Below are 72,089 nucleotides of genomic sequence, written 5' to 3'. Positions count from 1 at the left end.
TATAGTTCATGAGAAGCATGATGCTTGTGTGTTTAAAGTTTGGTTGGGTTTGTAGCGATTTGGATGATTGAGTCTTATTTATAGTTAATGAGACTTAAGTATAAGCTTTTAGTTCATGATTGAGAGTAGTATAAATTGGAAATCTTGAGATGTTGGGGCTGTTGTAGTAGAGTATGGATGGAGTTTGGTTATAGTAATGACTGTGGGATTGATTGTGGATTGATTTGGAGTTGTACAAATTTGGTAATCGCGTAAACATAGTCGTCATAATGCCTGATTTACCTTAGACTGCTTTTGTTCTTAACATCAGGACCCTTGAACTCACTGTTAGGTTTTGACCATTTCCATGATTAGATAGTTCATGTTACGAGCTTCATTTTGATATGTGGTTCGCTTAAATCCGATGTACGGTTTAGGAGAAATGACCGTTTTAAGTAACGGCATTTCGCGACCGAACCATTACCCCTCGCCTTACTTTGAAACCTTGGTTAAGGCCCTTAAATGACTAATTGGAATATGAAACAATTATTTAAAGTGGATTAGGAAGTTGGTAGGGTACTCGCGAAAGAATAGCCTTAAAATTCCTAATGGTTAATTTATTAAAAATGGTGGAGCCGAGGGTACTCGAGCGACTTAAGTGAATCATTAAGCGCGAAAGCGAACGTTAGGGTCTAATTGGTTAAAGTATAGATTCTTAAGCGACTTTGGTTTAATTCCAACTTATATGTTGTTTATAGGTTACCAGACTCATCCCAGGACTTTTACCACCCCCAGTCGCTCAGGCAAGTTTTCTACCCGTTATACTGTTGTTGTGATATAAATATATGTATATGCATTATCTTGTGATAAGTGCATGATTGTTATTAGCAAATCTTGCGATATATTGGAGCATGCTGATATGGTATATATGCATGTCTGTTTCGTAATCTTGATATCTCTTTGTTGATTCAAATGCTTATAAGTTGCATAATATATATGCTAGAGATAAGCAGTAGTTGCGTATACCCTTAGTATAGGGGACCCAAAGGTGAACATTTTCTAAACCGGGAGTCGATATTCCCGAGTATAATATATATATATATATATTTATATATATAGATATAGTTTTCAAAACTATTAATCGAATAAGGTTTATTCGATAACTTTATTTTATTTAATGAATATTATTTTGAATATTCATTCGAGGACTTATGACTCCTCTTATTTTATTAAATGAATATTATTTTGAATATTCATTCGAGGACTTATGACTCCGCTTCTTTTATTAAATAATATTCTTTATTTTATTAAAGAATAATGTTTCGATAATCAAACTTATTTTCGATTATTCAAATAAAGATCGTACTTTCGTATAAGTATATCTTTGGTTATTTATTATTCATTTCAAGTATAAGTTTTAAAACTTCTACTTCAATTATTTTTATAAGGATTATCCTTATGGGATTATTATTTAAATAATAATATTCAGATATTTTCTAATATATCGGGAATGATTTATTTCATTAAATCAGCATTACTCCAAACATTCTTAAAAATGTTTTCGAGTCTTCAAAATGATTTTAAAAGTTAGAGCAGATCCCAAAACTCGTTTTCAAATTTAAGATCTTCCTTTCAAAGGGGATTTAAATACTCACTTAAAAATTGAGGGATCTGGCTCTGTGGTGTATTTTATATTCGCAACGAGGTTGCTGTTTTGATAAATGAATTGATTACTTACCCAATGTTCGGGAAGTAAGTCCATCTAATTGAGTCGGCATAAGCGACAGGCCGGGGTATGGTCTATCAAAGTGTAAGTGGCTGGGTGGCAGCCCATCAATGCATAAGAGGCCGGGTGGCGGTCCAGCACAAGGTCCTAATGAGGCCAGGGTGATGACCGGTGGGGGATTCATCCATCTACTAGTAGAAAAGGTTACTTATTGGTATCTTTGCCTGATCAGCAAGATATCAGATTTATGTCAAAATTCTTTTCTTTCCAAAATTCATTGGATATTGCAACTCTGTTCATACTTTACATGACAGAGGTTTTCAGGAAATGTATGAGAGATATATATGGATATATATATATATATATCGGGACTTAATGAAGTATCTCGTAACTTCATTTCATTCAATAATATTTCAAAGATCGAATCTATGCAAGTCTTATCTTATAGTCTCATCTATGTGATGAACTTTTGAAACTGGTTATAACTTGAACGGTGGTAGTTCAAGTAGTATTTGGAAAAGATATAAGTATATTGGGGTATCTTGTAACTTCATCTTTTCAACTTATATATGGTTAATGATTATCTTATGCATGACAAAGATTTTCAGAAAAACGTTGAGACAAGGTTAGATATATAAGATCACCTTGCAATGATATTTTTATACAGTTATAAACTGGAACTCTCTGTATATTATACATGGCAGAGGATTTCAAAGATTTTGAAAAGTATATAAGTATATATACTAAATATTTTGCGACTTCGTCGCGTTAAGATATCAAACTTGGTTCATTTCTTCTTGACCAAGACTTTCATGAGTACTATGAGAATGCTCATATATTGTTAATTATTATACATATTATTTTGGTGGGCTTGTTGCTCACCCTTGCTTTCTTCTTTCATCACACAACAACAGATAGACATGATGAACAGGACCAAGCTCCCAATTCGTGAGCGGATAGGAAACGTTCCGCAGTTTCCTGTAGGCGTTGATGTCGTTGTAGCAGAGGTAGGAACTACCAATAGGCTAGGCTTTCAACTTTTGTTGTACCAGACTTATGTACATTTATGAATTATAATAATGGCAAAGAATATGTAAATTTATTCAGAAACCCTTTTGAGGTGTAATGACTTATAATTGTAGAATAAAATGACTTGTGTTATTTTTGGTATTCATCTCTGAGACTATAACTTGTGGTGTGTGTGTGTATATTGTTGGGTCACGGTACGCAGTGGTTGGTTGTTTATTAAGATTAAGAGTTGTTAAGGGAATTGGAACTCGTGACAACTCGGATCCCCGACCCCGGATTTGGGGGTGTTACAGAAATGGTATCAGAGCTAAGCGTTATAAACCTCAGAGATGAAGTGACGTTAAAATAATAAGTTCACTAAGATAAATAAGAACTCTTGCCAAGTTCATTGTCGGACTACCTAATGTAGTACTGACAGTTAAAACCCTTAGGGGAACCCTTATAAATATCGTGATAGTGGCGTAGTTTGTTATCGTATATGGTAGCGGGACTCCGAACCCTGAGGTTGAGGAGCAACAACGCGATGATATTTTATTAGGTATTGGAGATCAGATTGTGGATCCGATAGAGCGTCCTAACACGGGACCGGATGATGTTCATATTGTGGATGTAGCGGTTGAGGATGTTGTCCTAGAAGGGATTAATTCTGAGAAGGATTCCGTGAAGGATCCTGACAAGAATGAATAAAGGACCACTGAGGAATTGATGACCATGGTTAGGGAGACTACCAGAGGTAGGATTGGTCCATCACTACCGGAGGTTCGTTCAAGTTTGTAAAGATGGTAGCCCCTTTAACGCGACTTACTCGTAAGACTGAGAAGTTCGAATGGACAGAGAAATGCGAGAACAGCTCTTAAGAACTGAAGCAAAGGTTGGTGACGGCCCCTATATTGGCGTTGCCGGATGGAAAAGGAGATATTTTTTTTTATTTGTAGTGACGCTTCGCATAAGGAATTAGGGTGCTTCTTATACAGCACAGCAAGGTAATCGCGTACGCGTCAAGACAACTAAGGGAATATAAAATCCGATATCCCTACCCATGAGCTTGGGCTCGTGGCAATAGTTTTGCCCTAAAGATTGGAGGCACTACTTGTATGGAGAGAAGTGCGATATTTACACAAGCCATAAGTGCTCTAGTGCATTTTCACGCAGAAAGAGCTCAACATGCGCCAGAGGAGGTGGTTAGAGCTAATCAAGGATTACGATTATGAGATTCTTTTTCTTTCAGGGAAAGCCAAAATGGTGGCTAATGCCCTTAGTATAAAAAAGAGACTCAAGATGAAAATGTCTTTGGGAGAATTGACAAGAGATTTTGAGAAAATGGAAATAGAAGTGAAGGTAACCGGAGCCGGTACCGAAAAGCTGTTTGAGATTGCAATACAGCCCGAATTATTGGAGAAGATCATATTGTGCCAAGAAAAAAGTGATGAATAGAGGCAGAGAACCAATGACCGGAGAAGAGATTAATACCTAGAAAGATGATGAGGGAATAATGAGGTATCCCTACAGAATTTGGGTTCCAAATGTTCAAGAGCTTAAGGACTGGATCTTAGATGAAAGTCATAGTTCGAGGAATAAGATTTAGGGCAAACCCTGAATGTGATAGTCAGGGAGGACGCCATCAAGATAGAAGGAACCCATAACATAATGAAGTGGAAAATGAGGATTTAAAACATGTAGGATGACCCCGATTATGGGGAGGATGAGAAAACATTTCATACTGAGAAAACAGAAGTCGAACAAGATAGGGAGAACCAGGATGGTACTCCTATACAGAAATTCATGGACCTGTCTAAACAGAACTTATACTCTTATTCTCAACCACCACCTTGAGGAAACAATGCGGTAGGAAATCCTTTCATGACCTTTAGGTCGCTAAGCTCTCAGAGTTCCAAGGAACAGGTTGACCCAGTCGAGGCAAGAGCTTGGCTAAAGGAAATATAGGAATAATTTGAGATTCTAAATGACTGACGAAGCGCAAAAGACTATTTTTGTCACTTACCTTCCTAAGAGAGAGGCCACCCGTTGGTGAAAGGCCAAGAAAGGCACGGAGCCAGAGGTTATAATAAACTGATTAAAGTTCAGACAATTGTTTTCGGGAAAGTAATTCCCAAGGTTATGGAGATAGTGTGAAAGCTTTAGAGCCGAAACAAAGGCGGACGAGTATGATAAATTATGAATATAAGATTGTAAAAGTTGTCAAGATTCATTCTGATGACAAGAATCCCAGAACAACGTGATGTTTGAAGTCAATGATTAGTGGATTCGTGAAATGATTGTAAGAGAGAGGTAAATAAAAAGAAACTGAAGTGGAAAGGAATATAAAGGCAATAGAGTTTGAGGAATGATAAGGGAGTTGGGTATGAGGAAACCCTAAAGACTCGTAGCAATAGAAATAGAAAAGTATGTAATCGTCAGGATGAGGGTGATTCACCATGAGTTAAAGTTGATGATTGAAGGAATAAGAGATACAAATATTTTATCCCCTTTAAGTTGGGAGGATTCGAGGAAACCTTGAGATAGTTCGAAGGATAAATAATGAGACGTTGATAGACGGAAGAGACAAGAAAGTAAGAAATTAGGAAACTGGATGAAGGAAGTAACCTTCAAAAATGGAAAGTGTATGTAACACCTGTGACTTGATACCCAAAAGGGAGACACCGAGTACAAAAGATATCCCAACATTGAGATGACTGTTGAGATAAACAACAAAAGTAAATAAGGATTTATTAAGAAGAAGTTCACGTTGAACACGACCAATATCTTCCAGAACATCCATGTGATCATTACCAAATTAGGAAAGAAAAGTAGATAACCGTTATTATCTTTTGGAGGCCATATTGATTGACCTCATTTTGAATACAGATGTTATTGTGAAATTAGGCATATACTATCGAGATGGGAATGATTGAATAAGACACCCTTATTAGGGATACATGACTTGATTTATCTATGGAAGGATGCAAGTACCTTTTTAAAAAAAGTGGAATTAAGGATGGAACCTCGATAACTTGAGATGAACCATAGAGGAATGCATAAAGGTTGGCATTTCACCCTTAATAGGGACATTATGAGTTGGGTAGTATGGAACGAAGGACTAAGGTAACAACAACCTTTAAAGATCAGTAGAGAAATTTTTCAGAATTACTTAAACAATGGTTCTAGTATTAGTAAATGGTATCTTGATATGCCCTGTACCTAGGGAGTACCGGATGAAGAATTTAAGGATAACCTTAGAGGTTTTACAAGGAAAAAGGTAATATTCAAAGTTCTCAAGAATAGAAATTTTGATAAAGAAAATATGACATAATTATAATAATGCCAGGTGGGCACGTGTTGAACCATAAGAAAGTATAGATCGACCCAATGAAGGTCGAGATTGGTGAAAACGAGGACCCAAGATAAGAGATGTCCTAAGTATAATCGAGAGTCAATCGTGACAATGTTCACATCTAAAGAATAAGGCAATGACATATGGAAAAATGGTGATTTTTTTTTCTCACCAGGATTTAAGAAAAACATTTTCACATAAGCAGTGATTGAAATGAGGTAGAAAATTTAGTTGGAGGTGGTTAAAATGAAATTGATTGTAAGGAAATTTTACTATCAGGAAAGGCCATTAGGTGGCCGACACTTTAAATGTAAGAGGATAATTATAGGCGTTCGTGCCAGAGGAATACAGTGATGATGGTTGAAGCCGTGAAGGTTGTATTATGGTTTGGAAGATTGACATTCCTTCTGATGACTGTGCAATACTCAACTGTGATAGTAGTTTGGTAAAGATTTAATTTATGTAATCGCCGTGAGCGGGCTATCTATCTTATAAGGACATATCTTGAGATAAGCCAGGACCATGTTACGAAAGGACTAAATGAACCTTTGAGCTTCATGTCTCCTGATAAAGACATATGATTAAGAATGGTATTAACCTGCTATCGTTGCTTTTATTGAAACTGTTCTGCAATTTTATCTGCTTCATGTCATGAAAGTACGTCAGGATCTGGAGTGTACTTCATGAATTATGAATGGTGATTATGTTAACTCCTTAGAAGAATTTGATACGACAGGTATGGACTCCGTATGGTTACCTATTAATATTCCAAGGAAAACGAATGACGACAGTAGGTCAGTGGTGGACCCTAGTAATGCAGCAACGATTCTTTGAATAATGAGTCGATTACAACCGTGAGAGTTGTAGTGTAATGGATGTTGAGATTGGGTACCACTAATCGGGTTGTGGTGATGTATAAGTTATCACTAATAGACTAATTAATTCGATTATTTACCTATTGAATACTTATTCCTTCTTATCAATAGAGAGTCGTATTACTATACGAGGAAGGTTGCGGTACAAGCATAGAATTCTAGTAACGATGATGTCTAGAATGAGATCCCAGATTCGATTTTCGATGTCGAGGGAGTTTCAAAGGTGATTGTGTATAAGCTCGAGCAAGAGCATGGGTCCATAGAATGATGGACAGAATATCAAAAATATTTAGGCATGTGAAATACGATGTTATAATACCTGATGTTGATATATATATGTATATGTTTTGTTCTCCTATGACAAACCTCTATAGTTCAGAGGTAGATTCCAAGCCAGATATTTTGTGGAAGTACATTTTATATATATACAATTCTCTTCAATTCATTCTTTTCTCTCCTTTTTATTTTGTATAAGCTGAGAAGAACAACTCTTTCGGAAGGGGAGGTATTGCCGAATGACTATCTATCTGTGTGATAGAAGCCTAGTAGGATACCACATGTTGTTTAATTGCTTGTCAAGTACTAAAGGATGGCCACCTTCTGTACTAACTATGCAATAGAACAAGTGTTCATGATCATAGTGATCTCTCAATAAAATCTTTTACTTCTATATGATAGATCAAGCTTTCGAAGATGGAAGCAGCAAAAGGAAGTAGTATCAGTGCGGTGGTATTCCGAATCTAACGCGTTCGTGATACTAAGGTTGACGTGGTTATTAAAAGGTTATAGAACGCTAACGAGCAAAAGTATAACCAGTATAATATTATGAACGGGAAAAGAGTGGGTATTGAGAAGCAAAAGCTATAATGCTAGAATCTATAATGAGGGTCTGTGCAATAGACTTGAAAGAATTTGGAATGATCACGTAACGCGGATTGGGTTTTCTTACGATAATAGATTGTATATCAGTATCGAGATATCGCCTTATGATATCCTTGAGGGAAGATAATGTCGATCTCCCTTATGTTAGGATGAAGTTGTAGAGCGCAAGATGCTCGGACATGCCGTAGTCCAAAGGACCAAGGATATAATAGATCTAATCAGAGGACGACTGGTAGTAGCTCAATATGGATATAAGAAGTATGTTGATTTGACACGAAAGGACAAAGAATAGGAAGTAGGGGACCTAGTGCTGTTATAGGTATTCCCTTGGAAGGGATTAATGAGGTTCGGAAAGAAAGGGAAACTAAGCCCAAGATATATTGGACCTTTTGAGATATTATGACAGATTGGGAAGTTGGCTTACGAGCTAGCCTTACCCCCGAACCTACAACAAGTTCATAATGTGTTCCATGTGTCAATGCTAAGGAAGTATCATCGGGATGCCAGACACATAGTGGAGTACGAGCAGGTGGATATGCAACCAGATCTGACTTACGTGGAGAAATCAGTAAAGATTATGGATAAGAAGGAGCAGGTGCTTCGGAACAAAGTGATCAAGCTAGTCAGAGTGCTATGGCAGAATCATAATGTGGAAGAATCAACTTGGGAACTAGAGAGCGCAATGCTAGAAAAGTACCCCCATTTGTTTTCTATTTGATTCCGGGACAGAATCCTTTTAAGGAGGGGAGACTGTAATAACCCCAAAATTTTGGACTTTTTGTAACCCTTATGAATAGTGATTTTGCTGATTATGCTGAATAAAAAAACATTTCATACCACACTTTGTAGGGGTTCTTTTATTGTTATTCTGAGATCTTATTAGTACTCTATATGGTATATAAGTGTATGTAAAGATCGTCGGAATCCAAATTCGAACACTTTGATTTTTCCCGAAAATCCACCAGATACCGAAAGAATTGAGTATAAGGTAACAGGATAAAAAGGATTTAAATTCAAGGATTATAAGAGAGGATCATAAAAGAAATATAATGTATTGAGAAAGGTTAAGGGAACCCAAGTAATAAGATCCCGGGTATGATCCCTCAAACGATAAACGAAAACGAAAGTTAAGCGAACCGTATAACAGATCAGCGATCATTAGCCAAGTAATTAGGAGTTAATCAAAGAGGTAAGTGATGATGATGTCATCACACCAACAAGAAGAAGACAAGTGTGAGAAGATGTGTTAGGAATATATGTGCATTAGTTTGATGATATGTTTAACAAAATACTTAAGTAGAAATTTAGTGTCAGTAGCCTCAACGGATAAGACCACTTTGGCTATCCGTTGATGGTGTAGCTTTACTTAGAAATAAGTCTAGTATTGTAGCATATTTCAGTCTCTGTATTTAAAATGTAATTCTTAGAAGTTGAGAGAAACTATAAGTCATGTTGACTACTAGATGATATGCAGATAGGAAGGCCAATTGTAAATATTTCATGCCTTGTAATTTTGTATAAATGAAGTGGTATCAACGGATGACTTAAAGACCTTCAACGGATGAGAAGCTAAGCTTCAACGGATGTCTCTAAAGCTTCAACGGATAACATCCTTCAACGGATGAGAGCATCAACGGATAAATGCATCAACGGATGAAAGCTTCAACGGATAACATCCTTCAACGGATGAAGTCATTAACGGATGAAAGCTTCAACGGATGTTCTGCTAATTAGCCGTTGATAAGTGGTAGTTGTACCTACAGACAGAGGCACATGGGTTGACAGAGAAAACTGAGATGTGGCAGCCGAATTTCAGGATCAACAGAAAAAGCAGCCGTTCTTCTTTAGTACAAAGATGCAATAGTCAACAAAGTACTGGAGTGAACAGGAAAAGAAGCAAGTGAAGAACTTATTTTACTATTGTAATTTTATATTTTTTTTCACTTGTACACTTGGTAATATATAAACCAAGAAGAAGCTAGTAATTAGAAAAAGATTTTCCAGAGCTGTTAAGAAATATCTTGAGAGAAAATTCATCTAGTTTGTACTAGGATGCAGCTGTGATCAACATTGTTGAACACAGATTTTCTAATATACCATCTCTGGTGGAACAACAAATCCACCAGAAAAGTTTTTAAAGTTTGTTGTGTTCTTTACATTTTGTGTTTGAATATATATCTGTCTGCATTAGCTCAAAGCAATTCATACACTTGTTCATCTAGAACACACTGCTTTAATAAACTTCTCAAAACCTGAAAAAGTTTTGAGATTTACATTCAACCCCCCTTCTGTAAATCTCATTGTTAGTCCTCTAGGAATAACAATTGGTATCAGAGCAAGCTCTTGACACACAAAGAGTTTAAAGATCTTGGAATCTAACAAAGATGAGTAAGAAGGATATTGGAGTAAAGATCCTAGTTCTTGACAAAGACAGTTATCACCACTGGAAGGTGAAAATGCACCTTCATCTACTCTCCCAAGATGAAGGTTATGTAAACTGCATTGAGAATGGTCCTCACATTCCCCACAAAGTAGCCACAGTTGCTACGGCCACAATTGCTGTTGGTCAATCCATTCCAAAACCTAGAGCAGAATGGACAATGGAAGACACAGAAGAAGTCCACAAGGATAAGAAGGCTATGAACATTTTGTTTAATGGTCTTGACAAGGATATGTTTGATAATGTGATAAATTGTTCAACTGCCAAAGAGGTTTGGGACACAGTTCAGTTGCTGTGTGAAGGTACAGAACAAGTAAAAGAGAACAAAATACAGCTTCTCATTCAACAGTATGAGTACTTTCATTTTGAAGAGAATGAATCTTTAAATGACACATTTAATAGATTCCAAAAGCTGTTGAATGGACTGAAGCTGTATGGTAGAGTGTACCAGGTGAAGGATTCAAATCTTAAATTTTTGAGATCCTTACCAAAGGAATGGAAACCCATGACTGTTTCCTTAAGAAACTCTCAGGATTATAAGGACTTTACTCTTGAAAGATTATATGGAATCTTGAAGACTTATGAACTAGAGTTGGAACAGGATGAGGTATTGGAGAGGGGGAGAAAGAAAGGAGGTTCAGTTGCATTGGTAGCTGAAAATGAGAAAGAATGCAGAAAAGAAACTGTGAGATCTACATCAAGCTCCAAAGATGGTGTAAGAAATCCAGAATCAGACAAGGGTAAAGAGCAAGTTGCTGAAAATGAAGACAACTCCAGTCAAGATGACTCTGATGGTATTGATGAGCATCTTGCATTTCTGTCCAGGAGATTTGCAAAGATGAAGTTCAGGAAAAACACTAGAGCCACTAAACCCTATAAGAACATGGTGGACAAATCCAAGTTCAAGTGTTTTAATTGTGGTATAAGTGGACACTTTGCAAGTGAGTGCAGAAAGCCAACCTCTGAAAAGAAGAAATTTGAACAAGTAGATTACAAAAAGAAATATTTTGATCTACTCAAACAGAAGGAAAGGGCTTTCATCACTCAAGAAAAGGACTGGGCAGCTGATGGAGATGAAGAGGATGAAGATGTGGATTATGTCAACCTTGCTCTCATGGCTGATTCTGAAGAAAACGAAGTTAGTTCATCAAGCAATCAGGTAATCACTACTGATTTAACACAGCTTACTAAAGAAGAGTGCAATGATGCTTTCAATGACATGTCTACTAAATTGTATCATTTGCGTGTGTCTCTTAAATCTCTTGCTAAAGAAAATAGTAGGATCAAAGAGAACAATCTGTTTTTAAGTAATAGAAATACTGTGTTAGAAAATAAGTTGATTGACCTAGAGAAAACCAAATTGCATTGTATATCTGTTGAAAATGAACTAGTTGAATCTGTTAAGAAAGTAGAAATACTTTCCAATCAATTAGAGAAAGAGCAAGAGGTGATTAAAGCCTGGAAAACATCTAGGGATGTAAGTGCTCAAATTGCCAAAGTCCAAGGAATTGAATCATTCTGTGAAACTGCCTGGGATAAAAATAAAAAGAAACTGGAATTAATTGATGGACTGTCAACGGATGTGGAATCAACGGATGATGAAAGTTATCCGTTGAAGGAAGAAAAGGAACATCCGTTGAAGGTTCCTCAATTAAAACAGGCAGATGTTTCTAAAAGAGAAAATCTAAAGAAACTCAACAAAAAGTTTGGTTCAACTTCAAAGAACTTTGTCAAAGAAGGAGCAAGCACATCCAAAGATGTCAGAAAGGTGAATGTAGGGCACATGACCTTAGAACAGTTAAACAATAGGCTCAAGATGGTTGAGGATAAAAAGGAATCCAAAAGGAAATCCAACAGAAATGGGAAGGTAGGAGTTAACAAACATAACAATTACACACCTGACAAGTATGCTCCTAGAAAAAGCTGTGTGCATTGTAGTAGTGTTAATCATCTATCTGCTAACTGTAAATCTATTAAGAAATCTCCCATAACTGTACCCTCTTCCATGCCTAACATGTCTGTATCACCTCTACATGCTATGCCTGTTATGTCTCAACAAAATCCTTATGCACATTTTGCAAACATGCCATATTTTAACAATCCTTATCTTGCTGCATTCAGTATGCCTCAAATGCCATACAATATGCCAATGTGGAATAACATGTATGCACAATCCATGCCTAATAATTCTATAAATGTGATGGATAATGTTGTGACTAACCCTACACCTCAACCAACCACATCTAAGACCAAGGTTGACTCAAACTCACCTAAGTCTAAAGATGCAGGAGGAATGAAGTCTAGGAGAAAGGCTAACAAGAATGGACCCAAGGAAACTTGGGTACCAAAATCAAATTGATTGATTTTGTGGTGTGCAGGAAAATAGAAGAAATCTATGGTACTTGGACAGTGGCTGTTCAAGACACATGACTGGAGATTTCTCCCTGCTCACAGAGTTTAAAGAGAGAGCTGGCCCCAGCATAACCTTTGGAGATGACAGCAAAGGGTTTACTATGGGATATGGCTTGATTTCAACAAGGAATGTCATCATTGAAGAAGTTGCATTAGTTGATGGTCTCAAGCACAACTTACTGAGTATCAGTCAACTATGTGATAGAGGGAATACAGTTTCCTTCAATTCTGAAGCCTGTGTTGTCACTAGTAAGGAAGACAACAAAGTGGTTCTAACTGGAGTTAGAAAAGGAAATGTGTACTTAGCTGACTTCAACTCTACAGATGCAGAATCTATTACTTGTCTCTTCAGCAAAGCAAGTTCAGTTGAGAGTTGGCTATGGCACAAGAAGCTATCCCATTTGAATTTCAAAACAATGAATGATCTAGTCAAAAAGGACTTAGTAAGAGGAATTCCTCTTGTTGAATTCTCAAGGGATGGTCTGTGTGATGCTTGTCAGAAAGGCAAACAAAGGAAAGCATCATTTCAGAAGAAGCTTGAAACAACAATTGATGAACCATTACAGCTGCTACATATGGATTTGTTTGGACCAGTCAATGTATTGTCAATAGCAAGAAAAAGATATTGCTTAGTGATTGTAGATGATTTCTCTAAGTTCTCATGGGTCTGTTTTCTTGGATCAAAGGATGAAGCAAGTGAAATCATTATCAATCACATCAGGCAAGTCAACAATCATCCTGACTTGAAGGTTAGAAATATCAGGAGTGACAATGGAACTGAGTTCAAGAATTTGACATTAAGGCTGTTCTGTGAAGAAAATGGAATCATGCATGAGTTCTCAGCTCCAAGAACACCTCAGCAAAATGGGGTTGTTGAAAGAAAGAACAGATCTTTAATTGAAGCTGCCAGAACAATGCTTGAAGAATCAAAGTTACCAACATATTTCTGGGCTGAAGCTGTTAATTGTGCCTGCTTCACTCAGAATATTTCTTTGATCAATCAAGCTAAAGGCATGACTCCTTATCAGTTGTTCAAGAGAAGAAAACCAACTCTAAACTTTCTTCATGTCTTTGGATGTAAATGCTTTATACTGAGGAATCAATCTGACCATAAAGGGAAGTTTGATGCAAAGGCTGATGAAGGAATATTTGTTGGTTATTCAGCTGGAAAATCTTATAGGGTCTACAATCTAAGAACCAACATTGTTATGGAATCTGTGCATGTTGTGTTTGATGATAAAAAGATTGATGGACTAACAGATGAGGGACATAATGAGAGACTCAAATTTGACAATATTGAGATATATTGTGATGATAGTGAAGAGGAGACTGATGGAGATGACACTTCAAAAGGGATTCAAAACATGCCCCTGGATAATGCACAAAATACTGCATCCATTGATAGAAGCAATGCAGTATCCATTGAAAGACATAGTGCACCATCCGTTGAAGTACAAAATGAAGCATCCGTTGATCATAGTTCATCAACGGATAATCGATTTACATCATCAGTTGATAGAACTCCAAGTTCCCTGCAAAGGACCAACAACTCAGGGGGAGTTTCAACTAGTCAACACTCTGTCTCACATCATGACAATACTGAGGCCACCTCATCTAGAGCACATCTTCCACCACAAAGGAAATGGACCAAGAATCATCCCTTTGAACTGATCATTGGTGATGCATCATCTAAAGTGCAAACAAGAAGAGCTACTCAAGATGAATGTCTGTACAGTAGTTTTCTATCTCAGGAGGAACCTAAGAAAGTGGAAGAAGCTCTATTGGATCCAGATTGGATATTAGCTATGCAGGAAGAGCTAAACCAATTTGAGAGAAACCAAGTTTGGAAGCTGGTACCCAAACCAAAGAACAAGAGTCCTATTGACACAAAGTGGGTATTCAGAAACAAGATGGATGAAAATGGCATTATCATAAAGAATAAAGCCAGACTGGTTGCTAAAGGCTATTCTCAGCAAGAGGGAATAGATTTTGATGAAACATATGCTCCTGTTGCAAGACTTGAAGCCATCAGAATATTTCTAGCCCATGCAGCCCATGCCAATTTCAAAGTCTATCAAATGGATGTCAAGAGTGCATTTCTAAATGGGAAATTAGAGGAAGAAGTCTATGTAAGTCAACCTCCAGGATTTGAAGATCCAAATTTTCCAGACTATGTGTATTATCTGTTGAAAGCACTCTATGGACTGAAGCAAGCACCTAGAGCCTGGTATGAAACCTTATCAAAATTTCTTTTGGAGAATCACTTCACTAGAGGTACTGTTGATAAAACTCTCTTCTTTAGGGATGTTAATGGCTCTAGTATACTTGTTCAAATTTATGTAGATGACATAATATTTGGCTCTATAGATGATAAACTTTGCAAAAAGTTTGCTAAGCTAATGCAAAGTAAATATGAAATGAGCCTAATGGGAGAACTAACCTATTTTCTTGGTTTACAAGTTAAACAAGTTAGTGATGGAATTTTCATTAGTCAAACTAAATATATTTATGATCTTTTAAAGAAGTTTGACTTAATGGAATGCTCATCTGCAAAAACTCCCATGGCCACTGCCACCAAACTTGAATTAAATAAGACTGAAAGGTCTGTGGACATTACAAGTTATAGAGGCATGGTTGGTTCACTTTTATATTTAACTGCTAGCAGACCAGATATAATGTTTGCTACATGTCTGTGTGCTAGATTTCAAGCTGATCCTAGGGAGTCTCACTTAATTGCTATCAAGAGAATTTTCAGATATCTCAAGGGTACACCAAATTTAGGAATTTGGTATCCTAGAGAATCTGGCTTTGATCTAATTGGTTATTCAGATGCAGACTATGCAGGTTGCAAAATAGACAGGAAAAGTACAACAGGCTCCTGCCAATTCCTGGGAAACAAGCTTGTATCATGGTTTAGCAAAAAGCAAAATTCAGTCTCTACTTCTACAGCTGAGGCTGAATACATTGCTGCTGGAAGTTGCTGTTCTCAAATGTTATGGATGAGGAATCAACTCCTTGATTATGGACTTCATGTTGATAGAATACCTATCTTTTGTGACAACACAAGTGCCATAGCCATAACAGAGAATCCTGTACAGCACTCAAGGACCAAGCACATTGATATCAAGTACCACTTCATTAGGGAGCATGTCATGAATGGTACAGTGGAACTACATTTTGTTCCAAGTGAACAACAAATTGCTGACATATTTACCAAGCCACTTGATGAATCAACATTCACAAGATTGGTAAGTGAGCTAGGTATGCTTAATTACTCTTAAAATTCATGTCTTCTTTGCAATTTGATGAGAAGCCTGAAATATATTAGTTGCTAGAACAAATTTGACTTTTAACAAAGTTTATTCCATCAACGGATGTTCCCTATCCGTTGAAAGTCAAAATTGCTCTATCAACGGATATTCATTATCCGTTGAAAGACAAGTATATCTCTGGAACTTTTATCCGTCAACGGATAAAGCTGAAGTACCTTTCAACGGATGACAATTTACATTATCCGTTGAAATGTCACATCAGACGTTTGAGGTGTTTCACAGCCGTTGATTCTATTTTCTTAACCGTTGATACCATACATACATCTGTATGTATTGGTTTTAAAGGTAGTTATTAGAATACTTACAGTTTATTCTTAAACGGCTGAAATTCACTAACACCTACTTATTGATTAATCCTTTATTTATTTCTTTTTCTTTGAAAGCATATAAGCCCTTCTGATTGTTCATTATTACTTTACGCTTTCTTAGAATTTCAAGCATTTACCATTTTCTCTCTGCAAAACCTTCAAGTTATTCTCTGCAATTTCTACTCACAACAATGGCACCAGTCGTGAAGATTATGTCTCAATCTGGGTTCATCTACGAGAAGAACAATTTCATAGCTCTGGTAGAAAAGAATGAAGCCCACTCAGATTATCACAAAATGATGGACTTCATCAAAAACTGTAAACTTAGCTATGCAATGCTGGAAGCCCCAATGATTTTCTGTGAAGTAGTTGAGGAGATTTGGACAACTGCTGAGTTCAACTCCATGGATATGACTATCTCCTTCACTCTCAAAGGTAAAAATCACTGTATTAACTGTGATGACTTACAAGCATGTTTTAAATTACCTGAGAACAATGCCATGACACCACACACTGATAGTGATGTATCCAGCATGTTAGATTCCATAGGTTACTCTCTTAACTCTGCTAATTTAGGGGGTATTAGACGAAAAGGCCTTAGGAAAGAATGGAGTTTTCTTGGGGATGCCTTCATAAAGGTTTTCTCTGGGAAAATTAGTAATTTTGATGCCATAACTTCATCTCTTGTTAATATGTTCTATATGCTTGTTTCTGATAGGTACTTTAACTTTAGCAACTATGTGATGCTAGAATTAGGTACTAGATTAGGTAACAAAGCTAATAGACCTAATAACATCTATTATGCTAGATTCTTTATGTTATTGGCTAACCATGTTGCTGAAGGTTTAGTCATAATCAATGAGAATAATAAACTCAAGTGCTGGGCACAAGAGAAAAGAGTTCTTGCAGACTTGAAGAGAATGGATCTAAACAGCAGTGTGCAATTGGTATATTTACCAATCATGAATGCACCCCAGGTAGGTGAGGTAATTGCTTCTACAACTCCTACTTCTTCCAACCCCTCTATTTCTTTATCTTCTAGTGTGGCCATGAAATCTGTGTCAATGCCCCAACAGATTTCTACCAAGGTCACCAAATCTAAACTTTCAAAATCCAAGACAAAGAAAACCACCTCTGTTGTTTCTCAAAAGACAACAGTTGTAACAACAACCATTAACCCTGAGGGAAGTGAACAGGGTGTGAGTGGTGAGGGGAGGGGTGAACATCAAAGAAACCCCCAGGATAAGGAAGGAGAGTTGAGTGCTTCCCAAGCTAGCCAAGCCCCAGTTTCTCAAAAAGCTGTGGTGGTTGAAAAGGTTTCTAGCACATCCCTAGTAGCATCCTCCCAAAAGGATGTTACTATTGAAAAGAGTTCCCAACCAGGAACACAGAACAAAAGAGGGAGGGACACTAAAGCCAAACACTCACCTACAAAAGCTTTTATTAGAAGGAAGAAGGCTAGAACCCAATCTTCTACACAGGGTGCACACACTGCACAGATACATCCATCTGTCTCTGTGCCTTCTCAAACTCAGTTTGATGTGACTCCAATAAATGTGGAGTCACAGCCCCATTCTCTCACAATAACTACACATCAATCACCAAATACTTCTTCACCATCTCTGGATGTGGATATGTTATTCCCATCAATTCCTGATTCTCCCTCTTTACAACTCAGGGAGGAGCCCCACTCAAATACAGGTGATCATCATCTTTTAGATGATTTGTTGGATCACCCGCAAATTCTTTCAGATATAATTGAAGGATCTGTATCAACACATATCAAATCAATCTATACAGATTCAACAATTATATCACTTTCAATTTCATCTTCTTTTCCTTCTTCAACGGATATCACTCATCCGTTGACAAGTGGTTGCTCTTCAACGGATAAGCTTAACAGCAGTTATCCGTTGATAACAACAGTTTCAACTTCAACGGATATTCCACATCCGTTGATAGTCTCTACACAAATAACTGAAATGATTCCAAGTGTAGAAGACATGAATACTGTGCAATCACTTTTAGGATTGAGGGCAGGGAGTGAAAATTTGAGTGAGAGGCTGGGTTGCTCCCAGGCAAAAGGAGAGATTGAGAGCACAAAAATGCATGCTATTTCTTCCAGCATGGCAAAAGTCAGTGAGTGGAGTACCACCTTAGAAGGTGAAGGTGAGGGAGTGAGATGTGTGAGCCAGGGGGAGCCCCTGATGCAAGAACATAGAGAAAAAGAGAGAAAAGCAGGTACAGTTGATACAAGGGTGGAACCAGCCATTGCTCATGAGTCAATGATTGTGGATGATGCTGAAAAGGAAAGACAATTTCAGCAACATTACAAAGCTGTAATTGATAACATTTCCTTGGATGCTGACACTTTTACTCATCCTGTGACAGCCTATCAACTGTTGGCTGCTCAGGGCAATGAGGAGGCAGAGAGGACACTACATCTAGTGCACTCAACAGAATCTCTTCAAAGGGATAAAGCTGCTATTAACAGGATGCCTTCTACAGCTGGTGAGCCATCTGAGGAATTTGGAGTAAATTCTGATGATGATGACTCTATTTCTTCTGATGGAAGCATGAACATAGGGGGAGATGAAGACCCTAATTCCATTCCTAATCTACCTGAATGGGCCTTGACTAAGGAGCATAGAACAGGTGAATTCAATGTCCACTTGGTCAAACAAATCATCACTATTCAACAGGCCATTCAGAACACTTCAAATGCAAATATCAAGGCTATCCTCCAAGCTCACCTGGACTCACTGCATCTCATGAAGTTGCAGAAAGTAAAGCAAGATATGAGTCTAGATGATCTCAGGAAAGATATTGCTGACTTGAAATCCTTCACTTCAGAAAGATTGGATTCAGTCATGCCCTATGGTACTTTGCAGGACTTGGTTTCGAGATTGAAAAAGGAATCAGTTACTGAACAAAGGCTGGCCAAGTTGGAAGACAGAGTTCAAGGAATTGAAGATTCTGTGGCCACCCTTCTTCTCAACCAACAATCTCAAACCAATCTCCTAATGCAGCTGGCAAAAGCACAAGGCTTGACCCCTCTCCTTGATGATAACAAAAAGGGGGAGAATAAAAGGGAAGGGGAAGAAGAGCCCTCTACAAAGATTCAGATATCTAAAGTGCTAGTTCCTGCCATCACTACCTCTCCAATCATTCAAATCAAGGGAAAACCTGATGGAATTGATTTGATTCAGCTAGCAGCAGCTGAAATACAAATGAAAGAACAATGGAGGAGAATTGATGAAAGGTTGCAATTGGTGTTTGGCTCTACACAAAATAAATCAACATCTGTGAAATTTAGCACAAAGATTGAACCAATCAACATGGAGCTCAAGCCAGTAGGGAGAAATAAGGTTGGAGAGACTTCTTTCAAGAATTTAAAACCTATGGTTCTAAAGCCTAACACTAGATCCAGTATGGACTCCACAAAGAATCCCCTAGACTTTGCTCAGATGCAGGAAGTAGACTTTCCTCTTCCAAAACCTGATGGAGACAAAGTTCTAAGTGCAAGCATCATAAAGAAGAAGGAGACCAAGGACAAGGGTGAGAGAATGGACATGGCCTTTATCTATAGAGAGGGAAAGAGTATCTGTGTGATGCAAGGACATCCCAAATTTCTAAAGGCCAAAAGGGAAGAAACCAGAAGGTTGAAGAAAGAAGCTGTAAAACTCAAGGCTGACAAAAGAGCACAAGCAAAGCTTGAAAAACAGCTAAAGTCAAGCCAAGTTGAAGAAATGAAAGGAATTGAAGTCAGGGGTGAAGAAAAGATTGCTAACTTAGATGAGGTTCTTGGGAGCATATTTGGTGAAAATATGGAAGAAAGAGAGGAATGGCAGAAGGGAAACAGAAGAAAGGCCAAGGCACACAGAAGGAGTGAAGATAACCCTGAAGATACCAAATCTATATCTAAACCACTACCTTCCATACCTAAACCTTTTGTTGCTGATCCCTCTATAAATATCCATGGTGAACCAATCATTCCAAAAGAGGAACCTATTGATTGGGACAACATCACATTGCCTACCTTTTTAACCACTCTACCACTACCAAAGAAACAGAAAAGAAAATCTAAATCTACACCTCCCCTAACCTCTAAGAAATTCACTCAAAAACAAAAACCTAACCCTAAGCCACCCATTTCTAAAGATGATTATGTTCACATCTGTGACATAAAAGAAGCTTCAGACATTAATCTCTATCTGGATGAGCTGGAGGAAGTAAGGGGAATAGCTGCCTACAGACAGCTACCAGAGAGATTGGTTTTCAGATATAAGGGAGCTGGGGAAAGAACATGGCCTCTCTACAGGATTCTAAATGAAGGCTACTCTACCTTGATCAGAGTCTTTTCAGCCATCAAAAAGGATTCTGGCTTTACCAGAACAGCCAAGACTGAAATTCTCAACAAGATTGCCAACATAAGGAAGACTTGGAGGGAACCAAATGCTTTGCCCAGAACCTTACTCATACAAGAAAGGGGAACTAAAATTCACAAATCACCTCATTGGTTGATGGAATTTAGAGATGACAAAGGAGTCAGAAGATTTTTCAGACTTGAAGACCAACTCAAGATTGCCAGCAATGAAACTCTCAAAGAAATGCAATCTAAGTTGGATATCAGTGATGAAGATGAAGCTGAATTCTTCAGACAACTCCAACTCCAATTTGAGGAAAATGACAAAGGGCTAGGAAAGAAAACCAGGGAACAAAGAAGAAAATAATGATTTGCTCAGGCTAGAGGAGCACCCTTGGAAATACTGTAAATCTTCAATTACCTCCTAGTACATACACTTTTGCAGCACTTTTATATTTCTACTTAGTTTCAATTCAAATATTTGTTAAGTGTTTTGTTATCATCAAGTTAACCCTGAATTTATGCCTACAATTCTTATAGACATAAATAGGGGGAGATTGTTAGGAATATATGTGCATTAGTTTGATGATATGTTTAACAAAATACTTAAGTAGAAATTTAGTGTCAGTAGCCTCAACGGATAAGACCACTTTGGCTATCCGTTGATGGTGTAGCTTTACTTAGAAATAAGTCTAGTATTGTAGCATATTTCAGTCTCTGTATTTAAAATGTAATTCTTAGAAGTTGAGAGAAACTATAAGTCATGTTGACTACTAGATGATATGCAGATAGGAAGGCCAATTGTAAATATTTCATGCCTTGTAATTTTGTATAAATGAAGTGGTATCAACGGATGACTTAAAGACCTTCAACGGATGAGAAGCTAAGCTTCAACGGATGTCTCTAAAGCTTCAACGGATAACATCCTTCAACGGATGAGAGCATCAACGGATAAATGCATCAACGGATGAAAGCTTCAACGGATAACATCCTTCAACGGATGAAGTCATTAACGGATGAAAGCTTCAACGGATGTTCTGCTAATTAGCCGTTGATAAGTGGTAGTTGTACCTACAGACAGAGGCACATGGGTTGACAGAGAAAACTGAGATGTGGCAGCCGAATTTCAGGATCAACAGAAAAAGCAGCCGTTCTTCTTTAGTACAAAGATGCAATAGTCAACAAAGTACTGGAGTGAACAGGAAAAGAAGCAAGTGAAGAACTTATTTTACTATTGTAATTTTATATTGTTTTTCACTTGTACACTTGGTAATATATAAACCAAGAAGAAGCTAGTAATTAGAAAAAGATTTTCCAGAGCTGTTAAGAAATATCTTGAGAGAAAATTCATCTAGTTTGTACTAGGATGCAGCTGTGATCAACATTGTTGAACACAGATTTTCTAATATACCATCTCTGGTGGAACAACAAATCCACCAGAAAAGTTTTTAAAGTTTGTTGTGTTCTTTACATTTTGTGTTTGAATATATATCTGTCTGCATTAGCTCAAAGCAATTCATACACTTGTTCATCTAGAACACACTGCTTTAATAAACTTCTCAAAACCTGAAAAAGTTTTGAGATTTACATTCAACCCCCCTTCTGTAAATCTCATTGTTAGTCCTCTAGGAATAACAAGATGACATAAGAGTATGACATAAGCATGACACAATGGGAAGGAATTGTTGGTTGATTATAAGCCACACAAATTTTACCATGGTAAAAGGTTAATTAACAACAAAAACAAAGCAACCAAGCAAACAAATTCATTTCTCCCCCCCCCCTATCTCCTTGCTCACGGTTTTTTGAAGAAAAACAAGAAGAAAAATTTCCAAACCCAAGCTCCACTCAATCATAATTTGTTACAACCGGCATTTCCGTGTAATATTAATTGTAAAATTTGGTGTAATTATAAAGCCGAATGCCAATATATTCAACTATTGTATGCTTGTGTGAATGAGAATATCTGCGTCTTAAATTTTCGATATGTGGTATATGATTTTTCAAATCAAAAGTTTAATTATTTCTTTCATTTTTGATTTATAAGGAATATCTTAAACCTTGAATAAATATCTTTCTAAAAAGTTATTTGTTCACAAAATTCAAAAGTAGTTTTATAAAATTTCTAAAAATCCAAGTTATTTTATGGTATAAATTTTATAATTTTTGAACTTGTATTTTATTTTATAAAAATAAATCTTTATAAATTTTAGTTGTCATATTTAGCAAATTACAAGAAAGCCCTTGCATGCAAACCACCCTTTCATTCTTTTCAAGGACAAAGAGGACAATTCCAAACCCACTAACTCATGAACTAGTAGCCAAATTACCTCATTGACCTTGCATGCAAGTTAGCTTAATTATAACTAGAAGGATACCCTTCTCATTTCTCAAACCCACTCACATTATAGTCAAATCAAGACATAAAAATAACTCAAAGAAGTGATAATCACTTCACTTCACCCCACCACTTCACTCTCATCTCCTTCTTCCCCTCCCTCTCGGCTTTTCCCCCTCCCCTCTCGGCAATTCCCAAAAACCGAGCCCCCATCCCCTTCTTTCTTCATTTCTCACTCAAACAATCATCCTATTATCAAGTAATCATACTCCCTACATGTTGTCCTTGTATATCTTAAGAGTTTAGAGTAGAAAAGCTTATGTGTTGACCTTGCATGGTGGTGTGTTGTTAAAACTCCAAGTGAATATCCTTGATTCTTGTGAATTCAAGGCTTTCACCATGAGTTATAGTAGCAAAGGGTTGAGAATGGCTAGACATGAGTATGTTACACTCATTCAATTGTTGTTTTCACCCTAATCCATTCGGCCATGACTTGATAGGAGCCGAATGGATGGTGTTTTGGTTGTCATGTTCCACTTTGTGTGTTTTTGTGATGATAACATGAAAATCTTAGTGAAGTCTTGATAAAACCCTTTGCATGCTAAGTGATCATCTAGATATAGCTTATTATATGCTTGAATGTCAATTTCATGGTAATATATATTTAGAAAACATGTTGCTTTGATTGGTAAAACTCGAAGACATGCATGTATATAAATTTCTTTTGGAATGTAGGAAGATTTTGATCATTTGGAAAGATTTTATTAGTAAGCTTTAATTTCAGTAGGAATAAGGTGTTAATATTGATTAATGCTCCTTGATGCATGGTAATAATTCGTGGTCATCTTTTATAAAAATGTATATCTTGTTGTTTCAAAAACTTGATGATTTGTGAGTTGTGAAGTGTAGTTTCTTTTGTTTTGCCATAATTGTACCTTAGGTAAGGATGATCTACACCAAAGTTATTTTGAGAATAAGGGAGTTAGTTCAGTAGATCACCATGATTAAGTCTTGGTTTGGGTATTGGGTTGTTGGTAGTTGAGTTTGTCAAGTCAAAACCTTGGAGAAATGAGAGTTATAATTTCTGCAGAAAATCAGTTTAGTACCCTGAGGTTTAGAGTGAGTTTTGACCATGTCATTGATGTGCACTTTGAGGCCCAAGCCACCAGAAGTTAGTATTGGGAGTATATAAAAGGTTTTAGGTATTGGTTGGAGGTTTGCATGTCATTTGGTTAGGTGCACAAGTAGAATAACAAAATCTGTCCAGCAGGGGACAGTTTTGTTGCAACTTAGAAATAGGGAGATTTGACCATGTTATGGGTAGGCCCTGATTAGGCCCTATTGGGCCTTAGTTAGAGGGAGTGTCAGAGAAGTTTTTCCAACCATAGTTCATAGGATATGAGTTAGAACCATGTGTCACAAGTTAATTCAAGTCGGGGCGTTTTCTGCCCAGAAAAACAGGGGAACCTTGGACTTTTAGCTTAGGCCCAAGAAGGCCCAAGCCAGTCCCTTGAGCCACATCAAGTTTTGGAGATGACCTTAGGTCAGGAGAGTCTTGTGTAAAAGTTTTGAAGGAAAAATTGTAGTTTAAGAGTGTCTAATGCACTCAAGAAACCATAGTTATCATTCTGAAATTTGCACCAGTGAGCACTTTCACTTATCACATAGTTTTAGAACACTTAGGAGTGAGATTTAGGTTGACCACCATAGTTGTAAGATAGTATAAGGTCAGTAGAGCAAAAGGCACAGGTAAGGGTCAATAGGTTTTGGATAGTTTAGTAAAGGCACATCGAGTTAGGAAGCCAAAATTTGAAGACTTTGTCTAGTTTAGCGACCAAGTGACTTAAGTTGTGAGTCGAGATCATCCAAGCCTAGTGTTGCATTATGGTGTATATGGTGTTATTTGGTATTAATATATGATATGTGATTATGTGGCTATGTGTGTACAATTGTAATTTAAAAGTGAATATAAAATTAAGTGCATATAGGCCTAAGTGTCATCCGTGTTTAATTTCGGGTTGTAAATAGGTTAAGTTGGTGAGAATATATTATAATGAGGATTATTATTATTTATGTAGGATCTCGAGACGAGGGAAAACTTGCCATAAAGGTCGAGTGAAGCTCCAGTTTCTCCTACCAGTCAGACCAGACCAGCCTTTCTCAAGGCAAGTGATTCAACTTGACCTTCGTATTTACTGTTAATGGTTCATACATTGCTACAACTATCCTATGTCATTTGATATATTAAATCAAGCGTATCTTATGTTTATCTTTGAATTATATAGAGATGCCATGAACCCTCGAGTACGTATTGCAAATAGTTCAAAAGTCTTTTCATGATAGTTGAATGCCATGATAAAATAAAGAGTTGTTATATTACTTGATTGATCCTCTTGATTAACATGCTAATGATTCCTAAGTATTAATATCTCATCCTGATTCTTGAACCCCTATAGAACCTTACCTTGAACTCTGATAGTCAGATACTTACCAACGTGATTCCTCATTGATTGATACCCTCTTTCTTATCCTAAAACTTGACAATTCTGATATATATATCCTGAGCTAAAGATCATTTCTGCATACCTTAACACCCTTAGTATTCATGAAGCTTACATTCTTGATGATCCAGCACTTGAACCTTGATGAGAAACCATTGCTTAAATCCCAATTTGGCATTACCCTTTTATAATATCCAATAGCCTCACTAAATCCCCTTGTCTAAATCTTTGATATATGAAAACCATTCAGTTACTTTAATAGAGTATAGTTTTGTGAATCATGGCCCTGAGATTTAGTACCATATTTCCCGTATTTCGAGTTGATCTATAATCCCTTGATAAAAATGTTTACTGTAAAAAGAGATTTTGTTATAATTCGGCATCAGTTTTTGAAATAAATAAAATGTGGGTTTTCAGTCCCAAAGGGGGATAAATATTTTCTTTGAATGGTGGATCTGGACTGAGACGCGAGTCCTTTCCACACTTATATTAGGCTTAAAAGTTACCTAGGGATTCCCATTAATATTTTAGAACCCAGCGAGGTTCGGGATTACTTCGCGGCTGATCACCGGCTGTAATCCGTAGCGTCATAAAATGATTTTGATTAAGACATGATTTTGAAATTGTTTTGATACAACCAAAAATGATGCCATCACCCATAGTTTTATCCCTCGTTATCATTGGTTATGTCTTTCCATTGTCATTCCTTAATGTATATCTCGATTTATGTTTTATATCGTACTGTTAGCACTTGTTGAGCATTTGGCTCACTCCTTGCTTTACCCTGATATTACAGCTAGCAGCTATGGTTAGATTCAAGCAGACTGCCCGTAAGACCTGTGATGCTGATGCTTATGTTCGAGCTCAGGTAGAATAAGAGAAAGTAGTTTTGTGTGAGGACTCGCTATTTAAAATCAGTTGTAATAGATGGTAGTGTTGGGCTGTTCCAAACCCTAAACTGTAAGATCTTGAAGTTGGTTATGTTTACTTCTTTTTAAAATGTTGTAATATTAATATTTAATTTGCTGTTTAAGTTGGGGGCATGACATAATTCAAGAGGTTTGTTTCTTTGGATCCTATATTTCATAACTAAGAAGAGCAAGTAGTTTGAGTGCTTGAATCAAAGGTTTTCTATCTCAAACAAATCATTTTAGTTTATGGTGAATAGTAACTTTCAAGAACAAATTTTTGATTCTTGATTTTATTTGTAAGGTCAAGGTAGCTTAAGCATAGATAAAGGCTTCCATGGGCATTCCAAGGATCTTTCATGGATTAAAAGCTTCAAGGAAGGTATAAAACTTCAAACTCTAGTATTACTTTGAATATTTAGGAGTGGTTTTGATTAATATAGTTCATGAGAAGCATGATGCTTGTGTGTTTAAAGTTTGGTTGGGTTTGTAGCGATTTGGATGATTGAATCTTATTTATAGTTAATGAGACTTAAGTATAAGCTTTTAGTTCATGATTGAGAGTAGTATAAAATTGGAAATCTTGAGATGTTGGGGCTGTTGTAGTAGATTATGTATGGAGTTTGGTTGTAGTAATGACTGTGGGATTGATTGTGGATTGATTTGGAGTTGTACAAATTTGGTAATCGCGTAAACATAGTCATCGTAATGCCCGATTTACCTTAGACTGCTTTTGTTCTTAACATCAGGACCCGTGAACTCACTGTTAGGTTTTGACCATTGCCATGATTAGATAGTTCATGTTACAAGCTTCATTTTCATATGTGGTTCGCTTAAATCCAATGTACGGTTTAGGAGAAATGACCATTTTAAGTAACGGTATTTCGCGACCGAACCATTACCCCTCGCCTTACTTTGAAACCTTGGTTAAGGCCCTTAAATGACTAATTGGAATATGAAACAATTATTTAAAGTGTATTAGACAGTTGGTAGGGTACTCGCGAAAGAATCGCCTTCAAATTCCTAATGGTTAATTTATTAAAAATGGTGGAGCCGAGGGTACTCGAGCGACTTAAGTGAATCGTTAAGCGCGAAAGCGAACGTTAGGGTCTAATTGGTTAAAGTATAGATTCTTAAGCGACTTTGGTTTAATTCTAACTTATATGTTGTTTATAGGTTACCAGACTCATCCCAGGACTTTTACCACCCCCAGTCGCTCAGGCAAGTTTTCTACCCGTTATACTGTTGTTGTGATGTAAATATATGTATATGCATTATCTTGTGATAAGTGCATGATTGTTATTAGCAAATCTTGCGATATATTGGAGCATGCTGATATGGTATATATGCATGTCTGTTTCGTAATCTTGATATCTCTTTGTTGATTCAAATGCTTATAAGTTGCATAATACCTATGCTAGAGATAAGCAGTAGTTGCGTATACTCTTAGTATAGGGGACCCAAAGGTGAACATTTTCTAAACCGGGAGTCGATATTCCCGAGTATAATATATATATATATATATATATATATATATATATATATATATAGTTTTCAAAACTATTAATCGAATAAGGTTTATTCGATAACTTTATTTTATTTAATGAATATTATTTTGAATATTCATTCGAGGACTTATGACTCCGCTTATTTTATTAAATGAATATTATTTAGAATATTTATTCGAGGACTTATGACTCCGCTTCTTTTATTAAATAATATTATTTATTTTATTAAAGAATAAAGTTTCGATAATCAAACTTATTTTTGATTATTCAAATTAAGATCGTACTTTCGTATAAGTATATCTTTGGTTATTTATTATTCATTTCAAGTAAAAGTTTTAAAACTTCTACTTCAATTATTTTTATAAGGATTATCCTTATGGGAATATTATTTAAATGATAATATTCATATAGTTTCAAATATATCGGGACTGATTTATTTCATTAAATCAGCATTACTCCAAACATTTTTAAAAATGTTTTCGAGTCTTCAAAATGATTTTAAAAGTTAGAGCGGATCCCAAAACTCGTTTTCAAATTTAAGATCTTCCTTTCGAAGGGGATTTAAATACTCGCTTAAAAATTGAGGGATCCGGCTCTGTGGTGTATTTTGTATTCGCAACGAGGTTGCTGTTTTGACAAATGAATTGATTACTTACCCAACGTTCGGGAAGTAAGTCCATCTAATTGAGTCGGCATAAGCGACAAGCCGGGGTATGGTCTATCAAAGTGTAAGTGGCTGGGTGGCAGCCCATCAATGCGTAAGAGGCCGGGTGGCGGTCCAGCACAAGGTCCTAATGAGGCCAGGGTGATGACCGGTGGGGGATTCACCCATCTACTAGTAGAAAAGGTTACTTATTGGTATCTTTGCCTGATCAGCAAGATATCAGGTTTATGCCAAAATTCTTTTCTTTCCAAAATTCATTGGATATTGCAACTCTGTTCATACTTTACGTGACAGAGGTTTTTCAGGAAATGTATGAGAGATATATATGGATATATGTATATATATATATATCGGGACTTAATGAAGTATCTCGTAACTTTATTTCATTCAATAATATATCAAAGATCGAATCTATGCAAGTCTTATCTTGTAGTCTCATCTATGTGATGAACTTTTGAAACTGGTTATAACTTGAACGGTGGTAGTTCAAGTAGTATTTGGAAAAAATATAAGTATATTGGGGTATCTTGTAACTTCATATTTTCAACTTATATCTGGTTAATGATTATCATATGCATGACAAAGATTTTCAGAAAAACGTTGAGACAAGGTTAGATATATAAGATCACCTTGCAACGATATTTTTATACAGTTATAAACTGGAACTCTGTGTATATTATACATGGCAGAGGATTTCAAAGATTTTGAAAAGTATATAAGTATATATACTGAATATTTTGCGACTTCGTTGCGTTAAGATATCAAACTTGGTTCATTTCTTCTTGACCAAGACTTTCATAAGTACTATGAGAATGCTCATATATTGTTAATTATTATACATATTATTTCGGTGGGCTTGTTGCTCACCCTTGCTTTCTTCTTTCATCACACAACAACAGATAGACATGATGAACAGGACCAAGCTCCCAATTCGTAAGGGGATAGGAAACGTTCCGCAGTTTCCTGTAGGCGTTGATGTCGTTGTAGCAGAGGTAGGAACTACCAATAGGCTAGGCTTTCAACTTTTGTTGTACCAGACTTATGTACATTTATGAATTGTAATAATGGCAAAGAATATGTAAATTTATTCAGAAACCCTTTTGAGGTGTAATGACTTATAATTGTGGAATAAAATGACTTGTATTATTTTTGGTATTCATCTCTGAGACTATGACTTGTGGTGTGTGTGTGTATATTGTGGGGTCACGGTATGCAGTGGTTGGTTGTTTATTAAGATTAAGAGTTGTTAAGGGAATTGGAACTCGTGACAACCCGGATCCCCGACCCCGGATTTGGGGGTGTTACAGGGATCTTCTATCTTTATGCAATTATCTTTTATTTTTGGCGATTGGTCTTTATTGAATAGAAATTGGTTTCATCGACCTTATTTCTACTTGTTAGATGCATTCACGCTATGGGGCTTTGTATATTGCAAGCCCAAAAAAGTCGAGGCATCTTTGGGTCTAAAAGCCTTCTTTTTGCACGTATCAAACTTTTACTTATGTCACTTGAACTCTTCAGGTACAAGATATTCTGGTATATAATCGTTACCCGAGTTTAATTAACTGCAATTGAATGATTGCAACACCAACGAGCCTCTAATCGGGCAAAATTTGGGCACTTCGGGTCTTTAGCAACTTTTATTTTCATTTCATTGCGTACTATTTTAGTACTCGGCACATATTCTGTGCTTGCCACATATTTGCTTTTCTATCATACACAATAACCCTTTAAGTTTATGACATAGCAAGGATTTGGCATTTTCTCACCATTTATGGTTTTCAACTTGTCGGATTTGTGTCCTAGAACGCACTACTCAAAATGGCCCTTCACGATTAGGGGCTAGCTTTCCTTTTCTTTAACTCTGGATGCCTCAACCTTCCCCAAGACTAAGTCTCCTTCTTGAAAGAAACTTTCTTTAACCCTTCTACTGTAGTAAAGGGAGGCTCTTCACTGAGGGGCTTTAGCTTCATTTATGACCTCATAAATTAGGTTGAGGGCTAGCCTCATGCCTTCTTTGTTAGTATCTGGCTTGCAAGCTTCAACTTTTGGTTATACATATGTAATTTCCAGCAGCACCACTACCTTAGCTCCATAAGCCAGCATAACTGAGGTTGTTTCGGTTGTGAACTTGAAGGTAGTTCGGTAAGCCCATGAATTAGGCAACAATTCGTCCACCAACGTGTTCCTCGAGGGTTCGACCCTTAATAAGTTCGACCGATATGTAGTATATCTTCAGATTTTGAGCATGCCAAGCCCGAGGTACTTCTTCTCCATCTATGGTTTCCAGCTTGTAATATCCTCTTCCTTGAATACTCTTAATCTTGTATGGTCCTTTCCAATTCGGGGCGAGCTTTCCTTTCTGCCCAATATTAGGAAACCTTCCTTAGGACCAAATCTCCTTGCTTGAAGAATCTCTCTTTTACCCTTAGGTTGTAGTAGAACGAAGCCTTTTTCTGATATTCCACTATCTTCGCATGTGCCTCATCCCGCACTTCATCAATTAGATCCAGGGCTAACTCATTTTCCTCAGCATTGAAAGCTTGAATTGTGGGGAGGAATGTGATATCTCTACAGGAACAACTACTTCTGCCATATATGCTAACATGAAGGGAGTTATTCCTGTCGTAACTCTACAGGTAGTCCTATAGGCCCATAGTATTGGGAGTATTTCATTTACCCAGTTATTCCTCGACTTCTCGATCTTCTTCTTTAGTCCATCCAGGATTATTCGATTCGCCAATTCCGCTTGCCCATTGGCTTGCGGGTGAGCCACAGAGGTGAATCGTAATTCAATTTCATTCTCCTCACAATACTTCTTAAATTCCTCATTGTTGAACTGTGTTCCATTGTCAGTGACTAGGATGCGGGGAATTCCATACCGGCACATGATATTTTCGCACAGGAATTGTGCAACCTGCCTGGTTGTGATTTTGGCCAAAAGCTTGGCTTCAATCCACTTAGTAAAATAATCAATGGCTACAATCAGGAACTTCCTTTGTGCCGTGACCATGGGGAAAGGCCCCAGTATATCCATCCCAACATAGCAAAATGGATGGGTGAGTTGATGGAGGTCAGCATCTCGGGGGGTTGTCTGACGACAGGTGCATGCTTCTGGCAGCAGTCACACTTCTTCACATACTCTTTGGCATCAGCCATCATTTCCGGCCAATAGAAGCCTAAACAGGTTATCTTATGAGCTAGCGCTCTGTCCCCCAAGTGTTGCCCACATATACCTTCATGTACTTCTTCAAGAGCCAAACGTGCCTCATCAGGCCTGAGACACCTTAAGTAAGGAACCACATAAGATCTTTAATATAAAATCCCATCTATTAAAGAGTATCTTAGTGCTCGAAAAGCCAACTTCCGTGCTTCAGTAGCATCATTTGGCAACCAGCCAGTTTGAATATGAGTCTTGCTGGTATCTATCTATGATGTCCCCAGACCTATAGGAGCTACAAGCTTAACATCAATGTTCCGTGTCTTCAAAACACGGAAGTATACACTTCCTGGACTTTCCTCTATCTCAGATGAAGCAAACTTGGATAGGGCATCTGCCTTGGCATTTTCCTCCCTCGGAATGTGCTCAACATGGCATTCATCGAATTGGGTAATCACAGCCCTTACTAGGCGGACATACTTAGCCATTGTATCATCCCTTGCCTCAAATTCTCCCTTTACCTGGGATATGACCAACTTCGAGTCTCCACAGACTTTCAAGTTCTTGACTCTCAGTGTCCCTGCTAGGCCAAGGCCGGCTATCAGAGATTCATATTCTGCCTCATTGTTTATAGTCGGGAAGTCTAACTTCATGGCATACTCAATCAAGAATCCATCAGGGCTTTGCAAGACCAAACCTGCTCCACTTGAATTTGTTTTTGATGCTCCATCAAAATAAAGAACCCAATATTCCTTCTCTTTATCATCCTGTTCTTTGTCCCCCTTATCAACTTCCTTGTCTTGAGGTATGGTATCCTCCTGCCCCCCGACTTCTTAGTTGGATATGGTACATTCCACCACGAAGTCAGCTAATGCCTGGGCTTTTATTGCCGTTCATGACTTATACTTGATGTCGAATTCTCCTAGCTCTATTGCCCACTTGATCAACCTCCCACTAGCCTTGGGACTATGAATGATATTTCTCGGGGGATGATTTGTTAGCACCTCAATTTGATGAGCCTGGAAGTAAAGATGTAACTTTCTTGAAGCCATCACCTAGGATAAAGCAAACTTCTCAATAGTTGAATAATTCAACTCAGCTCCATGCAGAATTTTGCTGATATAGTATACGGGTTTTTGGATTTTCAGTTCCTCCTTAACCAACACAGCCTTAAGGCACTCTCTGAAACGGCCAAGTACAAGTATAAAACTTTATTCAAAGCTGGTTTGGCTAACAACGGGGCCTCAGCCATATATTTCTTCAATTTCTCGAATGTCTTCTGGCTTTTCTCAGTCCATACAAAATCTTTAACCTTCTTTAGGGATTTAAAGAAGGGCAAGCACTTGTCTCTAGATTTGGAGATGAAATATCCCAGAGCTGCAACCCTTCCGGTGAGTTTCTGAACGTCCTTTATGGAACGTGGTGGTTCCATATCTAGGATAGCCTTTATTTTATCAGGATTAGTCTCGACTCCCCTCTTGGAGACCATCAGGCCTAAAAACTTTCCAGATCCCACTCTGAAAGCACACTTTGCAGGATTTAGCATCCTTTTGTGATATCTCAATACTTCAAAAGCTTCCCTCAAATGGGTTATGTGATCATCCTTTAACAAACTCTTGACTACCATGTCATCAACATAAATTTTCATAGTTTTGCCAATTAGATCCTTAAAAATTTTATTTACTAACCTTTGATAGGTGGCTCCTGCATTCTTGAGACCAAATTCCATAACAAGATAACAATAAACACCATAGTCAGTGATGAATGATACCTTTGGAATGTCGTCTTTATGCATCTTGATCTGATTGTATCCACTAAATCCATCCATGAAGCTCAACATTTCATGCCCAACAGTGGCATCTATCAAAGTATTGATCCTTGGTAATGGGAAACAGTCCTTAGGACATGCATCGTTCAGATCAGTGAAGTCCACACACATCCTCCATTTTACATTAGCCTTCTTCACCATTACAGGGTTTGCTAACCATTCCGGAAATTGAATATCCTCAATGAAACCAGCTTCTAAGAGCTTCTCTACTTCCTGTTTTATAGCTTCTTGCCTTTCTGGAGCAAAACTTCTTTTCTTTTGCTTCACTGTCTTCCGATTTGGGTCCACATTAAGCTTGTGGGTAATTAGTTTCGGGTCTATGCCCGACATATTAGCTGCTGACCATGCAAACACGTCACTATTTTCTTACAAAAATTTCACCAACTTCCCTCTGAGGGGCTCCTCGAGTGTGGCTCCGATGAAAGTCACCCTCTCAGGATCCTCGGGGGCTAAAGGAATCGAAACCAAGTCTTCTGCTGGCTTTCCTCTTTTCTCATCATTCTCTCGGATATCCATATCTTCAATAGGAAGAACCTGCCCCCCAACTCCATCTGCCCTCAAAGAGGCCACGTAACAACTTCTAGCCATTTTTTGATCTCCTCTCTCTTCTCCGATCCCATCCTGGGTGGGAAATTTCATAACTGAATGGTAGGAAGAAGGGACTGCCTTGAAGGCGTGTATCCCTGTTCTTCCCATGATAGCGTTGTAAGTCGAACTAGCCTTCACCACCACAAAGTCCAACATTTGAGTTGCTTGCCTTGGTTCCTGTCCTATGGTTATTGGCAGCTTGATTATCCCTTCCACGGGGCACTCTACTCCCGCAAATCCATATATCGGCATGTCGGTTGGGGTTAATTGGGAGTCTTATATCCCATCCTTAAAAAGGCGTCATTGAGCAAGATATCCACTGAAGCACCATTATCCACAAGGACCCTCCTCACCGGGCTATTTCTTATTATCGGGGTTATGACCAGCGGGTCGTCATGGGGAAATTTCACACCCTCCAGATCAGAATCATCAAAAGACATTGTCACTCCTGTCCTGGCCCTCTTTGGGGCTTCCCCAACAATATGCATAACTTCTCGGACATACGCTTTCCTGAAGTTCTTGGATAATCCAGCAGCAGTTGGTCCTCCAAAAATTATGTTTATCATAGGCCCTCGGGGTCGCGGTCCTCCGAAGATTGTATTTATCACAGGTCCCCTAGGTTGGGGATTTCGCCCCTGATCGTCTTGGTCCCTCTGACGATCTTCAAAGTTCCTTCTTCCATTGTTACTCCTTTCCCCTCCTTCTCCAGTGTATTTGTTCAATCTCCCTTTTCTAATAAGGAACTCGATTTCATCTTTCAGTTGCCTACACTCATCGGTGTCATGACCAACATCCTTGTGAAATCTACAATACTTGCTCTTATCTAACTTGGCAGGATCGGCCTTCAAGGGCTTAGGCCAACGAATGTCTCGATCTTTCTCGATCTCCATTAAAATCTGGCTTCTTGGAGCATTCAGCTTAGCATACTCAGTGAACTTTTGTCCAGGTCCTCCCTTCTTCGGGGTTGAGTCATTGTTTTGCTCAGTTCTAGGATACTTGTCCTTTGCAATATATTCCAAATCGTTTTTCCGCTTCTTGCCTCCAGCGGGCTCGTTACTTACCACGGTTTTCCTCATGCTCTCTTCCACCTTGATGTACTTCCCGGCTCTATCTTGGAGCTGCAACATGCTTTCAGGGGGGCGCTTGGCCAAGGACATCTTGAAGAACTCATCCCTAGTTCCTTGTTGCAGTGTTATCATGGCTACCTTGTCATCAAGGTCTGGGACTTTTAAAACTTCCTTCGTGAAACGATTTAGGTAGTCTCTCAAGGTTTCCTTCGCTCCCTGCACAATGCTCATGAGGGATGCTGAACTTTTCTCATGCACTCTCCCGCTGATGAACTGCTTAATAAAAGCCTGAATTAACTCTCTGAAGGACCCAATAGAGTTTGGGGGCAAACGACTATACCATCTTTGAGCCATGCCCGACAGGGTTTGAGGAAAGGCCCGACACTTAATAGCATCATTCACGGGCTGCAGCAACAGTGCATTAGAGAATATCCTGACATGGTTGGCGGGATATGGGCATCTTGAACTTCCTTGAGATATGGACATTCATTATCTCTTCAGTGAATGGTGGGGTAGGATCATCGGGATCTCCAAGGAGAAGAAGATTGCTTGGATCAGCCCTTGGGACAACAACCCTCCTTTGTGTCGAACCATCTAGGTCTACGATTTGGAGGAGGATTTCTCCCCCTAGGTGGTAAAGGGGGCCTGGGAGCCTAGTATGCTTCCAAGTCGCGCTTCAGCCTTTGAATCTCAGCCTCATGAGCCCTGATTCTCTCCTGCACTTCCTGGGGATTCGTCCCTCGGGTGCTCCTAGAACGTTGGTTACCATCAGGCATCGACTCTTTGCCAACACGCCTTCTTCTTGGGGCCACATCATCATCCGAAGATTCAGAGTCTCTCTCAGTATAAGGACCAGAAAATTCTTGATCTTCAGGGATAGGAGCCAAACCACGTATATATTGGGGAGTCTGCCCTTGTGCTTCACTGCTATTAGCATGCCCACTCCCTCCAACCTCGGGGTAAAGGGGCATCCCATAAGGGGGGATAGTGGTCACAATAGTTGAATACTCATACCCAATGGGTCGATAATTCATAGGTGTATGTAGCTGTTGAAGTTGGAAATTCGTCCCTTGAGTAGCCGAGGGAATCGTCCCTTGTGGTTGAGGTTTAGTTGCCCCTACCTGGGCTCCTCCTTGGGTGGCGGTATAGGTTGAATGCGGAGGTATCTCCACCGTTGAAGAAATCATTTGGGTCGTCCCTGCTGGTGTTCCTCCAGGGGCGTTGTTTCCACTCTGTGTCCTTGCCATGGTTGTTGTTATGCTTTCCCACAGACGGCGCCAAATGTTATGGATAAAAAACTAGGGTTTATTATTTGTTATATTTATTACTAAGGTTCGGGAGCTCATGGCCTTTAATGGCTGCTCTCATGTTTCGTAGCTTAATTCTGCCTTTACGAGAAGCCTACGTATCTATGTGAATTAGAGAATCAAGCCAAAAAATGTAGTTCTGATTGAGGGGTAGATCCCTTTATATAGATGTTGAGAGTCCTTGAATTGGACTAGGGATAGGAGACTTGTTGATCAAGTTCTCAGACTTTGGATAGACTTTGAAGTCCTAGAATAGAGGAATCAAATTCCTAGTTGGTGTAGGTGCCCTTGAGGCTATATTTTATAGAATTACATCATCGTTAGGACTTATTTAATGAGCTGGTAATCCTCCCTATTTATTAATTATGAAATTAATAAATAATCAGGGTTTTGGGCCTCATTAAATGGGCTTCATTATTAGACCGCATCTATTCTAATTAATTCAATATTAATTATATTTCTAGGCTAATTTTAGGCCCATATCACCTACAAACCCCACACCTAATTACTTGAAGCATTTGTATGATGATCCTAGGAAAAGGAATTCATTCTTGAGAAATATCCGTTTATACAATGTTATGTTTTCCTTTACATCTATGGGTGGTAAGGTGGACCAATTCATTAACAGGGGTAGAGCACCTTATGTGTACCGGCTTAATGGACAGAACCATCATGTCTTTGGGTCTCTAATTCCAAATGAAGGAGACGATCCCAAGTTCTGTCAGCTCTACATCTATGATACTGAACATGAAATGGAGAACCACATGAAATGGGTACAAGTTGATGATGGTGAGGCTGTTGATAGTGAGATTGTTGAAGGCTTGATTTCAATGTTTGATGAAACAAATCAGTTGGTTAAAAAATTTTGTTATGCCCGTGATCGGTTAAAAGAACAGCCCATTAGAGATTTAAAAATTAAGTTGAAGGTTTCCCGCTCGGAGAGTGGGCGCGAGAATATTATTGGACCATCAGATGAAGTTGATTGCGTAATGGTTGGTGATATTGATACCACAGTTGGTGAGAGAGATATTATTGCAGAGAAGAAGCCAAATGAAAATGAGAGGGGCATTATAATGGAGAAATCTAAAAAGAAGCTTGAACGGATATCATTTGTTCATCCATCACTAATGTCCTTACAATACCCAATATTATTTCCCTTTGGTGAGGATGGTTACCATGATGAAATTCCGTATGTTGATTCTGAGACACAACCCAAAAAGAAACACAAGAGAATCACCATGAAAGAATATTACTCCTATCGATTGTAGGTCCAAAAAAATGAAGGTACAGATAATACTTCCTCTCAACTGTACTGTATTTTTTGTTCAATAAATTTAATTATTTAACACCTACTTCTATTTTCCTGACTGGACTTCATGTTCGTCTAGCTAGCCGACTCTACCAATAATATGTAGTCGAAGCCTTTTCCTGTATAGAGCAGGCCCGATTGTGGTGGTTGCGTACTCACCAGACAAATTTGAGGAGTGATTTGTATAGCACATTGGCAAAGAAAGTTATTAATGGAGGGACTGATGCAACAAATGTTGGTAAAGGATTTGTACTTCCTGCTAATTTCCTTGGGTCTAAACGTTATATGCAGCAGAACTTTCAAGATGCTCTTGCAGTTTGCCTAGTTGTTGGTCATCTGGATATTTTCCTTACTATGACCTGTAATTCTCAATGGACAGAGATAAAAGAAATGATGAATTCTTTACCTGGATGTTCAGCTCGTGATTCTCTGGATATAATAGCCCGTGTTTTCCATCTCAAACTTGAGCAGTTAATAGAAGATATAAAGACTAAAATTTTTTTTGGTAATTGCATAGGAGGTAAGAAAATGATTAGTAGTTTTCTAATGTTCCTTTTCTACATTGAATTATTCCCATAACATTAATTTTTTTCCTTCTAATTCTATTTTTATGCAGTGATGTACGTTGTGGAGTTTCAGAAGCGTGGTCTCCCGCATGTGCATATGTTAATATGGCTAGATGGTGATTCAAAGAGAAACCTCACTGCCAATGTGGATAGGTGTATGACAGCTGAAATTCCAGATCCCATTACTGATCCAGTTGCTTACGATGCGGTAAGAAGCTTGATGATTCATGGTCCTTGTGGCCTGTAGAATACGATATCACCTTGCATGTAGGATGAAAAGTGTACAAAACACTTTTTGAAAAAGTAAGTTAATATCTTCAATAAGTACCATATATTAGATTCTGAAAATTAATTATTACTAATTATCTAAAGTCAAATGCAGGTATTATAGAGAGACATACTTTGATCAGTCTGGCTTTCCCATTTACAAGCATCGGAATACTGGATTAAGTGTAATGAAAGGCAGTTGTGTACTTGATAATCAATGGGTGGTGCCTTATAATAGAGATTTATTGGTAAAATATAATTGCCACATAAATATAGAGATATGTTGTCATGCAAGAAGTTTGAAGTACTTATTTAAATATTGCTTGAAATGCCATGATCGTGCAACCGTTGAGATATCCAGTCAGAGGAGGGAGTCCGCCAACCAAGAGGAAGTTGTTGTTGATGAGATTAATGCCTATTTTGATGGTTGGTACATATGCGCATCTGAAGCTGATTACCGGGTTTTCAGTTTTCCAATCCATTATCGTTCAATATTTGTTCTAAGATTATCTTTTCACTTACCTGGGGAGAGGAGCTGTACCTTTACCGAGAAAGATAACTTGGAAAAAGTTGTACGAAGAGAGCAGTATAAACAAAGCCAGCCTGAGGCTTTTTTTCATCTGAATCAAAATTATATGTATTCTAGACAGTTTACATACGATGAAATTCCACAGTATTATGTTTGGAATGAGACTGATAGGATATGGACCATGCGCAAGAAAGGAAATCAAATTGGTAGACTGCTTTATACGCACCACAGTGCAGGAGAGTTATGGTACCTTCGTCTTTTGCTCTCAAATGTTCGTGGTCCTACTTCTTTTGATGCTTTGAAAACCATCAATGGTGTATGTTGCAGAACTTTTAAAGAGGCATGTAAACAATTAGGTTTACTCGATGATGATAATGAGTGGCACTCGGTCTTGAAAGATTGTTCAAATGGTGGTTTCCTGGAACAAATAAGGCAGCTTTTTGTGCATATAATTGTTAACTGTCAAGTTACAGACTTAAAAAAGTTATGGGAGCAGCACTGGAAACATATAGTTGATGATCTGTTGCGTAAAAGACAGGTCGTGATGACATTTACCTCTGCTGTTTTCTCTGACATGCAACTACAATATTATGCACTTGCTGGTAATTTATCATGCCTTTATAATTCATACCATTTCTACTTAATAAAGTTCTTATGCATTTATAATTATTATTTTTTAATTTTATAAAAACTTTATAGAAATCGATAAATTGTTGAATTCTATTGGAAGATCATTAGCACAGTTCAAACAGCTTCCGCAACCTCCCTCTATGTATCTACAAAGTGGTATTAATAATTTAGTGGTTGAAGAAATGAGTTATAATCTTGAAGAAATGAAACAGAACTTTGAGAAGTTGTTTGTTCATTGTAATGCTGAGCAACTAGAAGTGTATAATAATGTTCTATAATTGGTGCAGTCAAAAGCTGGAGGTGTTTATTTTGTGTATGGTAGTGATGGTTGTGGAAAAACTTTTGTTTGGAAGATGTTAATTTATAAGTTGCGGTCCTTGGGATTAATAGTACTACCTGTAGCCTCATCCGGCATTGCTACTACACTCATGCCTGGAGGAAGAACAGCACATTCCTGGTTTCGAATTCCTATTATGCTTGATGACTGTTCTTCTTGTGGAATTCATCACGATTCTGACATTGCAGAACTTATCAAGCATACAGATCTTATCATATGGGATGGAGCTTCTATGCAGCATCATAACGCATTTGAATGTTTAGACCATTCCCTACGAGATATTATTAAAGCTGTTGACCCTAAAAGATTCAGTATGCCGTTTGGAGGCATAACAGTAGTTCTTGGTGGTGATTTCCGTCACATCTTGCCTGTCATTAACCAGGGCTCGCGCGGTGATGTAGTATCTGCTACAATAACCAGGTCTCCATTATGGTTGAATTCGAAGATTTTGTTGTTGTACCATAACATGAGACTTAACCAGGCACAAGATACTTTTGAGGTTGAGGAATTGAGATTATTTGTTGAATGGGTTCTCAAAATTGGCAATGGAGAGGTTCAACAACATGATGATTTTTCAAAAGAATATGCAGAGGATAAAATTTTAATTCCTAGCCAATTATGTGATCCTGAGTTGAAAAACACAGTTGACAACATGATCAAGTTGACTTACCCTAATTTCTTGGAACAGTACAAAACCTAGGTGTATTTAAGTGAAAGAACGATACTGACACCCACCAATCAGATTGTTACTCATCTGAATTCTGTGATTGTTGATATAATTCCAGGTGCAGAATTTACATACTACAGCGTGGACAAAGCGGAAGATTTTGGCGGAACTACAACTGAATTGAGCTTTGCTTTTCCTCCTGAGTATCTAAATTCAATCAATGTTTCTGGGCTGCCACCTTATAAGCTTAAGTTGAAAGAAGGTGTTACAGTTATGCTAATGCGTAATTTAAATCAAACCCTTGGTTTATGCAACGGAACAAGGATGATGATTACGCGTTATTTGAAGCAATGTGTTAAATGTGAGGTAATATGTGGCGCATTTGTTGGTACAAAACATTTTATTCCAAGAATGGAACTTTGTCCAACCGATACAAAGCTTCCGTTCAAGTTGATTCGTAAATAAATGCCGCTACAAATTTGTTATTCAATGACTATCAACAAGTCCCAAGGGCAGTCCCTAGAGCGAGTTGGTTTGTATTTGTCTAATCCTATTTTTACACATGGCCAATTCTACGTTGCAATAGTGTTACCTCCCCTAAAGGTTTGAAGGTGTTCGTCGACTCAAAGAATGGTGACTCAACGGATGTTACAAAGAATATTATCTACAAAGAAATTTTTTATAACATTCATGTATAGTACATCAGTTAAGGTGTTGTGTTTCACCACTTTAATATAATTTCATTTTGTGAACCTGTATCAAACTTTGTTTAATGCCATTACAAGTTATGTACTATATTAATGATATTGATGAAGATTGGCTTTAAACATTATTGATGTACTTACTAACCCACTTTAAAAAACAAAATAATTTTCAATTTTATTTGCTCCCAGTATGCATTGCAGCAAAATATTTAGTGAGGCTATTTCCATGTGCCTCGCTCTATAAAGGTGGTCCAAAGATGTGCCTTTTCACATTTGTGAAGTATTAGTACAGGTTACTAAAGAAGTTAGTAATATATAGTGTATTCTGCCTTATTGCCCATTTAGAACAGATACTTTTATTATAGCAATCCTAAAACATATCTTTAGGATTGAAGCCCACATTTGACAAGCTACATCCAACTGTGTTACATTCATGCCCAATCCAAGTTCAGATATTCAGAAAATGGAAAGACCTAGTTACAGATGAAGGAAGCAACACAGTGGTTAATGTCATTGCAATTGATGAACAAGTAAGTGATTTAACTTTAGAAATATCAAAATATGGTAGACTAATAGGTTGACTAACTTTGCTCTACTGTCTTTTAGGCACAGCGTATGCATATATGTATCCCACCATCAACTGGCATCACGTTTTATGATATGCTTCACACCGGAAAGATATATGAACTAAGCAATTTCAGTATTTCTCCGTACACGAACAAATACCGATGTGTAGCTTCTCATAATCATATATGCTTTAACAAACACACAACTTTCAAACTGATAACGGTACCTGAATTTGTTCGTCGTGGAGAGGTTTTCGATTTGTATTATTTTGGCAATATTAATGCTTACCTCTATTAGGAAGAGCATTGTATTGGTAATATTTTAATTTTATTATTACTTTTTAAACTCTTTGTCCTTTGATAACTCAGAATTAAAACTAACCATTATCAATGATATTTTTTGGTAGATGTTATAGGTATTGTGAAGGAAAGGAAGCCTCTGCGTTCACTAACTGATTAACAACATAATACTCTTACTCTCCTAGATTTAATCTTAACTGACTTTGTGTAAGTTAATTAAGAAACTCTATTAAGGTAATCTGAATTAATGTTAGTAAAAATTTCTTTTCATAGTGTTATTAACATACTTTATAAATATAGGTATGATGTCAATGTTTGTTTATGGGACGAGTTTGCTAAATGTACCAATGTTGCAATGAATGATGATGCGTTTTATCCTATACTCCCTTTCATTATTGTAATGAGCTCTTGCATCATGGTTAAAGACCTGTGTAGTGGTGTCATTACACTTTCGGATACATCTTCTACCAAGCTTTATTTCAATTATGACGTTCCTCGAGTTTTTGAGCTCCGTGACGGGTAATTATATTAACATTTGTAGCTGATTTATTTTTGACAGTATACATGTTACTAATCTATATATGAAATCCAACAATGCAGATATCTTGGCAGGGAAGATTGAAACATGGGAATGAATGATCTGGTCCCTGTATCGTGTTCAATAAAGTGGTGTTTAGTTTGTGTAATGGAAATCAGTGAACCACCTTCATTTTCCTGGACTCATTAGTATAATCTTTCGATTTTTTTTGAGTATGTAATTATGAACTTAGTTATTGGTTGTCCCTTATTTTAACATCAAACATAAATCTATCCTAATATCAATTATCATTATTGCACTTAAATTGGTGTAAACCATATGTTACTTTCTGAAATTACCAGCGATATAGTACATATGTTAAACACAAAAACTGATTATACCTCAATGGAGGTTTACTTTACCAAGAAAGGAACTCTAAGATTTCATACCTCGCTATGTAATTTGTACAGATATAGTAATTCAACATTTACTTCATCCTAACGAAATATCACAAATTAGACATACCTCATATGTTAAAGTCTAAAAAATAATTGGATACGACAAAAGGTACTGAATAACTAATTCGACATTTACCTCACCGTAAAGGAACATCACCAATATGATACTTATATATGAACCATAAAATGTTGTAGTATAAATTTATGATAGAACTTATGTTATTCAATTTTTTTTATAAATCCACCACCATTAAAGTAAATTGATATAAATATATTTTTATATATCATAAATATTTTTAATTTGTGTGTAGCCCATTTTGTATTGTCTCAACATAACGAAATATCATAAATTAGACATACCTCATATGCTAAAGTCTAAAAAATAATTGGAGAGACCAAAGAGTACCAAATAACTAATTCGACATTTACCTCACTGTAAAGGAACATCACCAATATGATACCTATAAATGAACCATAAAATGTTTTAGTATAAATTTTTGATAGAACTTATGTTATTCAAGTTTTTTTATAAATCCACCACCATTAAAGAAAATTGATATAATTATATTTGTATATATCATAAATATTTTTAATTTGTGTGTAACCCATTTTGTATTGTCTCAACAAAAATTTGATATACCATATATATTACGCCCAAAAAACGGATTATACCCTAATTGAGATTTACTTGACTAAAAAAACAGCTCAAAGATTTGTTACTTATATTTGTCATTTAGGAATATAAGATTTGTTCCTATATCTCTTTATATTACTAATAAAAAAGTTTTGTTTAAAAACACAATACAAAAAACATTTGTACATAATTATACCACCTGAATATATAATTCTACCTATATCTGTTTTTGAAAAGTGCTATAATGCATATGAGATTGAAACAGGCTATACCAATTCAATTAGTATGGTTTAAATTTTAGTAGGATATTATTGACTTGAAATGTATATCAATATAACTGTTTTTTAAAAATAAGTTCAGAGTACATGCTTAAATTGAGTATTACTTCAACGTAAAAATGAATCCTAAAATGTGTGCATATATCGGTATTGTCTCAAAGTAATATTTAAGACTCTTTTTGGATAGAAACATTAGATAACATTTGAATAAAAATTTCAATACCCAGTTTCTCTTGCGTTTAAATATATTTAAAATTTGAGATTATACATAAATCATTAGTAATTTTAACCTTTTGTAGTAATTATACCTAAATTGTGTAATTTTGGTACCTCTATTTTATCACAATAAAGATTTAGTTTAATGAATATACCTAATACGTCATTCGACATTTACTTCACCATAAAGGAAAATCACAAATTTAATAACTATATATGAATAAGAGATCGTTGTAGTATTACTTTTTGATGAAACCTATTGTATTAAACTTTATTTTAAAAATTAACATCCATTAAAGTAAATTGATATAGTTATATTTTTTATATATATAATATTTTTAATTTATCTGTACCTAAATCGAGGTTTACGTGACTACAGAAGCAGTTCAAAGATTTGATACCAATATTTGTAATTTAGCAAAATATGATTTGTTCCTATATCTCTTTATTGAACTAATACAAAAGTTCCGTTTAAGAATACGATACCAAAATTAGTTGTACATAATCATACCATCACAATATAAATTCTCTCTATATATGCTTTTTAAATGTGATAGAATGCACATTTGAATCGAAACAGGAAACTCCAATTGAATTTGTATTGCTTAAACTTTAGTATAGACGAACATTTTGTAGTAATTATACCTAAATTGTGTAATTTTGATACCTCTATGTTTTCACAATAAAAAATTAGTTTAATGAATATACCTAATACGTCATTCGACATTTACTTCACAATAAAGGGACATCACAAATTTGATAACTATATATGAACAATAGATCGTTGTATTATTACTTTTTGATGGAACTTATTTTATTAAACCTTATTTTAAAATCAACATCCATTAAAGTAAATGGATATAGTTATATTTTTTTATATCAAAAATTTTTTTAAATTACCTGTACCTAAATCGAGGTTTACGTGACTACAATAAAATCATTTGTATATCACCTGAATCAAATATTAAAGTTTTAATATAAGTTCGAATTATATGCTTAAATTGAGTAATACTTCAACATAAAATTAAATTTCCAAATGTGTGCCTATATTTGTATTTTGTCAAAGTAATTATTTGACTCTCTTTGGATGCAATTATTAAAAAAGTTTTGTTTAAGGAAATGATACAAAAATCATTTGTATATCACCATACCACCCCGAATATAAAATTCTACCTATATATGTTTTTTAAATTTTATATAATGCATATGAGATAGAAAAAGGATCTACCGATCCAATTACGATGGCTTAAAATTTATTAAGTTATTATTCACCTGAACTTTATATAAATATTGAATTATTACCATAACTGCGGACTACATGCTTAAATTGAGTATTACCTTAACATAAAAATAAATCCCAAAAAGTGTGCCTATATATGGATTGTCTTAAAGAAATATTTTTGACTCTATTCGGATCAAAATATTAGGAATTATTTTTATTAAAAAATGAATACCTAACTTTAGTTAAGTTTAACCTAATGAATACCTAATTATTATAACCTTTTGTAGTAATTATACCTGAATTTATCTGTACCTACATCAAGGTTAACTTGACTACAAAAGTAGGTCACAAATTTGATACTTACATGTGTAATAATTTAGCAAAATAAGATTTTTTACTCTATGTCTCTATTGAACTAATAATAGTCTTTTGTTTAAGAAAAATATACAAAAAACAATTGTACATAAGCATACCACCTGAATATATAATTCTACCTATATATATTTTTAAAATTTGCTATAATGCATATGAGATTGAAACAGGTTATACCAATCCAATTATTATTTCTTAAACTTTAGTAGGATATTATTGACCTGAAATGTATATCGATATTGAAGTTTTAATATAAGTTCAGAGTACATGGTTAAATTTAGTATTACTTCAAAATAAAATCAAATCTAAAAATGTGTGCCTATATCTGAATTATGTCAAAGTAATTTATTTCACTCTCTTTGGATAGAAGTATTAGAAAAATATTTTTTAAAATTTTTAAAATCTATTTTAAAAATGAGATTATACCTAAATTGCATTGCGTTATACCCAATGTTAAAATTCAAATCAAGCTCAATTTGTAGTAATTATAACCGTTTGTAATAATTATATCAAAATTATGTATGCCGTTTGGACCGCTTTTTAATATCAATCATGATTTAGGGAGGTGAATATAGGTCCGATGCAACACTCTAAAATTATTCTGGATATTACAAAATTGATAAAAAGGGTAATCCTACATTTACTTCAACACCAATAATTCTAAATATAATAGTTATCTAAATCTATTATACTTAATCATAAATTATAAATATAAAAATATTATATTGATACATCAATTGGCACATTAAAGCTTAATTTCAAATCCTCTTTTTATGATATATCAAATTGGGACAAATCAAACTAGGATAGGTCAAGTACTATTCAGAGATTTGCAGCAGCAACAGTAGATTTAACTTTCACCCTTTTGGTTAAATAGAAGCAATGGTTATGAACATCAATAACAACAAAATTTACAGAGAAAACTAGGGGATAATGTATAATATGTACTGTGCTTCAATTGATAAGGACCAGACATTTCTCTCAAAAGCATATATTGAATTTACTATTCATGCACAAGGAAAACCACCATCAATAGGATGTGTAGAAAGGCTGTTGAGAACAATGCTTTATAGCTGTTTTCTTTCAATATTTTGAGGTAAATACAGTGTTTTTCTGCAACTTTTCACATGATAAAACCGAAATTACAAAAATATAGAGAAAAGTTGATGAGTACTACTGCGTACTGAGGACACCTACTTTGTTTTATAACAATTGTAGGTACCACAGTCCCAATGGTCTGTGGAAGCAAATGATGCAGGATTTAAAAATTAATAAAAGAGGAACAAATGTTTAGGCTAACAGTTAAACAATTCATGCTGAAAAATTCAATATCTTATAAGCACATGACAATCAGTTAGTCCAATACAGTAAAACAGAACTAAAGCATATACTTATATCATCTAACTAATTATCACATGTAGAAACACTAATTCAATAAGGTTCTCAGTTATGTCTCCTTCCTACCATACCCTGTTTGAGCTCACTACTGAAAAAATTGTGTGGTCAATCCGCGTTCGTGCTCAAGCTGTATGGAAAGGTATTAACCAAACTACAAATGAGTTTCGAGGTTTCAACATACTTTTTATTGATGACCAGGTATGTACTAATTATGAAATATGTATACTCATTAATTGCTTCAACTACATTAGTTGCATCAATTGCGTTTTTCTATTTCAGGACTGTAGGATTCATGCATTTATTAGTGAGAAGATTTCTGCAATTTTAAGGTTTTAAATTATAAAGGAGACGAGAAGAATAGATGTGTAAGAAATAGGCTACACATTTATTTTGACTCCCAGACAGAAATGAAACCTTTAAATGATGACATTTGCCTACTTAAGCCTTATGCATTCGATCTGTTTTCTCTCAAAGTTGTTCCAAAGTTTATAAATGATGATGATACAAGCTTTCTTATAGGTAATTTAATTACAATTATTGCTTTGAAGAAAAACCTACATTTGAACTAATGAATATTTTGTGATGAAGTAATACATTATTGTACTATAATATAGATATGGTTGGATCCGTACAGACATGTACAGCACGGTGTGTTACCTCTAAGGATGACCCAAGCAAATCCCATGTTAAGTTTAGTTTGTGTGATGGAAGGTTAGATGCTATTTATATAAATATGTTAATTATTTATTAATCTCTTAAAAACATAATGTGGTCCTAACAATCCATAAGTTATATTTCAGGGATGAAGTAAATGTAACCCTTTTCAATGAATTTGGAAAAGAATTTGAATCTCTATTACAGGTTGCTGAAGAGGAACATGTAGTGGTGATTTTAGCGTGTGCTAAAGTGAATAAGTACGAAGGTAGAACAATTAATTAGTGCATTACATTACACCTAAGATCATTATTTAACCTGTGCATATTACAGCAACAAAAGAGATATACCTAACCAATTATCCTGCCATAAGATACTACATTAATCCAAAACACTACAGCTCTCAGCAGCTGTTAAAAAGGTAAAGTAAATCAAATAGAGGTGTAACATTATAGAGAATGTAATACTTTGTTTAACATGAATAATTTCAATGATTTAATTTTTTTTCTTATTAGCTTGAAGGCTATTTCTAAAAAAGAATAAATTGATGATACTATTTACACGGTTAAGCAGCTTAAAACTCTTAATGGTGATTATCTTAATGTAAGTTTTATTTCAATTTTTTTTTAAACAAATATAGTACAGAGTTAATGTTAAAGTTAATATATTAAACTTAAATATTGCAGAAGAATATACTTTGTCGTGTAACAGTTAAAAAGGTTGACGACCAATGTAATTGGTATGAGGATTATCATGTCAAATGCGACAAGGAGGTGGTGTTAACAGAAGGAAGATGGAAATGTAGTGAATGCCCAAGAAACCTACCCTATCCAGATAAGAGGTGATATCCTATATATTTTTACCCAATTGATTAATACACTGTTATTTAGATGTAATTTGATTAATCTTTAATGACAAGGGATGATAATTGAAGTACAATACCATAAGTACAAGGTTTTTAGTACAATATGTGCTGATGAAACCGGATTTGTGACAATAATCTTCCCCGATGATGAGGTATGTAGAATGATAGGGATGGATGTTTACGAGCTGGAAAACAAAATGAGTGAGGTATCTTTTAATGACATATTGCTCTATTTTACCATTTATCAGAGGAAATATTATCAATGCCTAAATATTGTTAGGAGTCTGAAAGCATAAACCTTCAATACAATGCAGAGCCTCAAGAAGCTATTGCCTAAAATACTGGAATGATGAGAGCATAATTAAATCTAAAATTTCTGTCACTGCAATATGTATCTTACAGAGAAAATATAATAACTAACTAAGTAAGAGTTAATTTAAAATTTTTGGATTAGTACTTACAATGACTCCATTTCTTAATTTTATAGGCAGGTAAATGAAAAGCTTTTTTCACCGATTCTGAAAGAAATGTAGGGAAAACAATTCACCATTACTCTATGCCCATCAGAAGAGAATATTAAAGAACAATCAAATGTTTTTGATGCAAAGAGAATTGGTCCTCCCGAAGAGGTAACACGTAGTCATGATCCTAACGAACCAAAAAGCCCACAGGTGGAAGAGTTGTCAACAAATACTGTAATACAGGTAAGGAACCTCCACAGTTTCTGCATTCCAGGAAATATATGTGCCAAAAAATTAATGTGCAATGTATTTTAACTTCATTTTAGAAATTGGATTCGCAACAAGTTTTAGTAAATTTTACTAGCCCTCCAACAGGTAAGTCTACAAATAGGTCTCGCGGACAGAATAGCAAGAGTTCGATCAAGTGTGAGCTAGAGGTATCACCTAGATTGGCAAAAATGCAGAAATGAAGAAACTGTAAGTTAAATAAATTGAATCATAACTCACTTTACTATTAAAGTTTGAGGCACAAACTAATTACAAGTTATCCATGTAGATGGGAAAATAGGAGTTCTGTAAATTTGCTGCACAACAATAGATTGAAACATTGTATTTTTGGCTACATTTAAACTTTGATGGATGTTTTATTTGGTTAATTTGTAACGTCAAATTAAATTATGCAGTTGTGAGTCAACATCTAACACTTAACTATTCACAACCTACCTTGACGAAATGTCTTTAATGTGATTCTCATCATCTATGAATGTCTTACATTAAATATATGACTGCCTCATGCATTAAATAATAGGTAAGGTTGATATATTCATTTATGCATTAACTAACAATAATCATAAACAGCCTATAAGTAAAGTGTCTTTCTTTCAATGACTAAGGGAACCAAACCCAACAATTCTTAAAACCCAGTAGAAAGTTGATCCGGAATGGAGAGCAAAATGTATGATTCATTTAAAGAATTACGTAAAGGAAAATACGATTGGAAGGTGTCTGCAAGAGTTCTCAATATTTGGAAAGGATACAACAAAACAACAGGTGCTCCTTTCAAGCCATTCAATATGCTGCTGTTGGATAATAAGGTAATCGGAAATAAATTTGTCTTAACACACTGACTTATTTTAATGATTAGTCTATATATAAAGTGCTAACTTCTCAATTTTTAATTCAGAAGTGTAGGATTCATGGTTTTGTCCCTGCATCTGCAGCTGATCTGTTAGAGCCTGCTGTTGAAATGGGTAAATGTTATATTTTCAAAAAATTTACTGTTAAAGGCTATCTTGCTGAAGAAAAATTCCATCCAGTCATAAAAGATATACAAATAGTGCTGTCAAAGGATACCAAAATAGTGGATATCGATGAAAATGAAGTAGCCATAGAGAAGTTTGTTTTTGATTTCTATGACCTTGGTGATTTGAAGGAACTATTTGAACAAACAACCTATCTTACAGGTAAGTTTTTTAAAAACTAAAATCCTTATATTTCAAAAATTGAAACATTAAGATTTTAATTCCTATCTTATCCGGCTGAAGATGTCATAGGAGTTATACAAGATCTGCAACTCAGGATTTCCAGATTCACTAACAAGATAAATCAACAACAATCTCAAATGAAATTCTACATTTCAGATGGCAACACATCTGTTAGAGTTACCTTCTGGGATTCTTTTGCTGAACAGCTCAACGAAATAATGCAGGAGAAATGGGAATATCCTATTATAATTATCATAAGATGTGCAAGGATAACTCTATGGCAAAGTACGTATACAATAGTTTATCTAAAATAGTTCTCTAACACCTACTGGATTTAACGCTAAATTTCATATAAACATATGCAGATGAAATTGATATATCAAATATTGGAGCTACTTCATTTCATCTTAATTGTAACCACCACAGTGCGGTTCATTTTAGAAATGCGTACGTCCATACGGTTTCAACACAGTATTTAGTACAATTTTTTAGAATATATGGTGATATATAAGACAATACATTACTAGATATTATTCAATTGCAGGTTAAAACTACCACAATTTGCTGATATTATGCATGTGAAGATAAGTTCAGAACCACCAAAAACTTTTTCAATAAATGAGATACAAGGCCTGGGTGATGAATTCATTGATGTTAGTATCCATTACTTATTTAATTATTTACATTAAGCATCATTGTTTGAGTAATTAAAACCCTATACATGTACATGCAGAAAAAATGTTACTGCAACTTGAAAGTCATCGCGATTCAAGAAACGGATAATTGGTTCCGCAAAATATGCTCATCATGCTATAATCCAACAACTACAGTTGATGACTCACAAAACTGCAAGCATTGCCCTAGAGAGGTTCCATATCCTATAACATGGTATAGTTTATTTCTACCATAAACTAATTACATTAACTCAAATTGCTGAATTTCTGAGACAAACATATTTGGTCAAACAGGTTTAACATCCTTTTGAGGGCTGGAGACAACACTGGTGAGATAGACATCTTGATGGAAAACAAAGCCGCTCAAATATGCTATGGGAAAGGAGCGGGTAAACTGTTCGAAGAGGTAACTACAAAATTTTGGTAAATAACAAAATATCAATTTAAAACTAAACAACTAATTTATGTTCCTAATATGATAGACAAACGAAATGATATTTCCATCTTTACTCAAGACAATTGAACAAAAGGAGTACTTCATGAAGCTTATCATAAAAAAGGAGAACATCAAATTCAAGTCGAGGCTGTATACTGCCATTAATATCAATAATAGGAGGAATATAAGCAATAATTCAGAATACCAGCCTAAACCAATTCAGGAGTCACTTGCAGAGGTAAAAAAATTATATATCACTATATGAACAATCATTTTTGGTATGCCACTAATGCAACATTTTGCTAAATTAGTCTTTTCTACATTAAACAGGCATCAAGTTCATCCTATCACCTGAATTCAGTTTCACAGAACTCCTAGAAATTAACAGAGATTTAATTAATTATTTATGGAGTATGTTTGTAGTTTTCGATCCATAAGTAGCAAAGTAGCAATCAGAGTTATATTAGATTGGCAAAATAGAAATTAAGCGCAAGAAATATATATGGTTATCGTTGCGCAATTAATTAAAGAGCTTTTCCTATAATACATCCTTCAAATTTAATTCAAACACATAGATATTTAAATTCAGATTCAACTGTCATACACAAATACATAAACAATATAAGTTAATAACACATTGTATCATCCATTATTAGAACGCAACTGAAAATATTCTAAAAGTACAATAAAGATTCATAAAATAGAGGAAACTAACTAATAAGCAATACCGGGAAATTGAAGTTTCCCCTATAAACAAACAGCAATTGGTTGTCACGAAAAAAGTTATTTTCCACAACAAACTCCATCCATCCAATACCAAATCTACATCGCCTTCTAGTCTTCAAAACTTCAACATTCCAATCCCTTCCACCATAAGTCAAGATAGTATTCGTTCTTTTGCCCCAGTCAAAATAAATTGGAAATAAATCTCTTCCAATATCATAATATTTAACACATTAAGTGAATAAGAGCAGTACAACTAAACATACATTTAGCAATAAACAAATCATTTCATAAGTTAACTTACCACGCCATGAAATTTTTTCCCTACATGACATTGAGAAAGTACAGCAACAAAGGACGAGGGTTCCTCAACCAGTGGTACATTATCATCTAAATAGGAAACCAAAGAAAATTATTACAAAGACTTTATAATTAATCAAAACACTAAGAGAAAAAAAATACCAATGGAAATGTTGTTATGTTGTTCCTCCAGTGACGAATCATTCGAATCCGAGTCTAATAGTGCAAGAGGTTTTAAGAAAAAAATATATCCAATTTAGAAATACTTTATAAGTAATGAAAAGAACAAGAGAAAAAATTGTTACCAATGGGATTGTTGTTCTGATGTTCCTCCATTAACGAATCATACGAATCTGAATCTGAGTCTAATAGTGCAAGATGATTTAAGAAAAAAAATCACTAAACACTTAAGAAATAAGGTCTATAAATATATGAACAAACTGTATATTTTGGTCAGTGTTGTCATGTGTTGGTGCAATTGAATTAATATCCAAATCAGATTTCGAACCTACAAATTCAAGATTAATGATTAATAAATAAATATTCATCAACAATAGTGTTAGATTACGATGTTTCCAATTTGTATAAAGATTATTCTATATTTATTAGGGTTGAGCATTCGGTCGGTTCGGTCCAAAACCGGACCAAACCGAATAAACCGAAAAACCGAATAGTCATTTTTTCTTGGACCGAACCGGACCGAAGTTATATTTTGGACCGGACCGAACCGAACCGAAATAATTCGGTTCGGTCCGGTTTTAGACCGAATAGACCAAAATTGTTTTCAAAAAGAAAATTGTATTAAAAATTAAATCACAAATTATAAATTTTAAAATAAAATTAAAGTAATGTGATATGTAGAGTTCTAATACTCCATAAATATAATTACAAATTAAAAATTTTGATTATAATTTTTAAGATATATGTAAAATATATATAATACGAAATTAAAGTATTTATGATTTGGTTTATTCGGTCTATTCGATCCGGACCGAAATATTTGTTAAAAGAACTGAATCGAACCGAATTTTATATCGGTCTATTCGGTCCGGACCGAATAGACCGAATTTCTGAAAAATTTAGGACCGAACTGAACCGAATTAGCACGGTTCGGTTCGGTTTTGCTCAGCCCTAATATTTACTAAACAGTGAAAATACCTCCTTTATTTGTACTCTCACTGACCAATACCATCTGCATCTCTTCATCAATGGCATTACCAATTAAATTCGCCAAATCACTTGCAGTTGAATGGTATTCAAGATTAGGTATCTCATCCACAGTAGGCTCATTAGACAATATTTTTTGGAACAATTCAACACGAAATTGACCATCAGAATTAACTAAATGATTCAAACCATCGGAGTTGTAAACCTCCACAATAAAATTTGCCGCACCAAAGTAGTCAAAAATAATGACATATTCATCTAAAACTTCATACTGCTCAAAGAAACCCTTTTAAACCATGTATTTTTCGATCAGAATGAAAATACATGAAAGAAGTTCGATAACCAGCACCAAGAGAAATATTGAGTGGATTTGAAATCCGATCTCCGTATTTCGCAACAAAAGCATGAGGAATTTCCTGAATATATTTAAGGAGTAAGAAAAACAAGAATGTAGTTAACTCCAAACATTCTTATATTTAACAACTTACCAAATGACCAAATTCCAAAGCATTCAAGGTAACAAATTTATAGAACCTCTGGTAAGATGTAATGACATCTAAACCTGTTCAGTATTAAAAACTGTCAGCCAATAACATATGAAGGAACGAAATCAATAAGTAGAAATTAAAAAAAATTAGAGGTACCATGAACAGAGTCATCTTTCTTTAGAACTGAAGGAGGGAAAACATCTACTTTGAATATGGGCATGTTAAATACATCAAGTGTAGGAACTACACGCATAACAAGGGTGTCACCAACATCTATGTGTGCACTATAAAGAAAATGATCCCACATCTTATCAAAATAGGCACATTTGTTCACCCATTTCACTCCAATTTTCCACATATGACTCTCCCATCCTAGCATTATATTAGTGCGGTCAACCTTCAAGTCTAATTGGTAACATGCAAACTCACACAAAACCTAAACAAAAATTACTATATAAGATACTGGAAATAAATTAAACATTTAAGTATTACAAAGAAAACTATCCTCAGACCAAGAATCATCCATACGAGGCGCCGTGGTAATCACCAATTTATGATGACAAGTGAAATTCTCCAAAACACTAAATTTGTTAGTAGAAGTCAGTACATCTATAGCAATATTATCATTCCTGCAATCTGTACATGATTCCAAATAACCTATTTCCAATCCGTAAGAGTCGAATATTTGGATTTTGAAGTCTGGTCCACCAAGATATGATAATAAATTCATGTTGTAAGGCGTGACACCAGAAAATTTCATCAGAGATTATAACTGTAGAATACTTTTCACATCTTTAAATAACATGCCGGACCAAACGTTTTCATTCGGAGCATGCAAAGTTACCATTTCTGATATGATATCAGGAGATGCAGTGAAAAAATTACTGGAAAGATTCTATTACGGAAAATTAAGAAATTATTAAGTAATTTTAAAAGGACCAAACTGTAAAAGGAAATACAAACAGAACAAAATATCAATTTAAGAGTGAAGGAAACACTTACAATTCTTCCAAATGCAAATGATTCGGCAGGAGAATGACATAGTACAGTATAGATGACCCATTCTCTAATGAAGATGAAAAGCACAAGAACATGGATTATGGACTAAGATGGAAGCAATAAACCCAATTGAAGAGATGATTTAGACAACAATTAGTTGAAGTTAATACTCAAAAGTAAATGGGCTTTAAGACATGCACATATGTCAAGAAAGGAAACGGTTGAAATTGTAGACAGTAATTAGTTTTTTTACAGTTCTCACAGGACACACAAATTCAAATTAAATTATTGGATCTAAAATATATATTTTTTTGATAATAATTGTTGCAATAATAATCATAACCTATGAAATAAAATTTAATAGAATATGAGGAATTAATGATTGTACAACATTAATAGATTTGTAATTTAATATATTGATTAAAATTTATATAATGTAATCACTTTTAAAAAAATTATGTTAAGGATATATAATTTTAAATTATATACATACGCTAAATAACATAAATTTGATTCTAACGAAATCACTGTTGGAAATCTTATTCCAATTAAATTTAACCATGTTTTTATTACACAGATTATATGTGGGAGTTCGATATTTTTAAAGATTCGTTCTGCCTCGGTACGTAATTTTGTTACATCAAGTAAATACATAAAAAATTACTCAATAAAAATATAATGGTTACGGTATATATAAGGGGTATCTACAAAAATTGACATGACGGCCGACATTTTTTTAAAGGGAATAAAAAAATAATATCTAATCATACGGTCGGCTTTTTTTCTTTTTTAGGATGCCAAAGCATAGCGGGCACAAGTCACTAGTCTGTATATACATCCTTTAATCAAATACTTTAGTGAAATAACATAAATTTAGTGATGTCTTAAAATAAGTAATTTATGACTTAAAATTAATAAGTGACTTAAAAGTGATAAGTAGATGAATACTTATAAGTTATTCAAGTATTTGGTTAATTTTACTTATAAGTTATAATTTTTTTTAACTTAAATGAATTAAAATAAATAATTTTTAAATATTATTATCTTAATTCATGATTTTTAAACTAACTTAACATTAAAAAACATATATTTAAAAACTAAAATTAATAAAAAGGTGAAAAATCTAAATAAATTGGGAAAAAATACGTCGATATTAACATTCAACTTATGAGCTTATAAGTTATAAATTCAACTTATAAGTTGGGTCGACAAACAGTCAAAAATAAATACTTACGGACTTATAAGTTATAAATAACTTATAAGCCCGTACACAAACATGTATTATCCCTGATTTAATTGATTAATTCCTGGTCAATATATTAAATCAGATTTTGTTTATAAATTTTTCTTTGTCATAGTATATATTATAATTTAATAAAATTAAAATATTATGGCCTCATTTGTTTCACAGGTTCTATAATCATGTTGTAACTTGAAATTACATGGAATCCGATTACAATATATTAGTTACCGTAAATAGTAGAAATATGTGTTTGGTTTGTAATATGTGATTTATTGTTACTTTATTTTTTTAATATGATTTACGTCTAAAACTATATTATTGATTATAATTTATCTAAAATAATAAAAACAACTTACTTGTTGAATGATAAATTAATTTAATTATAAATAATAATAGTAAAATAAAAGAGTAGCAATTAAACTTAAAATAAGATAGTAAATAAGATATATTATATATAATATTTTAAAGACAAACAAAGATATATAATGAAATTATTAATATGACATAATAATTTAAGAACCCAACCCGAAAACGAAATTTTAGTTCCGAATCGTGAAATTTTCACTTCTAATTTCATATACATTTTTACGCCAAGTTTGTTTAGTCAATTTTGTTTTTTTTTTATAATTTTTAAGTTTTTTTTATCGCAGAGAACTCATAGCCGCCATCTTTCGGGTGCGTATACGGGGTCACACAATATCCTGCAAACCAGGTAAACCAAGATAAACCGCATTTAAGCGAGACCCTGACATAATCATAAATTTTCCTCCTATTAGATTCGAAACTGTGATAAAAAAAGATAGTTATCCCCTGTTTAATGATAGATAAAAAAAACTTGAACTTTCTGGAACTACATATTTGTTAGAATATTAGAATATTTGTCATTGATTTGTTTTGTGATAAATACTAAGTGCTTGTTCGATTTGTAATAAAAATTTATTTACCAGGAAGGTTACATTTTCCGTGAAAATTATAATTATTAGGAAATAAAAATTAAAAATATAATTTTCAAAACAAGTTTTTCGTTTCCGGGGCAAAAAATGAGTGAAAATATCAAAGTGTCCCCCTTGTCGTATTTACAATAAACATCTTCTGAGATTAATATAAGGTAGTTCGGTAATTTCATGCTCCCCTGAAAACAAGAAAGAAACGTTTTAAAAAAACATTTCCCTAAAAAAATATTATTTGATTGTCGTAGGAACTCTATTCAACCAAAAAAAATTCCTAAAAATTGTTTTTTCCCATAAATTTGCGAAAAATGCAAATAACTTCACTTTACAAAATATTTTCCTCAAGATGTTCCCTAGTTTTTGCAATAGAGAAAAAGAAAAGATCCAGAAGAAAATATATCAACTTTTTTCTGCATAACTTTTTTTTCCATAAAAATGGAATGCTTAGAAATTAGAATAGAATTTCTAATACAACTTTTTATATAATTTCCGGTATATCAATTTTTTTTAAATAGTCGCTTCTTTCCTCAGAAACCTGAGAGCTCACGAGAGAATATATATATATATATATATATATATATATATATATATATATATATTTTTATTTATTTTTATTTTTTTTCTTTACCTTCTCTTCATTGCTTTTCTTTTCTTCCCTGTACAAACTCTCAAGCACAGTTTAGATCACGATTGGGAAATTAAGGAGAGTTCTCATAAGAAAACAAGAACTTCCGTACTTAAACGTCAATAGTTGTGATTCTTTTAATTTTTCCACCTTATTCTCTCTTTTATACTAGAAAAAGAAGAAGAAAGTACTCCAAACTCTGAAAACTTAAGGCCATAGTGCAGCATTACAAACTTCCAACCTCAATTTCTCAACACTGCATTATCTTAATACCATCCTTCAACAAAATATCTAGTTTATCCGTCTCAGTGAATTCTTTACATATTTTTTTGCATACCTGACACATTTTAAGGTTATTATAAAATACTCTCTCTTCCAATTGTTTACATTTCTGAGGAAGTGTCCGGCACGCATTTTAAGGTGCATAAAAAGTATAGTTATGTAACGTATTTTTACAATTTTCTTTTTCTGAATAAAAGTTGAATGTTTTAATTTTTATTCAGAAAAATAAAATTGTAAAAAAAAATTACAGAACTATACTTTATATGCACCTTAAAATGCGTGTCGGACCCTCTCTAAAAAATGTAAACAATTGAAAGGGACGGAGGGAGTTATAATTTTTTTTAATTTTTATTCATGTATAAAAGTTTAAACAGTAGATTTATATTTAAAAGAAAAAAATATTTAAAATTATTTAGGGAACCAGTTTTTACGGGATCCTTAAAATGCGTGCCGATCCCCGTAAAAGAATCCAGTAAAAGAATCCAGTGAGACGGAAGGAATATTAAGGAAGGAATATTAGGTTGTAGGGTTTTTTGGAAAGTTGGCCTTTGGGTTCTTTTTTTCTCCTGTGCTGGTGAAGCATCTCATTATTGAGTCCGGGTCCGGGTCCGGGTCCTAGTCCTAGAACTACTGCATTCAGCTTCACATGTCCCCTCATCTCATCACCAAATCTTGAGCTGCACATGCACAGATGGAGCATTTATCCCAAAATTTAATAGCACAATCACTGAAATTTGAAAAATATAATGGAAGGCTTTAATCTGGTTAACCATGACTTCATAGTCGATACATCTTTCATGCTTTTACCATCAAACTATAACAGAAAAGGCTTCAAGTAACTCATTAGTATAACTAACTGCAGTGAATTTCTTCTCACTGCAGTAACATTTTATTGCTTGGATTTTTTAGTCCTTAAGATTTTAGTAGGTACATAATTATGAAGTATCTATTTAACAGAAACAAGGGTGACATTCATGTTAAAAGCTTGAGTCAAAACAGATGCTCATCTTTTCATGACTTCTATAAAATTCTGTAAGATTCATCTGTATGTAGTAAAGCTACCCAAGTCAACGGTAGGTTCATAATGGTTAAAACTCAGTGGGAGATACTGGGATCCCTCTTTTGGTCAAAACAAACAAATCCAGGACTAGCAACTACAAACTGCATAAATAATGTACACAGTAAAAAGTAAAAAGAATGGAAAGAAATGATAATATACCTGCAAAAATTATCTGTCAACTACATGGATTGAAAATTGTTGCCCAGGAAGCTAAATATTCAAGACATATTAACAAGTTTTGCACGTTGAGTTTTTGGATCAACCTCAACTTTGAGGCCTAGACCAGCGAGTTCAGGCATATCCACAGATCCTTGAACCTCCAGTTCACTTACTTTCTGTTGATTTTCTTCATTTCCTTCCAATAAGTTCTTCATTGACCAGATTCCCCACTCCCTCAAGAATGGATTATCATCATCAGTTACACACTGTTGCAACAATACTAGAAGTTTATTATTTTCTCTAATCCAATCTTGTACATGCTTCCTGCGATATGCACAGTTGCCCACAACTGCAACAAGGTCCCTGCGGAAACCTTTATAAGGGCAACACTTGTCCGAGTCTGATGATGTTCCCTCATCAAGCTTCCCCTGTCTCACAGCTTTCCTAATTATTGCTGGAGGCTCAAGATCACAGAGCAGATCAAGAAGTAGTTCTAGAAATCCCGTTGACAGCAAAGACTCAACAGCATCAACAGATTTACCTTCACTATAATCACAGGCGCAAATATCTCTCAATATTGTCAGAGAGTATCCAAAAACATCGATATTGGGAAACCCAGTCGGAAGACCTGATTTCCCCCTTGATGTGAAATCAACAACTCCAGCAGCTTTTGTAAATATTCCAAGAACAGATAAAGCAAAATCATTAAATATGCTGATATCACTGATTTGCTCATTAAAGATTTTTGATAGGCTGCTCAACAGAAATGCTTGCTCAGGACCAAAAAGATCAATCTTCAATGTGGTATTATCACACGAAGATAATTTAGAGAATAAAGGTGATAAGTTTGATTCTTCGAGGCAGATTTTTGAAAGAAGTAACTCAAACCAATCTTCTCCAGAGCCAACTGATAATATCAAAGAAATATAGAAAGTTAAAAATACTAAACTCTTTTCGTAACAAAGATGAGAAAATATAAAAGCAAGTGAAACGACAATAAACCTGCTGAAGCAGTCCGAATAATCTCAATAAGCACAGGCAACCCTTTATCTGAGCAGATATTTGAAAGGAATCCGGGATTGCCTTCTAGGCATGTATAAAAAATCATACACAAAGGATCCAATGTCCCCCTCTCTCGGATTTGTGAGATCTCAACAATGTCAGGTGTAAATATTTCATTCCACACAGCATGCCGGTGTTCTTTACCCGCCAATGAGACATTTCCGAGAATTTGCAATCCTATCCTTACCATTTCAAAATCTGAAGAAGATCTATTGGCGGAAAGTATAATGGAATTAACAATTCCAACACCATTTTGTTCAATAAATGAGTTTTGGTTGATCAACTCCCCCGCACACAAGTTTCTAAGGAGCTTTAGAGACGATAAAAGTATATGGCGACAAGAAGCGTCAGAAACACATTGGCAGAGCTTAAGTACTATAGTCAGGACATTTCTGGAAGCAAGTTGTGTGCGTCCATCAGTTTCCCTGGCAAGTTTTATGAGCCGTTCCAAGGCTATCTCTAACGTAGACGAGTTTGAAGCGATAAACAAAGACTGCAATATATCTTGTGGTATGGAGAGTTTTAATAACTGAGCATCGTCCATGGCAGAAATTAAAAGGTACACTTAAAATCAACAGAGAATGCTACAGCACCGCCAATTACTCAGTTCTTCTTACACCACGAAACCATAAGAGTTGCACAAATCTGCAAAAGGTTATTTGCACTAATGAAAATAAACATCATTGACCAATAAGAGTTGCACAAATCTGCAAAAGGTTAAAATGATCAAACTCCTCCGGCACCACATTATTTGCACTAATAAAAATAAACATCATTGATCATACAAAATGAAATGAGCAGGTTATAAAAGTTAAGCCATCGGTTACTTAAAATATAGAATCATTATTCACTAGTATTCATGAAAAGTTGGCACAAGTACAATCAAATATATGTAAGTTTTTATTTCCATATGCAGCATAAAAGTCTAGACTACAACCCAAAAGAATATTTAATACATCTAGCATAAAAAGGGAGCGCATATTTCTGTTTTTGCAGCAATTTCCAAATATGAAGATTGAAACTACACAGCTCAAGAAGCCTGACACATAGCCCTTGTCAAAATAAATATGCAATTGGGGGGAAATCAGCAATACAAAACACATAATTGCTGACAAAATATAAGACAAGTATAAAAAAACAGTACTTGAAGCTAACTAAGCCAAGTTGAAAGAATATCTAAAGGGTGTAAGGGCCTTCCAAGGAAAACATAAAACAATGGAAATTCCCCAATTAAATAAATATGTGGTTTTATGCAATAAGTTGTTTGTGGAATTTTATCGAACAGTTGGCAGGTATTCAACACATCCACGAACAAGCAAGCATACGAGAGTAATATATATGTGTATACAGTTTGAAAGACCGAGTAGACATACAGATAGGTAATAGGGCAAATACCAAATAATTTCACCGCCCATGTAGACACCGCCAGTCCGCCACCACCCAAATTATGAAACCTGGAATCAGAAGAAAAACTCTGGCGGGTGATAAAAAAGGGTTTTTACACAATATTTTTTTACATTTTTTCAAAATTAGAAGTATTTAAAAAAAAAATTGAATAAGATATTTTGGTAAAATCTAGACCCGGCAATTCGTTCGTGTCGTATATTTTCATGTCGTGTATTTTCGTGTTTCGTGTACTTAAATGTCAAACACAAAACCGAGATGTTTAGGGTTCGTGTATATTCGTTTTCGTGTACTTTCGTTTCGTGTTGTGTATGTTGTGTTAATTAAATATTATTATATATTAAATTTAATATTAATATAAATTAAAATATAAGATTTTTAGGTAGAAAAATTATAAAATATATGAAAAATATATATTTAGATCTCAATTTTATACAATATAATGAAATCAAATAATATTTTAAAAATAAATATGCATACATTTATTATAATTCGACATATATTTATAAAAATTATTAAAATTTAATTATAATATTTATTTATATCGTATACTTCGTGTCGTGTCGTGTACTCGAAGGTTAAATACAAAACTAACACTACATCTTACATCTTGACTGTGTACTTTCGTGTTCGTGTACTTTCGTATCGTGTACAAAAAATGTAAATACAAATACTAAATTTTCGTGTCATTTCGTGTCGTGTAAGTCGTGTCATATCCAAAATTGTCGGATCTAGTAAAATCTATATTATACTAAATGAGAGACTGATATTATCTTGCTGATGTGTTAAGCTCTCGTTAAATAGCTGATATCATCGAATATTATGTGTCAAACTCAAATTAATTAATTTGATGATATTACCTTTCACTAACATTTTTTACTAATTAATTATACTTTCAATGTCTCTTTTTCATTATAACCTCCACTTATTCTCTATCTTCCTCGTTTTTCATTTCTCTCTCCTCATTTTTAAAATTTCCACTAATTATCTCTTTCACTAATTTAAATATTCATCAATTTATTATATTTTTTTATAATTTAAATGTTTATATTTTTATAATTTTATTCTATTTTTAAACATCATAATATGATATAAATATAATACATATTAAAATTAAATTATTTTAAAATAAATTTTTATAAAAAAATAATATAACCGGGTATCTGCCTGAGAATTAATATAATATAAAATATGTGCATTGTCTTGTTAAGGAGCCCGAAGAAAATAAGGCATCGACTGAAAATTAAGGATGCAATGCAAGTGGAATGCAAGTGATTAAATAATGAACACGGTTACACGAAATAATCGAATTATGTTTGATAAAATTCTTAACATATGCTACTAGGATGCACGGCCTGATTATAAAAATTTTAATTTTATTATTTTATTATTTTATATAAATAAATTGTAAAACAATAATTGTATATTATGAAACATGGTGAAATTAAAATATTTACTTATTATTTTGTATGTGTCATATTATTAAAGGATTCAAAATTTTGATAGTTAAAGTGTTAAAATGTCCTCCTACTTCGCTTCTCTGCGCGGATACATAAAGAAAGTGGAGTCTTGGATAATTTGGTATTGTTTTTTTAAATATTGTTTGCCTAATTTTTTCTTGATTTATTAGTTATATTTTGAAAAGTGTTAGCATACTTTTCGGGAAGATGTTCGTCGACCGACTAAACGAAATCATATTTTCCTTATAATATATACGTAGGCATCTTGCGAGTACAAACAGTCTCAAACGTAAGAGCAGTCGTTAAAACTCGAAACTCACAAACCATAGCATTAATTACTAACGCATCCTAATTTTCATTCCACAACAATAACATTTAACAAAATTGTATAAAACTCCATAAAAATAATTTTAGTCCTTAAACACATATTTAAAGGTATTTATTCGATATTTAGTTTCACTTTAGTGATTCAAATTATATCCCGTTAAATCAATTAATATCTTTTTAATCTTAATAATATATATAAAGGAAAACCCCCGGGAGCTTCAGAATCGCTCAAATCATATTTATCTATTTTTTATAGCTCCTTTATTTAGATTCAAAAAAATTAAATTTCCTTATTTATATTCGAATAAATAGGGAGGACAATAAATATTTAAAAGTCAATCCTATTTAGAATTAACCTTATTTATATTCAAATAAATAGGGAGTACAATAAATATTTAAAAGTCAATTCTATTTAGAATTATATATCTTCATCTATTTTTAATTCAATCATATTATTTTTTTTCCCTATAGCTCCTGAAATTTAATTGCTTTATATTACATTTGCTTTTTTAAAAATCAAGTTTTAAACCTACAAATAATCGTTTACATATTCGAAGTAAAAAAAGATTAACGAAAAAGAATAACCATAAAAATTCAAAATATAAAAGAACAACAAAAAAGATTATATCTACCTGAGATAAATATGAAATCTATTATAGGTAGGAAAATTCTAATATAGGAGGATAATAATAAAAGAAAATGGGTTTAATACTAATATACTAATTCTTTTACATTTTTGACTACCGACAACCCATCTTCTACTTATTTTTACGGAAATAAAAGTAGAGAGGGAGTAGAACTTCGGCTCTGAAAACAAATCAGAGAGGAAATCGAAACCTCCGGCCTCATCTACATATATCAGATGTGTTCAATAACGATGCAGTGCTATCAGATCTTATCGCATAGTAAGTTTTTCTAGAATTATCGTTACTCCTAATTACAACTATCATAATCTTTATAACCCCAATTAATTTAACTTTTCGTTTGTTGGTTGTTTTGGCAGATTTAACTTTATTGTTGTGGACTACATACGTTACTGATCATGGATTATTCTTATTTGAATAGTTTGAACAATGAGAAGGATACTTGGATGATAAAGGTGCGAGTTTGTCGTCTCTGGCAATCAACAAATCCAAAAAAAAAATTATGAGTTAATTAGCACTGACATGATTTTGCTCGATGAAAAGGTATGTTTTATTTTAGTTTTTCATAATTATAAAAATCTGTTGTTCCCCCAATTATCTAATAGTAAATAGATCATAATATGTAATATTATTTTGATTACCAGGAAAATTTAATTCATGTAACAATCCGGAAACATCTTACTCATCGCTTTGAATATATAATAAAGGAAGGTTCTATATACAGTATTCGAAATTTGAAAATTGTTGAAAATACTGGCACATATAGACCACTGTCATGCTGATATAAGGTTCTTTTTTTTCCTACAACTGCAATTAGAAATTTAGAAAAAGATGTTGTCGCAATTCCACTCCAAGGATTTCAATTTGTATGCCCAGAAACAATTGAATCCCGTATCAATGACCCATTTGTTCTCACAGGTATTGCAATTCGTTCATTTTTAAAGCATCTCACTTTCTAACACAACTCAATTCTAAATTTACTTCAAATATTGATTTTGTATTTTATATCTTTTTCATAATATTTCAGATGTTGTTGGCTGTCTGCGTAGTTGTCGTGATAATACTTACATTATTGTTGGTGGCTGGAAAAAAAGAGATCTCAAAATCTTGAGAGACCAGTAAATTCCTATAAATTGCCCATGACTTTTAAATTGTGTTTTAATGATATATTTGTTATGCTAACTCATCTAACAATTTCTTTTATTTTGTAATTTATTTGTTTAAAAAATAATATATGAACTTTAATTTGATTTAAACTCAAATTTTATGGGCCACTTGTGTAGTATACATTGTTTGCGGCATATCTGGAGTTCTAGAAGTTTGATTCTGACGATTAAACAACCCCATAAAGCTTGTGAGAAAAATTTAATTCACAAGTAGTTTTGAATTTAAAATCCAGTTGAATCAGCTAAGAATCTGAGTCAAAAAGTCAACTATGAAATTTCACTTGCTCGGAATTTCGTTCTAATTAGGAATAAATATTAAAAATCAGATTACCTAATTTAGGTCATAAATTTAGGTAAAAAGACCTATAATAATTAAAACTTATTATAGCATTTTTAAAATAGAAAAGAAAAATAAATTGTTACTAACATATTCAAAATGGAAAAGACTTATAATAATTAAAACTTATTTTAACTTATTCGATATAGAATAGATAAATAAGTTGATATTAACATATTCGAAATAGAAAAGAACTCCGTGTCTTTTTCATTATATCTCCTTCATACCTACAATAAAATATTAATATTTATTAAATAAAAATCCAAATCAATGTAAAATAATAAAAATATCAAGATAATATTAAGATAAAGTCCATACTCGTTTGTTAGTGTAGAAGTGTAGATGAGTTATAAAGAAAAGCCTTGCAAGTAATGAATAAATTTAGATTTAGTTCTGTCTTGAAGCATAAGGGTTGGGAAGTATAATGATATTTGACATAAACCCATATCCAAACTTGTAGATATTATTATACACACAACTTAACATAAATTACATGCTCTAAGATATATCAGTAAGATATATCAAGAGATGTTTTAACTAACCTCCAAATTAAGCTATTGCGCCACCATAACATCTATATAGGATTAATATATAGATAATAAACATATTTATGTCCATATGTAAGTCTCTTATGTTTTAAAAACAAAAAAAAATAAGCAATTTCTTGTACCTACAAAACGAAAAAAAATAAAAAGTTAATAAAATTGTTGAAAGAATCATCAATCGATCAGTTTTTTTTAAAAAAAAAACTATTTATGTCCATATATATAGGATCTTAATAAAACTTTATTCTTGAATTGAATAGAATTTTAATTAAATTATACTTTTATATACACTTGAATTTTATTTCAACTTCTATATGAATTTGGATTTTATTTTCTAAAATATAAGAGCTAAATAAGGAAGTTTTCTATTCTATATAAACTTGAATTTTATTTTATTTTTACTTCTATAAACTTAGATTTTATTTTCTAAAATATAGGACCTAAATAAGGAAATTTTAATTTTTTGAATTAAAATTTAGGAGCTCTGGGAAAAAAGATAAATATGATTGAAGCGATTCTAGAACTTCCAGGTATATATATATATATAACATATATTGATTGATTTAACGGGGTATCATTTGAATCACTAAAGTGAAACTAAATATCAAATAAATAACTTTAAATATGTGTTTAAGAACTAAAATTATTTTCATGGAGTTTTATACAATTTTGTTAAATGTTACTGTTGTGGAATAAAAAGTAGGATGCGTTAGTAATTAATGATAGGGTTTGTGAGCTTCGAGCTTTAATGGCTGCTCTCACGTTTGGGACTGTATGTCCTCGCAAGATGCCTACGTATATCTGTGTTATAGAGAATCAAGCCAAAAACGTAGTTCTAGATTGAGGGGTAGAGCTCTTTATATAGAGGTGAGTCTAGGGTTAGACTTGTGTTGGAAAACTTGGTGGACAAGTCTCCAACTTAGATGATAATTAAGACTCATGTAAGGGAAGGAATTCCAGAACCTTCCTTGTAGTAATTTGTGTTCGTTTTGGATACATGTCTTTGCTATTCTGGTCGTATTGGTCTAAGTTCGTGGAAATCTCATGTCCATGGATCTTGGTGACCTCCACTAGTGGGTTTGACCGCATGGGCCGTTTCTAGCCTGTTATGTGCCTAGACTAGTCTGGTATGTATTGGGCTTTGGACAAAAAGCCCAAGTGTAATTAATGTGACATTTAATGTGTCTTTAAGATGTATTTTCTATCCAAATCATTTGCCCCCAACTTTCGGGAATACTGCTCGAGCTTTCGCGGAAGTTATAATGGTCTATTCGCGAGTCGGGGTACTTTAGGCCCTTCATGGTTATCGTTGTTTCATCGTAAAGTGTGGAGAGACCTATACGTCTACAACGACCTATATAGTGTGAGTATACTCACTTAAGGCCTTTGCACATGTTAACTGGATAGTGTTTAACACTAAACAATCCTAATCGGGACTAAAAACCGAGCATTTATCACCCCTTAACTTTTGTCAAGGTTAATTATAGAGTGAAAGCTTCTAACATGCCCTAATCAGGGCTAATCAGCCCTAATCAGGGTTAATTTCCATGTATAAGCCGTTAACTAGGCTTAAAAGAGCCTAATTTTAAGCTAAAATGCGCTAATTGGCCTTAATCGAGGCTAATCTGTCCTAATCGGGGCTAATTCGTCTTAATCAAGACTAATTAGTATGTACAAGACACCAATTATCCCTGATCCACACTAATCATGTGAATGAATAGGTTAAATGGCCCTAATCGGGGCTAATTATATCACACGAGTCACTATTTCCCCTTAATCCAGGTTAATTACGTGTAATATACACTAATCGGGGCTAAGTCTCACAAATCGGCCCTAATCGGAGCTAAATTTAAAATCCTGAAAATTTAAAAAAAAATCAATTTTTTCCCTTTTTTCCAATTCTTGCAAAAAATTCAGAAATTTTCACAAGAGGGTCTCCGGAATTCTGCAGGTACCCCTGGACCAGCCTGCAGGAGGTCTTGCTCGGCCAAAAGGCCATCATTTTGGCCCGGTCGGCTTCTCCTGGTTGGCCTAGGGGCAGAACCCCTGCTAGCCAAGGGTGGTTGTCCTGATTTTTTTTTTGCAGAACCTCCTACCCAGTTTCAAGCTCTTCATGTGGCTTGTTATGCTTTGTCTGCTCTTGGTTGGCCATGGAGCTCACCCCATGGTAGTCCTAGAGCCCCTTCTGTCTCTTCTGTCCTTGTTTCAGTGAACGTTCTGTACTCGTTCTACTGAACGTTCTGTACTCCACGAGCTTGTTCTCGTAGACGTTCTAGTCTTTACGAAACTTATTTTTACTGAGAGCCATATTTTTCAAGAAATTTTAAAAAAAATCACAGGAGGGCCACCGGAAAACCTTTACGAAGACCTGGGCCTATCCTGCAGGGGGTACTGGTTGGCCAAAAAGGCACCATTTTTAGCCTAGTCGGCCAAGCCTACTCTTGGTCGGCCATTGGGGCACCTGCAGGGTGGTCTAATACATCGGGAGGAGAACGTTCTCTGAACTTGCTACGGTGGAAGTCATACCCTTCATGAAACTTATTTCCGTGAACGTTCTAGTATTCACGGAACTCGTTCTTGCCGACATTCTGATCTTTATGGAAATCGTTCTCGCAGATGTTCTAGTCTTTACGAAACTTGTTTCCGTTGAGAGACAAATTCCCAAGAATTTTCAAGAAATTCCCTAGGTGGGCCACCGGGAAACCTTCAGGAGGCTCTGGAGCAAACCCACAGGGGATCATGGTTGGCCAAAAAGGTCCCCACATGGCCTGGTCGGTCAATATTCCTCTTGGTTGGCCATGAAGCCACTTCCAAGGTGGTCATGGTCGACCGGGAGGCGACCGTTCTTTGAACTTGTTATGGTGAACGTCCTAATCTTTTTTGGTGGACGTTCTACTCTTGTTCTGGTGAATGCTTTGTTCTTCACGAAACTTATTCAGCTAAGAATCTGATCTTGCTCTAATCTTAATAGGTTTCTCCAATCATGGTAATTAGCGTAATTAATCCTCAGTTAGGACTAACGACTTATGTTTAGCCTCAACCAAGATTTTCTTGGAGGACTGATACTATAAGCGACACTCTACATCGCTTTCTTCGTTTATTATGTCCTTTCTTCTGATTTTCTGATCATTTTCTTCACCATTTTACGGTGTTTTTTCGAGAGGTACCTGCTAACGCGAACCAGGCAGAGTTGTGACTTGCTGTCGCAGGTAGCTCTTTTCCTATAAAAGAAGATGAGAAATGTTCATTTTCATTCACACTTTCATTTCTCAACTTCTCTCAAACACTCTTAAGTTTTTCAGAAGCTCTCAACTTCTCTCAAGTTCTTCCAAGATGTCTCAAGGTCAAGGTCTTAGCAAATTATCCCTCGCAACCAAGGAGGCCATGTAAAAGAGAGCTACAATCTGTTCTTTGAAAGGTATAGCTTTTGTCTCCCCTTACTCCATTAATCATTGTTCCAACAGCTTGAAGAGCATGCTGGATGAGCGGGTTGATGAGTACCGAGTACTTTCCATTTTAATGCATTCCACCACAAGGGTGTGGTCGGTGAAGAGGACGTCGAGGAGATTCGGTCGAGTTACCCCTGGCCCGGGTGCATAGAGGTTCACAGGGCTAAGCCTAACGAGAGGACTTGCAACCTCAGCCCCTAAAGATTATTCGTGTGAAGGCAACCCTAAAGTCTGGGTTAAGGTTCCCATTGCACCCTTTTATCCCAAGGCTCCTTTATAAGCTGAAGATCCACTGGTGTCAGCTTTACCCCAAAGGGGTGGGCATTCATCATCCTCTTCATAGTGAGGTGCAATGACATGGGCATCCCACTGAGTGTTACAATGTTCTGAAGCATCTTTATGATGAAGCGTCTCCTTTAAATAGGCCTGGATGGGTCATTTTACAACATAGGCCTCATGTTCCTCACATAGTGAATACGAGTTCTCTCCATGACTCAATTCATCGCTGGAATAAGAAATTTGTAGTCTTGGAATGAAAATAGGGAGACTGGGGGTATACTTCATACACGACTTCAGTAGTCATGTTGACAGCTCTTACTACATCCTTCATCTTTCAGATGTCGAGCTCCATGACCATGATCTCCTTATTGATGACGATGGGAGAACCCCCTATTGGAAGTTCGTCAAAGAGACCAAACTCGTCGAGGCTGGCATTAGCAGGCTCTCTAAAGAGGGTATCTATTTTTATTATACTTCAATTTTGTGCAAATTTATTCTTATATCTATTTTTCTTTCATCTCATTTCAGCTACTGAGGCTCTTGATGCAATGACTGACAAGAGTGACGTGGTTATGGGGAGGATGGAAAGAGATGCAGCCAAGTAGACTAACCGCATCCCCAAGGTTCCGACTTTCCTCGTGGCATCTGGCTCCGGCAAGAAGAGGCTCATAGATTTTGATAAAAGTGTGAAAATCCCTTAGGAACCTTCATGGGGCATCTCCACCAATGATTCGATACTTGGGAGTCTGGCCCTAGCTCTTGAGTGGTCAAAGAACTGTGTTACTTCTCTTGACCTTCTGTTCATCTCCTCGGGTGAGTAGTTTCTCGAAGACGAAGTGTCGGGGGCTCATGCCTTGTACCGGGTAAATTTCAACTTGTATAAATTTTCATTCAAGTGCACTTCTTTTAGAATTTCGAAAAAGTTTCATAGGAAGGCCTCGAAGAATACTTCAGGGGGGTCTGGACCATCCTTACAAGAGGTCCTGGTCGGCCTATTTGGCCTTCCATATGGCCTGGTCGGCAAAGTATGGTCTTGGTCGGCCGGGGCTTTATATGTTGGGGACTCGACTCTTTAGAGTCTTATTCGTGTTTAGTATCTTGACCCTTATATGAGTTAGCCTTTTTTATGACTCCTCTTTGTATCTTTCTTGTCAGGCCAACGCTTATTTTGCCGCATCCTCTACTCAGAGCATAAAGATGAGGAGTGACTATGTAGTGTTGCAGACTTATATGAACAAGATGAAGTTCTCCTCAGATGAGTGGGATCTAAAGCTCACCGTGCGGAAGACAAGGTTGCTGTCTTGGAGAAGAAATGCACCAAGGAGAT

The 72,089-nt window shown here is 35.0% G+C and overlaps 2 protein-coding genes across 5 annotated transcripts; one reads left to right on the top strand and one right to left on the bottom strand.

Moving 5' to 3' along the window:
* Positions 1-38,879: 38,879 nt before the first annotated feature.
* Positions 38,880-47,855, top strand: LOC141665311 (uncharacterized). Its single transcript, XM_074471292.1, has 9 exons — positions 38,880-39,822; positions 39,920-40,023; positions 40,138-40,807; positions 40,973-41,137; positions 41,946-42,088; positions 42,165-42,268; positions 42,725-42,943; positions 47,543-47,717; positions 47,799-47,855. Exons 1-9 carry the CDS (start codon positions 38,880-38,882, stop codon positions 47,853-47,855), a joined length of 2,580 nt encoding a protein of 859 aa, XP_074327393.1.
* Positions 47,856-58,721: 10,866 nt separating this feature from the next.
* Positions 58,722-62,672, bottom strand: LOC141668705 (uncharacterized). 4 transcript variants are annotated; one of them, XM_074475687.1, is made up of 4 exons: positions 62,525-62,657; positions 61,092-61,796; positions 60,090-60,996; positions 58,722-59,547 (listed from the first exon to the last, which is right to left on the bottom strand). In XM_074475687.1, the coding sequence occupies exons 2-3, from the start codon at positions 61,693-61,695 to the stop codon at positions 60,149-60,151; spliced, it is 1,452 nt and encodes a 483-aa protein (XP_074331788.1). In that variant the 5' UTR covers positions 61,696-61,796; positions 62,525-62,657; the 3' UTR covers positions 58,722-59,547; positions 60,090-60,148. The 4 variants fall into 4 exon arrangements, with proteins under 4 accessions (XP_074331788.1, XP_074331790.1, XP_074331791.1 ...); XM_074475689.1 differs by having other exon boundaries at positions 61,092-61,858; positions 62,547-62,621; XM_074475690.1 differs by lacking the exon at positions 62,525-62,657 and adding an exon at positions 62,296-62,467.
* Positions 62,673-72,089: the final 9,417 nt, after the last annotated feature.

This window comes from Apium graveolens, chromosome 6 (genome assembly GCF_009905375.1).
Source record: "Apium graveolens cultivar Ventura chromosome 6, ASM990537v1, whole genome shotgun sequence".
NCBI classification, from domain to species: domain Eukaryota; kingdom Viridiplantae; phylum Streptophyta; class Magnoliopsida; order Apiales; family Apiaceae; genus Apium; species Apium graveolens.
This window is presented reverse-complemented; position numbering and strand designations above follow the sequence as displayed.

What these genes read in the sequence shown, in the direction of transcription:
- LOC141665311 (XM_074471292.1), top strand. Translation starts at nt 38,880, where the DNA reads ATGAAAGGCAGTTGTGTACTTGATAATCAATGGGTGGTGCCTTATAAT. An exon ending in ACAATATTATGCACTTGCTG is followed by an intron (nt 39,823 to 39,919) that starts GTAATTTATCAT and finishes AAAACTTTATAG; the next exon opens with AAATCGATAAATTGTTGAAT. An exon ending in GTTTTTGAGCTCCGTGACGG is followed by an intron (nt 42,944 to 47,542) that starts GTAATTATATTA and finishes TATCACATGTAG; the next exon opens with AAACACTAATTCAATAAGGT.
- LOC141668705 (XM_074475686.1), bottom strand. Translation starts at nt 61,695, where the DNA reads ATGGACGATGCTCAGTTATTAAAACTCTCCATACCACAAGATATATTG. An exon ending in TATTCGGACTGCTTCAGCAG is followed by an intron (nt 60,997 to 61,091) that starts GTTTATTGTCGT and finishes TGATATTATCAG; the next exon opens with TTGGCTCTGGAGAAGATTGG.